This window comes from Pelodiscus sinensis, chromosome 31, assembly GCF_052426305.1.
Source record: "Pelodiscus sinensis isolate ZL-2025 chromosome 31, ASM5242630v1, whole genome shotgun sequence".
Lineage (NCBI taxonomy): Eukaryota > Metazoa > Chordata > Testudines > Trionychidae > Pelodiscus > Pelodiscus sinensis.
The window spans coordinates 5,786,108-5,841,956 of NC_143082.1; the positions used below are offsets into that span (position 1 = coordinate 5,786,108).

The 55,849-nt window shown below is 52.6% G+C and overlaps 2 protein-coding genes and 1 long non-coding RNA gene across 9 annotated transcripts; all 3 read right to left on the reverse strand.

Moving 5' to 3' along the window:
• Positions 1 to 2,910: 2,910 nt before the first annotated feature.
• Positions 2,911 to 7,454, reverse strand: LOC142818952 (uncharacterized). Its single transcript, XR_012896646.2, has 4 exons — positions 7,167 to 7,454; positions 6,615 to 6,760; positions 5,609 to 5,715; positions 2,911 to 4,970 (listed from the first exon to the last, which is right to left on the reverse strand). It is a non-coding gene; the product is annotated as an uncharacterized LOC142818952 (long non-coding RNA).
• Positions 7,455 to 15,094: 7,640 nt separating this feature from the next.
• On the reverse strand, positions 15,095 to 24,545 carry LOC102457847 (uncharacterized). The gene is made up of 8 exons (XM_089774860.1): positions 24,414 to 24,545; positions 23,771 to 23,879; positions 22,904 to 22,994; positions 22,187 to 22,278; positions 19,587 to 19,655; positions 19,035 to 19,180; positions 18,062 to 18,168; positions 15,095 to 17,392 (listed from the first exon to the last, which is right to left on the reverse strand). Exons 1-8 carry the CDS (start codon positions 24,543 to 24,545, stop codon positions 17,245 to 17,247), a joined length of 894 nt encoding a protein of 297 aa, XP_089630986.1. The 3' UTR covers positions 15,095 to 17,244.
• Positions 24,546 to 33,864: 9,319 nt separating this feature from the next.
• LOC102461744 (C-type lectin domain family 17, member A) lies at positions 33,865 to 47,707 on the reverse strand. 7 transcript variants are annotated; one of them, XM_075902253.2, is made up of 12 exons: positions 47,532 to 47,700; positions 46,463 to 46,600; positions 46,070 to 46,105; positions 45,564 to 45,617; positions 45,126 to 45,179; positions 43,064 to 43,189; positions 41,087 to 41,149; positions 38,171 to 38,248; positions 37,099 to 37,194; positions 36,556 to 36,707; positions 34,987 to 35,096; positions 33,867 to 34,901 (listed from the first exon to the last, which is right to left on the reverse strand). In XM_075902253.2, exons 1-12 carry the CDS (start codon positions 47,608 to 47,610, stop codon positions 34,769 to 34,771), a joined length of 1,119 nt encoding a protein of 372 aa, XP_075758368.1. In that variant the 5' UTR covers positions 47,611 to 47,700; the 3' UTR covers positions 33,867 to 34,768. The 7 variants fall into 7 exon arrangements, 6 of the variants coding, with proteins under 6 accessions (XP_075758371.1, XP_075758368.1, XP_075758367.1 ...); XM_075902252.2 differs by having other exon boundaries at positions 46,070 to 46,108; positions 47,532 to 47,699; XM_075902256.2 differs by lacking the exon at positions 38,171 to 38,248 and having other exon boundaries at positions 33,865 to 34,901; positions 46,070 to 46,108; positions 47,532 to 47,707.
• Between the last annotated feature and the right edge of the window lie 8,142 nt (positions 47,708 to 55,849).

Here is a 55,849-nt window from a genome sequence, read left to right on the forward strand (position 1 = left end):
AACACAGCGTGTGCGCGGAAGGAAGAAATCGCCACCTCCCCTCCCCTCAGAGTAGGGGGGCCAGATTGGACCGAGCCCGTGGAGCCTACCACCAAGCCATTTGATCCGGCCCGCGGCCGCCCTGCTGCTCCCCCGCCCACCGGTCAATTGAAACCGGGGAACAGGGGAGCGTCAGAAGTCTCCTCCCCCCACACTGGACACACAGCATCAAAGACAACTGCCAGCTGTTCCAAGCGGCTGATGGTTCCCTCCAGGCACCATGCACCCCTGGCAGGATGGGGCAAGAGGTGAGGGACTTTACACGCTCCACCACCTGCAGGCCAAACTCAGCCTGGAGGCAGGGGAGTGCTCAAATTCTCCCCTTCCCCCTCTCCTCCCACACTCTCCACCAGGAGCCAGCCCCGCTTAGAGGGAGCAGCCCCATTCTACCCGAGGTTCCGCCCTTTTCACCTGAGGCTCCGCCCCTTCAGGGCAACCTGTGACCACTACTAAAATTTGTGAAGTTGCCCTACTGCAAAGATTATTGCCCAGCCCTGTGGTACAAGCTTTCAAGCAATGGTGACCACTTCTTCAGAGGCAACGTGAGCAAAAGAGAGAGACAGGCTGGTGAGCAGAAGGGGCCAGATGCGGTAGACAGTCACTTGAAATGAAGAGGGCAGTTGGGTTAGGTTGTTATGCACACAGGGTTTGGGGAGGGCAGCCTGCTGGCTTACAAACTGCTGTAAAAAGACAAAACCAGTGTCCCTCCTGAGTCCCTGGCCTTTGGTGTCTGGCAGACGTGTGTTTGAAGGCTTTACACCAGGTGCCTTTGAGGAAAGTACAGAAGGTTGAGGTGTGAGCGATAGCTCTGAGAACAGCGTTTGCCCAATAGGGGACATGGTGTTTTTGTCTTTGATCAATGGCCTGCCCACCCTTTGGCCCGTTAGGAAATAAATTCAAGAGACCGAACTGGTTATCCGTCAGGTTTATTCCTAAAAGCCAGTGATCAGGAAGAACAGTTGAGCAGTGTCTGGGAAGCCGGATAGTACAGCACCGCTACATTCACAACACAGAAGGGGGCGCCCAAAAGGCGCAGGTGCCAGCAAGGAGTATTTCTAGGATGCTTTTACAAGTTACAACATTCTTTTCACACCACGAAAATCCAGCCCACCAGTTCATCCCAGTTCCTTAGCTCGTTCTGTTCCGTATCTCTGTTCTCGGTCCTAGCGTTCCGGGTGCTGGTCCGGGAAGACACCTCCCAGACTGGTGCCAAGATCCAGAAGGAATGATGAAGTGCGGATAGGATCAGTTTCCTACCTGTGGAGTTGTGCTTTTGCAGGGGATTGTTAGCACAAGCGAACCGATTTCTGGGGAAAAGACAGGCCCAGTCCACAGTCCATTTGGGTCAATTTCACAGTTACACAGTTCTTTAAATGGTGAATTTCATGATTTCAGCTATTTGAATCTCAAATCTCACAGTGCTGTAAATGAAGGGGCCCTGACCCAAAAAAGGAGTTTTGGGGGGGAGAAGATTATTGTAAGGGGGTACTACTACCCTTACTTCTGCACTGCTGCTGGCAGCACTGCCTTCAGAGCTGGGCAGCTACAGATTGATGGCTGCTGGCTGGGCGCCCAGCTCTGAAGGCAGAACAAGCAGCAGCAGCAGCACAGAAGTCAGAATAACATGGGATGGTGTTGCCACATTTTCACCTGCCCTGCTGCCTGCAGAGCTGGGCCCTTGATTAGCAGCCGCCATTCTCTGGCTGCCCAGCTCTTAAGGCAGAGCTAAAATAAGGGTGGCAACACCAGAATCCCCCTAATAACCTTGGGACCCTCCCCCCCCCACAACTCCCTTTTGGGTCAGAACCCCAGTTTGAGAAATGCCAGAGTCCCCCATCAAATCCTTAGAGCATCGGGCAAAAGTGCACAAGAGACCAGACTCCACATGGGGAAAACCAGATTTCACAGTCCACGATGCATTTTCATGGCCATGAAGTTGGCCCTAAATATATGGCACCTGAATCTAGAATAAGTGTCACCAAAGCAGCATCCCTCACTAGCCCACCTCTCCTTTGGGAGTCCTTGGGGCTCATCTATGCTCAGGCACGTTCCCCTCCCTCCCGCCACTGGAAGCGTCTGCCCCTCGGCCCTACATCCTCCTTCATCTCCAGCACTGTCTACACTTAAACCACTACCTCAGCCCAGCTGCAGCACTTCCGAATAGACGCTACAGCACGGGGAGGGGTTGTCCTATCATTAGAGGAAATCCACCCCCTGAGACGGGGCGACAGAAGAATTATTCTGCTACCCGAGTTCTCCACACTGGGCGTTAGGTCGGCTTCACCCCTGCTCCTGAAAGCTGATCCGTCCACATTGTGTGAGACCCGGCAGAGACGTGACAACCGGCTACCTCCTGGGGCACCCACACACACGTGGGCGTTCAAAGCCTCAGGCATTTCACCGTAGTTTCATGCAGCCACCCAACATTCAGAAAGCTGCCCAGGTAAGCACCTCCCAACAAGAGCCTGCCTCTGGCACCCCAGCCCCTCCCCCCAACCCTCTGTCCCCCTTCTGCCCTCCTACACCACATAACCCAAACCCTCTGCACTCCTGCTCCTGCACCCACATTTCCTCCCACACTCTGCACCCCCTCCTACGCCCTCCTCCAGGTCACAGCCCCCTCCCGGACTTTATACCCCAATCTCCTACCCCCGCTCACAACCCAAATCCCTGCACCCTCTCCTGCACTCCTGCCCCAGTTCAGAATATTCTCCTGCACCCACCCATACCCCCTCCCAGACCATGCACCTTCTCCTGCACTAGCTCTCAACTCCCTCCTTCACCCAAACTCCATCCCACCCCCACCCCCACCCTCCACCCCAATCCCTTTGTAATGAACATACACGTGTTCGCCTGACTATAGACGTCTAATCCAGAGATGCTAGAACTGGGCTTCGAGGCCTGGTGCCGTCAATCCTGATCTGATTTTGTGGGGTTTGGGGGCTCTCTCGGATTCTGCTGACAGGACCAGAAGCAATGGGCTTAAATTGCAGCAAGAGAGGTTTAGGGTGGACATTAGGGCTACGTGTACAGTGCAGAGCTATTTCGGAATACCAGAAGTATCCCAAAATAGCTATTCCATGTCTTTTGAACATGCCTGTTATTTCTAAATATAACGGGCTTGTTATTCCAATGTCCCTGTAAACCTCGTTCCACGAGGAGTAAGGGATGTTTCGGAATAGCGCTCTATTTCAAAATTAACTCAAAATAGGTTACTCAACTTGTGTAGCTTATTTCAAGTTCCAGGTGCAACCTAGGAAAGACTTCCTAACTATCAAGGTAGTTAAGCACTGGAATAAATTTCCTAGGAAGGTAGTGGAATCTCCATTACTGGAGATATTTAAGAGCAGATGGGATAGACACCTGTCAGAGGGGATCAGACAGTGCTTGGTCCTTCTGGGAGCGCAGGGGACTGGACTTGATGACCTCTCGAGTCCTGGTCTAGAATTCGAGGCTTTATTCTGTCATCAAGAGAGGAAGTTCCGAGGAGAGGAGGGGCTCTACCGTCACTCTCTGGGAGTAGAGCTGGGGTGCACACAGCTCCCCCTTGTTTCTGGCTCCTCCTGTGAAATGTCATCATTTTCCACAGGTTATTCCATCCGTCTGTGAAACTGGCCCCCAAAGGACTGTTCACTTCAGAGGAGTCATTCTCTTCCTCCTCGCCGTGCAATGGGGCCTGTAGGGCAGGAGGCCTGGCCTTACGATGAGGAGAACTGAGGCGGCCACCTCAGGTGCCAGACTGTGGAAGGGCACCAATAGGACCCAGAGGGTAGAAAATTGTGTCTGCTGCTGGTGCGTGTGTAGGTACCAGAGCAGAACCATGAGAGCAGTAGAACAGGAAGAAGGCAGAATCGAGACCTTTCAAAGATTTGGCCCAAGCAAGGTGGCAGGGGGGGCGGCATTTGAGCTCCCCGCCTCAGGTGCCAAAATGTCGTGAGCTGGCCCTTTAGGGCAGCAACAGCAGCTGTGGTGATAGCGGGGCATTTTCCCACCCTTCTTCCCTTCTCAAAACAAGCATAAGGGCCAGGCCTCAAGCGGCAACTGGCCACCTCCCAGATCGGGATGTTCCCATGTTTATTAAGCTCCCTGCCTCAGTGGATCCTGGTCCTCCCATTGACGGTGGAGCTAGGGTTGCCAGATGGTTTCAACAAAAATACCGGACACACTTGATTGACATCACAATCGACATTCCATCTGAGTTAGGAAACACTGGACAGTTCTATTTCCTCATTTCTATTTTCTCAATTTGTTTCCCGAACAGAAAGCTCAAGTACTGGCCTGTCCAGTTCAAAACCAGACACCTGGCAACCCTATGAGAAGGACCAGGAGCTCTAGAACCATTCCACACTAACCACTGGGCCTCACTTCCCTCCCACTCCTGGCTCCCACCTCCTTGAGCAACCACTAGCCCCTGTAGAGCGAGGGACAAGATCCCAGCACCCACTTCCCCCAGGGCTCCTACACTGGTGCAGCCTCCTGATCCCCCAGTGGAGGGGAGAAAGGAAGTGCCGTGTCTGAATTCGAAAACCCACGGGGGTTGAGTGAGGCCGGGAGATGTGGGGGGCCCGACCCTGGATGCAAGCCTCACGGATGGGGAGGAGCCTTACCTAGGAGCAGTCAACGGGGAGAAGGCCAGGATACCTCAGGCAGAGCTGGGGTAGGTGAAGAGACAGCCCAGACCCCGACAGGCTGGGCTCAGAGTGGTGCCCAGACCTGGAAGGCAGGGACTGAATTGCGGCCGGTGCTCAGAGCTGTGGGGTGAGCAGGCTGGTTACACCCTGGCAGCCCTTTCACAGATCCATGTGTAGGAAAACCCACAGGGCTCATCGTTCCACAGGCCGGTCTCCAGCAGCTGGGCACAGTTCTCGGCCTCACCCTTGCCCTCGGGTGTGGGAGAGAACAGGTTATTGGGCTCCCACCTGTTCCAAAACCTGAACGAGAAGAAAGAGACGACTCCTCAGAACCCATAGCCACTGACTGCACTCCCTCCGGGGATACCATCCCCTTCGTGTCCATGACATTCCCCTTCCAGGGGACGGAGCTCTTATTCTGAAGTGTCTACGTGACTGTGGGGCCAAAGCCAGCGTGATGATGGGCTGAATCGAGATAACAGCCTACTACTAGGTAAAGCAGCTGGGGTAAGTGCTGGAGAGCTCATTTTGTAGGCCCACCTTATCTGGGGGAGAGGCTCCCACCCAGACACCCCACGGCAGCACAAACTTGCCCTCCCCATGTTTCCTCAGACCAGCCCTGCAGTAGAAAGACCCCACCCCATGGGCCGAGGAGGCTGCTCCCTCCCCATGGCCCAGTCAGTCAGCATCCAGTGCGCTCAGTGCACACCTTTCCCACAGGGAAGTACGCTGAAGCCCAGAGGAGAAGCATGTGGTTGCTAGGGACCTGGGCCACATTCGAACCAGTGACCTGCAGGGGACCCATAAGGCCTCAAGTCGTTCAGCCCCCACAGGTTGCGCCATCCCATCAGCGTTAGAGCCACTAAGTACCTGCAGGGGCAGCTGGGGAAGGCCAGGACAGGGAGGGGAGAGCAGAGGCCCCAAAGAACAGGACTTACGCTAATGTCAGAGGAGTGTCGTCCACCCAGCGCCAGTCGCCTTCACGCTCTTGGTCGGTGAGGCCGATCCAGTAACGGACGGACCCACCTCTATGGACCAAGTAACCCTAGAGAGGACGACACAGCGAGTGGGGTGGTTAGAACTGGACTCAGACCCTGCGGCGTCTACTCAGGCAGCGCACCCGTGGCAGGAACTCACCCCAGCCTGGGGCTGGGCACCGGCCCTTCAGCGAGCGCGCTCGGTGCTGCACGTGCCAAAGGAGGTGGCCAGGAGCCCGATTCTCCTCTCCCCCCAGCAGAGGATGCTGGGGATGGAGGCTTTGCCAGAGGAGGAGGGGAGGCTGTGCTGGTCTCGGCCCAGAGTGGGCAGACGGGGCACTGAGCCTGGGAGACCCTTAGAAATGGAAAGTGCTCACCCGGCTTTTCTCCAACAGCTTCCCCTGTTCCCTCCCATTTGCTGGGCTGAGCTTTGAGAAGGAACCCGCCCCCCTGCGTGTGTGAGTCTCGATGGAACCAGAGCTGGTAACAATTCCCCCGTTGCTGTCTGACCCATTTCTACCCTGGCTGGAGCTGGTAGATGAGCGGGGGTGGGGCAGCAGGATGAAGCACCCACCCAAAAAAACTAAGGTCAGCGGCTGTGTCCAGCACCGTCCAGTCCTGGCCCTTCCCTCCCGGCAGACGCCCCTGGGCTCTGCGCTCCGGGGGGACCTGGCCGGATAGTGACGTGCTCTTGGGCCCCTGGGACTCTGAGCCCTGCCGGGTAAACACCTGTCCCATGAGCCCAGCTGCTCTGCTTCCCCGTCCCTCCTCCAGCCCCCACCGCTGCCTGCACCTCGGCCCATCGCTGCGCTGCTGCCCTCCAACACAGCGGGGTCAGGGCTGGGCCTGTCACTGCCGGATCCCTGCTCCAGCCCTGCCCCTTCTCTTTGCTTTCCCACCCGGCCTCACACCAGCCCCCTGCCCACAGCCCTTTCTCCCAGGATCGGGTGGGGTCCAGGGCTCCTACCTGCTCCGTTTGCTCACTGATCACCACCAGATCCGCACCCTGGGCCAAGCAATTGTTTCTGGCCACCTGCCAGGTCCCGTTAGTGGAGGAGAAAAGGTAACAGCTGCCCTGGAACAGCGCCCAGCCGGGCTGGCACCGGGGAGGACCTGGCGGAGAGAACACAGCCGGGCTGGTCTGGGACTGAGGGGCTCCCACCCCGACAATCTCAGCCGTCCCCCAGGGCCTGGCAGCTTCACAGGAGCATCCGCCAGCGAGGCCCCATCCAGGAAAGTGTCTTGGTGAGTGGTCAGCTTAAGCCGCCCCCAAACCCACATGCTGATGAGGGGACGATTCCAAGCCTCACACATGGGCCACCCCCCTCCTCCCATGCATCCCCATGCACCACAGAGCAGCCGATTCTTCTGCCCACCTGACAATGCGGGGCCAGGCCCTTCCTGCGATCCAACAAGGGGCAGTTCCCTCCCCACGGGCCAAGAGGGGCCAACCCTCCCTCCCCAACACCCCCATGAGAATTTTATTGTGAAGCCCCCGATTTGCTGGCTCTAGTCTTACCTGCTGTGGTCCAGTGGCTGGTGGAGTTGGGGGCCCCTTGCTCTGTGGGAGAAGGGCTGGCCTGCAAAACTAAACCCAGCCCAGACGTCACTGCCAGGGACGCCCAGAGAATTCACCTGTTGTCAGCACCAGCTGTTCCAAGGGGACTGGGACACTTGTCCCGCAGTTTAGTGGTGTAGCAATGGGGAGACTGAGACCCCTTGGGCCCCACACAAGGGCACCTGATCCCCATCTCTATGCATCCCTAAAACAGAGGGAGATGGTGCAGCGCCCAACCCTGCCTAATGCCTGAGCCCAACCTCCCCGCACCAATGTTCCCTCTTGTTTCTCCATCCATGTATGTGTGACTCCCTTTTTCCTTCCTGGGAGCAGGTCGCGCTCACAGGTGTGCCTGGGCGCCTGATGTTTTTAACTTAAAAGAAGATCCCAAGTGCCCCAGTGGTGATGTTGTTTAACTGGGGATTCCCTGCCCATCCCCTTGCTGCAGTCCCTCGCTCCTAAAGAATATACAATGGCGGAGCCTCCCCCTGGCTGGCTCTGTACACACTTGTGCTGTGCCTCGGGAGCCTCCAGGAATAAAATTATTCTAGTAATACTCTGTATCTAATTCCAGAACAACAATGATAAACAATAGATATCTCATTGATTAAATGAGAATTATCACACCTTTACTTAACTTATAGAAACCAGGTTCAACAGATTAACAATGAACAAAATCAATTAAGAAGTCCACAGAAAGAAAGGAAACCTATCTATCTGGCATTTCTCTCCCCCATGTATCCCACCCCAGCGTGTGCACTCCCCTGCATTGGGAATCCCAGAGACTTGCTGGTGTGGGTGGGCTGGTCTGCAGCTGGGGTGGAGACAGCCCTGTACAGATTCTGTGTGTTAGTCCAAGTGGAGCAGCCAGCTGCAAAATCCCTCTGCCACTGGAGCAGGCTCCACCAAATGCCAGCAGCTCTGGTTCCCTGGGCAGGTCACTTGGCCTCTCTTTGGACCCAGAGCCAGTCTGTCTTCTGTGCTCCATCCTAGGCAGCACTTTCCCAAAGAGCCCAGTTACTCACAGTTACCTCCGGTGTAGGCTCTTCCCAGCCACAGGCATGGCCCGGATCTCTCCCCTACGGGGACAATCAACAGCAGCCGCCAAAGCAGCCTGCTAGATCCAAGCCCCAACAGGCTCTCAGTCACAGGCTCTAGCTGCAGCACCAGAGCTCCTGGCTTGGGAAAGGCTCCACACCAGCAACCTGACTCCTCTCACCCAAAAATGGAGCCTTGCCTAACTCTCTTTATCCATTCCTGGGAGAGAGCCATCATTCCCCCCTTTTCCCACGGGCTCATGGGACTTGTAGTCTCTAGGGCTACGTCTACATTGCATCCCTCTTGCTCAAAAGCCTATGTAAATGAACCACAGATTAGTATATTGCCACGCTCATTTGCATAATTAATTAGGGGCCATTTTTCCACAAGAGGCTTTTGTGCAAAAAGGAGCCATTTACACATCTCCTTTTTGTGCAAAACCCCCCTCTTGCACAAGAGCCGTTCTTCCTGAAAAATTGAGGAAGTATGGTTCATGTCAAGAGGTGGTTTGTGTGGATAAGGGGAATGAGGGTGCATGTATGGAGTCCTGTGGTAAACACGACTTGAGTAAAAGTCAAAGTATCACAAAAATAAATTACTTCAGTAAAGTACAAACACCGAACAAATGTACTTGAGTCGTGTAACCAAATATTTCTACTTAGTTACTTTCCACCTCTGCCTGAAGTATCCCTCTCAGTGATGGCGCCCAGCTGTGACGGTAGATGGGCCATCTGTGGAACTGAACAGAGCCCCGCTGTGAGCCTCAGGGACCTCATACCCTTCTGCCAGTGCGCAGGTTGGCAACTCCTCATCGTCTCTGTTATCGGGTGAGGCAGGAATCCCATAGTAAGGTGCCCCAAAGGCGCTCTCAACTCCTAAGAGCAGGAATGAGCAGAATGTGAGGAGGGGGTATCCCAGGGCCTAAATACTAGTGCTTTGTGCAGGGAACAGACTCAGGAACCCCATTTTACACATGGGGAAACTGAGGCACAGGGCATTACTGTGACTTGCTCAAGGTCACCCAGCTGGAGTGGAACCCACGTCCCTTAAGCCTTAGTCCCACACTTTCTCTGCTAGCCCATGCTGTCTCTGCCAGTGCTCAGCCTTCACCAAAACATTTCTGGTAGGGTGGGGGGCTGGGCTCACTGTGGATACTCACAGAAGAAGAGGACCAGGGTCACCAGGAGAAGTTTGGTGACCAGGATGATGATGGTGGAGATCACCAGCTGCCGCTTTGTGAGAAATGGTGTCTGGAAGAGGGGAAATGGCTCAGATAACCTTGTCCTGGCTCTTACCTTCCCCCCCTCTCCAACCAGCACTGAGTGAGACCCACTTTGGGATCTGTGTGTAGCATCTTTAGCTAAAAGAGCTTTTCTCTCCACTGTGCCCCAGGCATTTGAGTTTAATGGGCACCCACAAACATGAAAAGGACAAAGCCAAAAGGCCGAACTCTGCTCCCAGTTACACCGAGGTAAATCTAAAGATCAATCAGGAGTGTAAGTTGGGATTTACACTGGTGTGAAAGGGATCAGATGCCGATTCAAAAGATTTCCCAATCTTGGTGAGAAATGGACCAAACTTTGCTCCCTGTGGCATCAGCGTAAATCTAGAGCTCAGTCAAGACTGTGACTCAGGACTCACACGGGTGAACACAGGAACAGATGCTGGAGTAAATTGTTTGCAAAACTTTGGTGGAAAACAATCACGTCCCCTGCCAAGCAACCAAGTTTCCCCTGGGTAGGTTGTGTGACGCTGTCAGTCCTGCCAGCCCTTCAGTCCCCTGTGGGGCTTCCAGGGACGGCAGACTGGGTGAGACCCCCCCGCTCCCCCTTTCTGATCGGCTTTTGAAAAGGGGAAAAACTGAACTCCTTTTTCACTTTCATCAAGCACCACGGAGGAGCAAAAAGGGAAGGAACCCGACTGCTCGACCCCCCCCCCCCTCCCCTCCGGGACCACGACACTGATCAGCAGAGACCACATCTGCCAGCAAGGGAGCTGGCATGTCTCACCGTGGGGAGGGAATGGAGCTCAGCCCATTCGCTTGGGTCCTCCTGGCCCTGCCGAGTTTCTCCAGCCAGGTTCAGCATCTTCCCCGGGCCCCTCCAGATCTCTCAGCTGTGCAGACGTCTTCCTCCCTGGAGCCAAGATTAGCAAGCTGAGTGGGTGCCCCTCAGACTCTGCTCTTAGGTCCCACTGGACTTCCTGCCACACAATCCACACAGTGACTCAAGCGCCCCTGTGGTGCAGACAGCATGGGCCAAGCCAGGACGTTGCGCCTTACTCTGCCTCCTGTGTCACCCAGGCAGACTCTGAGAGAGCCCCCAGCATCTGCAAAATCAGATAAGGATCAAAGGCACCTGGCCAAGCTTATCGTCAAATGAAATACAAGTCATAGTTTTCAGTAGACTCTGACAAGCCACAAGCATGTGCAGCCCTGGCCTGTATTTCTAATAACGCTTCCCTGCCTCTCAGTCGTCTCCTTTCAAAACTAAACGAAGCCCAATTCTTTCAGGTTTCCTTCATAGGTCAAGTTCTCTAGACCTTTCATCATTCTTGTTGCTCTTCTCTGGACCTTCTCCAATTTCTTCATATCTTTCTTGAAATGTGGTGCCCAAAACTGGACACAATACTCCAATTGAAGCCTAATCAGTGCAGAGTAGAGCGGAAGAATGACGTCTCGTGTCTAGCTCACAACACTCCTGTTAATGCAGCCCAGAACAATCTTGGCTTTTTATGGAACAGCGTTGCACTGTTGGCTCATATTGAACTAGTGGTCCACTATGACCCCTAAATCCCTTTAAGCAACGCTCCTTCCTAGACAGTCACTTCCCATTCTGTATGTGAGAAATGGATTGTTCCTTCCTACGTGGAGCACTTTGCATTTGTCTTTATTAAACTTCATCCTATTTACCTCAGACCATTTCTCTAGTTTGTCCAGATCATTTTGAATTTTGACCCCTATCCACCAAAGCAATTGTGACCCCTCCCAGCTTGGTATCATCTGCAAACTTAATGAGAGTTCTCTCTATGCCATCATCTAAATCGTTGATGAAGATATTGAACAGATCTGGTCCCAAAACAGACCCCTGCGCAACCCCACTTGTTATGATTTTCAAGCAGGATTCTGAACTGTTAATAACTACTTTATGAGAATGGTTACACAGCCAGTTATGCACCCACCTTATGGTAGCCCCATCTAAATTGTATTTGCCTGGTTTATTGATAAGAATATCATGTAAGACTGTATCAAATGCCTTACTAAAATCTAGGTATACCACATCAACTGCTTCTCCCTTATCCACAAAACTCGTTAGATTTGTTTGACATGTTTTGTCCTTTACAAATACATGTTGGTTGTTACTCATCACCTTATTATCTTCCAGGTGTATGCAGATGAATTCCTTATTTACTTGCTCCATTATCTTTCCTGGCACAGAAGCTAAACTGTTTGGTCTGTAGTTTCCTGGGTTGTTCTTACTTCCCTTTATATAGATGGTCACTAGTTTTCCCTTTTCTAGTCATCTGGAATCTCTCCTGTCTTCCATGATTTTTCAAAGATGATAGAGGAGGTATCTGAGCCTTTAGCTATTAGCTCCTTGAGTATTCAATGATGCATTTCATCAGGCCCTGGTGACTTGCAGACATCTAACTATTCTAAGTAATTTCTAACTTGTTTTTTTTTAATCTTCTAAACCTACCCCCTTCCCACTAGCATTCACTATGTTAGGCATTCCTTCATCATCAGACTTCTTGGTGAAGACGGAAATAAAGAAGTCATTAAGAACCTCTGCCATTTCCGAGTTTCCTGTTACTGTTTCTCCCTCCTCACTGAGTAGTGGGTCTACCCCGTCTTTGGTCTTCCTCTTGCTTCTAATATATTTAAATAATGTCTTCTTGTTTCCCTTTCTATCTGTAGCTGGTTTGATCTTGTTTTGTGCCTTTACCTTTCTAATCTTGCCCTTACATACTTGCATTGTTTGCTTATATTCATTCTTTGTAATTTGACCTAGTTTCCACTTTTTATAAGACTCCTTTTTGATTGTAGATAGAATCATAGAGCTGGAAGAGAACTCAAGAGGTCAAGTCCAGCCTCCTACCCAAGGCAGGACCAATCCCAAGTAAATCAACCCAGCCATGTCCCTATCAAGGCAAGACTTAAAAACCGCCAGATGTGGAGATTCCACCACCTCCCTAGGTAACCCATTCCAGTACAATAGTTTTTCCTAATGTCCAACCTAGACTTCTCCCACTATAACTTGAGACCATTGCTCCTTGTTCTGCCATCTGTCACTACTATAAGTGATGTGAGGTCTCCCGGTTCAGCCACGGTGGTCTCTTGCCATACTTTCTATTTTTCCTATGCTGCTAAATAGCTTGATTTTGGGCCCTTAATAATGCCCCTTTGAAAAACTGTCAGCTCTCTTCAGTTGATTTTCCTCTTAATCTTGCTTTCCATGGGACCTTACCTATCAGCTCTCGGAGTTTACCAAAATCTGCCTTCCTGAAATCCATTGTCTGTCTTTTGCTGTTCTCCCTTCTACCATTCCTTAGAATCATGAACTCTATGACAGGACCAGAAGCAATGGGCTTAAATCGCAGCAAGGGAGGTTTAGGGTGGACATTAGGGCTACATCTATGCTGCGGAGCTATTTTGGGACATTAGAAGTATCCCAAAATACCTATTCCATGTCTTTTGAACATGCCAAATATAATAGGTTTGCTATTCCACAGTCCCTGGAATCCTCGTTCCACGACGAGTAAGAGACGTTTCGGAATAGTGCTCTATTTCAAAATTAACTCAAAATAAGCTACTCAAATTGCGTAGCTTATTTCTAGTTCCAGGTGCCATGTAGACACACCCTGGGATAAGCTTCCTAACTGTCAAGGTAGTTAAGCACTGGAATAAATTACCTAGGAAGTTTGTGGAATCTCCATTACTGGAGATATTTAAGGGAAGATGGGATAGACACCTGTCAGGGAGGATCAGACGGTGCTTAGTCCAGCTGTAAGGGCAGGAGACTAGACGTAATTTCTCGAGGCCCGGTCTAGTTCTAGAATTCGAGACTTTCTTCTGTCATCAAGAGAGGAAGTTCCGAGGAGAGAAGGGGCTCTACCGTCACTCTTGGGGTACGTCTACACTACAAAGTTAATTCGAACTAACAGCCATTAGTTCAAATTAACTTTAATAGGGGCTACACATGCAAACCGCTAGTTCCAATTTAAATCGAACTAGCAGAGCGCTTAATTCGAACTAGGTAAACCTCATTCTACGAGGAGTAACGCCTAGTTCGAATTAAGTAGTTCGAATTAAGGGCTGTGTAGCCACTTAATTCAAACTAGTTGGAGGCTAGCCCTCCCCAGCTTGCCCTGGTGACCACTCTGGGCCAAACCAGGGAAACTCTTCTGCCCCCTCCTAGCCCCGTAGTCCTTAAAGGGGTACGGTCTGGCTACTGTGCTTGTGCGAGTTGCAAGCCTGCCAGCACCCAGCCAGCAGACCCTGCACGGCATGAGCCAGCCACCCGCTGCCACTCAGCCCTCCGCCTCTTCCCAGGACCAGGCTGGCGGCTCCACAGAGCCTACCCGGGGCAGCAAAAGGAGGGCGCCCGTCTGGTCTAGTGCGGAGATCGTGGACCTCATCGAGGTTTGGGGGGAGGCCTCCAACGTCCACAATCTCCGCACTAGCCACAGGAAAGTGGCCGTCTACAGCACATGGCTGCCAGCCTGGCCACCAGAGGCCATATGCGGACCTGGGAGCAGGTCCACTGCAAAATAAAGGACCTGCTGCAGGCCTACTCCAGGGCCTCCCAGCCAGGGGCTGACCCGGAGGCATGCCCTCATTTTGAGGCCCTGGCCCGCATCCTGGGGACTCACGCGGTCCATGACCCCCGGGTGGTGATCGACCCCAGGGCAGAGGGACCCGTCCCTGACACAGAGGAGGAGGAGGAGGATGCTGAGAGCCAGGAGCCTGTAGGGAGCCTGCTCAGTTCCAAGGACCCCCGAGGCATCCCACAGAACACATCGGCTGTGTCACCTGAGGCCAGGGAGGGCTCCACATGTGAGTGTCATCATGCTCCCCTTATGTGTATGCGGGGGTTGGGGGGAGAGGGAGCCCAGGGACCATGCACCTGGGCCTTGCCCACCATGGAGCAGTGGCTGGGTGTCATGCAGGGGCCCTGGCCTGTTCCCCACATGCCGACCTCGCCTTGCAGAGGGGGGCTGGGTTTCACCCACTGTGTCCCCAGGGAGAACTGACCACTGCTCTTGTTTCACCACAGCTGCAGCACCTGGGATTGCAGGGTGCACCACCCCACCTGCAACAGCCACCTGCACCCAGGCCAGCAGGCGCACCAGGAACCTGGAGGACTACAAGCGGCGGTACCTGCAGCTACTGGAGCACCAGCTCCGCACCCAGGACCACTGAGTCCAGGAGGACCTGCGGCTTCAGCAGCGGAGCTTGGAGGCACTGAAGGAGCAGGGCCATGCCCTCAAAGGTCACCTCCAGACCTTGGTCAACAGGTTCCTGACTCCTCCTGCTCCAGCCCCAGTGGCCACCCCAGCTCTCGCTCCTCCTCCCATCCCTGCTCCCCCTCTCGCTTCCTCCGCACCCCCCATCCCTCCTGCCCCACCCTCCACACCCACTCCCCCCCCCCCCCCCGATGTCCCCAAACCCACAGTGCTGTGAGACGGGAGAGCCAGCAGGACCCCCAACCCTGAGCTTTCCCTTCCCTTCCTCCCCCTTCCAGCTCCCTCCTCCCAGGTTTGCCCCTCCCCTCTCCTACCTTCATTCCTCCCTCCCCCCATCCCAGTTATGTACAATAAAAAGTGGGGGGTTTTGGCAAAACAGGTGTTTTTATTTTACATTAGGAAGGGGGGTTAGGGAGGGGAAAGGAGAAGGAGGGGAGGGTGGAAGAAGGCCCCAGTGGGGCATGCAGGGAGAGCTGCACGTAATGGCCAGCCATGTGCTCAGCCTCAGCCATCCAGGCTGTCAGGAAAGCCTCCCCCTTCCTTTCACATAAATTGTGCAGCACGCAACATGCTGCCACCATGGGAGGGATATTGTGCTCGGCGAGGTCGAGGAGGGTGAGGAGGCATCTAAATTGGGCTTTCAGGCATCCGAAGGCCCCATCAACCACGATGCGGGCTCTGGTGAGCCTAGCATTGAAGGCCTGCCAGGAGGGGTTGAGGAGTGCCATACCTGCATGAGCACTGCTCTGACAGTGGATCTCCTCACGCCGAACTAGTTCCCGACGGATCGGTAGCTGTCCGGCGTGGAGAGCTTCCACAGGCCGATGGCTACACATTTCTGGAGGGGTATGGTGGGCCTCATGCGAGTGTCCCATCGCCGCAGAACAGGGGCGAGCCACTTGCAGAGCTCCAAGGTGTCCTTCTTCATCCTGAAATTCTGGGTCCACTGTTGGTCTCCCCAGTGCTCCAGAATGATGCGGTCCCACCAGTCACTGCTGGTGTCCACACGCTAGATGTGGCGGGGCACGCTGGTGTCCGGGCACTGCTGCAGCTCCTCCACGGCCCCCAGGGAGGCCAGGGGGAGAGGCAGGGGGGTGACGTGCACCAGATGGTGCCAGGCAGCCTCCAGCCATTGCTGGCAAGCTTGTAGCAGCTAGTCCAAAAACTGGAGCAGCATGCCCAGGGCGAGCTCTGGCTCTGTGGTGCCAACTGCGGCGGCGGCCCCAATGGGAACCACCGACACAGGCAGGCAGAGAGGAAAACGCTTTGCTGTCCCTCGGCAAGGTAGGCAAGCAAGTGGAAAAGCTGAGAACCGGCTGTCCAGGGGGGTCCCTTTAAGCACGAGCCTCAGATAGCCTCAGACAGCAGCCACACAAAACAACTACTGACCTGATGCCCTGCTGGAACCGGATTCAGCTGCCCTTAAATGCAACCCAGCATCCAATCAGTGTGGACGCGCTATTTCGAATTAGCAAAACGCTAATTTGAATTAGTTTTTGGGTCTAGATGCGTTAATTTGAATTAGCTTATTTCGAATTAACTCATTCGAAATAAGTTAGTTCGAATTAGCGCGGTAGTGTAGACATACCCTCTGGGAGTAAAGCTGGGGTGTCAGATGCATCGCATGGGGGGGCCTCCCCCAGCGCTTGCCACTCTGTGGGGGACACATTCAGCAAGCGTTATTAAATCGAGAAGCTAAACCTTGCTGGTAATGACCTGCATTTATTTTGTGCCTCCCCAGAGTCTCTACAGAGACCTAGCTTATCGACAGCGGCACACGAGGGTTTGCTGGATTGCTGGGCCACTGGGCTGCCCTTATCTCCCTCCCCCCGCTGCTTCAGTGGCCACAGGGCCAGCCACACTGGTTGAATGGCCCCACAACCAGCTACAGTAGCCACTGCAGGAGCCAGCCCCAGGGCCAGCTGCACTGGCCACAGCTGAAATGGCTGCGGATGGTTGGACCAAGGGACAGCACAAGCAGCGGCCCCGGGACCCACTTGAGCGGCTGTAGCTTGGCGATCCTCCAAAAATGTCCTGAGGAATTTCCCTGGCAGCTGGAGCCACTGTCCCTGCCCCCACAGCTCCCCCCCCACCCCCGTCCCCCGAAGCAGTGACAGGTGGGAAACCCTGGAGGCCTCTTCAGTGGTCCCTGGCAGCTGGTACCCCCCCCCCCCAGCCCTCAGCAGCAGCCCCCCAGGGTTCCCTCTCAGAAGTGGCCCCCTCACTGAAATTCAGTCAGTGCAGATACCGCATGACTTGCATCGCCAGTTGGCTCGTACCCCAATGGACACCGGACCCCAGAGCCGAGGATTCGAAAAGCCGGGTGAGGCCGGGATTTGGGGGGGGCCCAACCCAGGATGCAGGTGTCGCGGATGGGGAGGAGCCTTCCCTGGGAGCAGCCAATGGGGAGAGGGCCAGGATACCTCAGGCAGTGCGGGGGTGGGTGAAGAGACAGCCCAAGCCCCTGACAGGCTGATGGATGGGCTGTGAGCGGTGCCCAGACCTGGAGCAGGGACTGAATTGTGGCCTGTGCTGGTTACACCCTGGCAGCCCTTTCACAGATCCACCTGTAGGAAAAACTACAGGGCTCATCGTTCCACAGGCCGGTCTCCAGCAGCTGGGCGCAGTCCTCGCCCTCAGGTGTGGGAGAGAGCAGGTTATTGGGCTCATCCTTGTTCCAATACCTGAATGAGAAGCAAGAGACGACGACTCAGAGCCCGTAGCCGCCACTGCGCTCCCTCAGGAGATACATCCCCTCCGTGTGCACGACATTCCCCCTCCAGGAGATGGAGCTTTTATTCTGAAATGTCCACATGACTGTGGGGCCAAGGCCAGCGTGATGATGGGTTGATTTGAGATAACAGCCTACTACCAGAAAAAGCAGCAGCTCCCGTGGTGTAATTGCTGTAATAGCTGGGGGAGAGGCTGCCACCCAGACACCCCACGGCAGCACAAACTTGCCCTCCCCATGTTGTCTCAGAGCAGCCCTGCAGTACAAAGGCCCCCTGTGGGCTGAGGAGGCTGCTCCCTCCCCGTGGTCCAGCCAGTCCTCAACCATGAGGACCAATGAGCACACAGTGCGCTCAGTGGATGCCTTTCCCATGGGGAAGTAGGCTGAGGTCCAGCCAACTTATGTCATAGAGAGGGCACCCCAGGGTGAGGCCATGTGGTTGCTAGGGACATGGGCCAGATTCGAACCAGTGACCTGCAGGGGACCGATAAGGCCTCAAGTCGTTCAGCCCTCACAGGTTGCGCCATCCCATCAGCATTAGAGGCACAAAGTACCTGCAGGGGCAGCTGGGGAAGGCCGGGGCAGGGAGGGGAGAGCAGAGGCCCCAAGGAACAGGACTTACGCTAATGTCAGAGGAGTGTCGTCCACCCAGCGCCAGTCGCCTTCACGCTCTTTGTCGGTGAGGCCGATCCAGTAACGGACGGACCCACCTCTACGGACCATGTAACCCTAGAGAGGGCGACACAGCAGGTGGGGTGCTTAGAACTGGACTCAGGCAGCGCGCCCGTGGCAGGAACTTACCCCCAGCCTGAGGCTGGGCACCTGGCCCATCTGCGAGCGCGCTCGGTGCTGCACGTGCCAAAGGAGGTGGCCAGGAGCCCGATTCTCCTCTCCCCCCAGCAGCGGGTGGTGGGGATGGGGCTTTGCCAGAAGAGGAGCAGAGACTGTGATGCTCTCGGCCCAGAGACTGCACCTGGGGGACCCCTCGAAATGGAAAGTGCTCACCCGACTTTCCTCCAACGACTTCCCCTGTTCCCTCCCGTTTGCTGGGCTGAGCTTAGAGAAGGAACCCACCCCCCTGCGTGTGTGAGTCTCGATGGAACCAGAGCTGGTAACAATTCCCCTGTTGCTGTCTGACCCATGTCAACCTCTGGCTGGAGCCAGTAGATGAGCGGGGGTGGGGCAGCAGAATGAAGCACCCACCCAAAAAAACTAAGGTCAGCGGCTGTGTCCAGCACCGTCCAGTCCTGCCCTTCCCTCCCGGCAGACGCCCCTGGGCTCTGCGCTCCGGGGGGACCTGGCCGGATAGTGACGTGCTCTTGGGCCCCTGGGACTCTGAGCCCTGCCGGGTAAACACCTGTCCCATGAGCCCAGCTGCTCTGCTTCCCCGTCCCTCCTCCAGCCCCCACCGCTGCCTGCACCTCGGCCCGTCACTGCGCTGCTGCCCTCCAACACAGCGGGGCCAGGGCTGGGCCTGTCACCACCGGAACCCTGCTCCAGCCCTGCCCCTTCTCTTTGCTTTCCCACCCGGCCTCACACCAGCCCCCTGCCCTCAGCCCTTTCTCCCAGGATCGGGTGGGGTCCAGGGCTCCTACCTGCTCCGTTCGCTCACTGATCACCACCAGATCCGCACCCTGGGCCAAGCAATTGTTTCTGGCCACCTGCCAGGTCCCGTTAGTGGAGGAGAAAAGGTAGCAGCTGCCCTGGAACAGCGCCCAGCCGGGCAGGCACCGGGGAGGACCTGGCGGAGAGAACACAGCCGGGCTGGTCTGGGACTGAGGGGCTCCCACCCCGACAATCTCAGCCGTCCCCCGGGGCCTGGCAGCTTCACAGGAGCATCCGCCAGCGAGGCCCCATCCAGGAAAGTGTCTTGGTGAGTGGTCAGCTTAAGCCGCCCCCAAACCCACATGCTGATGAGGGGACGATTCCCAGCCCCACACATGGGCCAACCCCCTCCTCCCATGCATCCCCATGCACCACAGAGCAGCCGATTCCTCTGCCCACCTGACAATGCGGGGCCAGGCCCTTCCTGCGATCCAACAAGGGGCAGTTCCCTCCCCACGGGCCAAGAGGAGCCAACCCTCCCTCCCCAACACCCCCATGAGAATTTTATTGTGAAGCCCCCGATTTGCTGGCTCTAGTCTTACCTGCTGTGGTCCAGTGGCTGGTGGAGTTGGGGGCCCCTTGCTCTGTGGGAGAAGGGCTGGCCTGCAAAACTAAACACAGCCCAGACGTCACTGCCAGGGACGCCCAGAGAATTCACCTGTTATCAGCACCAGCTGTTCCAAGGGGACTGGGACACTTGTCCCGCAGTTTAGTGGTGTAGCAATGGGGAGACTGAGACCCCTTGGGCCCCACACAAGGGCACCTGATCCCCATCTCTATGCACCCCTAAAACAGAGGGAGATGGTGCAGCGCCCAACCCTGCCTAATGCCTGAGCCCAACCTCCCCGCACCAATGTTCCCTCTTGTTTCTCCATCCATGTATGTGTGACTCCCTTTTTCCTTCCTGGGAGCAGGTCGCACTCACAGGTGTGCCTGGGCGCCTGATGTTTTTAACTTAATAGAAGATCCCAAGTGCCCCAGTGGTGATGTTGTTTAACTGGGGATTCCCTGCCCATCCCCTTGCTGCAGTCCCTCGCTCCTAAAGAATATACAATGGCGGAGCCTCCCCCTGGCTGGCTCTGTACACACTTGTGCTGTGCCTCGGGAGCCTCCAGGAATAACATTATTCTAGTAATACTCTGTATCTAATTCCAGAACAACAATGATAAACAATAGATATCTCATTGATTAAATGAGAATTATCACACCTTTACTTAAGTTATAGAAACCAGGTTCAACAGATTAACAATGAACAAAATCAATTAAGAAGTCCACAGAAAGAAAGGAAACCTATCTATCTGGCATTTCTCTCCCCCATGTATCCCCTGCATTGGGAGTCCCAGAAACTTGCTGGAGTGGGCGGGCAGGTCTGCAGCTGGGGTGGAGACAGCCCTGTACAGATTCTGTGTGTTAGTCCAAGTGGAGCAGCCAGCTGCAAAATCCCTCTGCCACTGGAGCAGGCTCCACCAAATGCCAGCAGGTCTGGTTCCCTGGGCAGGTCACTTGGCCTCTCTTTGGACCCAGAGCCAGTCTGTCTTCTGTGCTCCATCCTAGGCAGCACTTTCCCAAAGAGCCCAGTTACTCACAGTTACCTCCGGTGTAGGCTCTTCCCAGCCACAGGCATGGCCCGGATCTCTCCCCTACGGGGACAATCAACAGCAGCCGCCAAAGCAGCCTGCTAGATCCAAGCCCCAACAGGCTCTCAGTCACATGCTCTAGCTGCAGCACCAGAGCTTCTGGCCTGGGAAAGGCTCCACACCAGCAACCTGGCTCCTCTCACCCAAAAATGGAGACTAGCCTAACTCTCTTTATCCATTCCTGGGAGAGAGCCATCATTCCCCCCTTTTCCCACAGGCTCATGGGACTTGTAGTCTCTAGGGCTACATCTACATTGCATCCCTCTTGCGCAAAAGCCTATGCAAATGAACCACAGATTAGCATATTGCCACGCTTAATGTGCATAATTAATTGGGGGCTGTTTTTCCACAAGAGGCTTTTGTGCAAAAAGGAGCCATCTACACAGCTCCTTTTTGTGCAAAACCCCCCTCTTGCACAAGAGCCGTTCTTCCTGAAAAAATGAGGAAAGAAGGCTCTTGTGGAAGAGGGGTTTTTTGTGCAAAAAGGAGCTGTATAGTTGGCTCCTTTTTGCACAAAAGCCTCTTGCTCAAAAACGGCCCCTAATTAATTATGCAAATGAAGTGCAGCAATACGGTAATATGCGCTTCATTTGCATAGGCTTTTGCACAAGGGGGATATAATGTAGACGTAGCCTAGGGCTAGATTGCAGCACAAAGGATCCTTTAATAAGGGGTCTCCATGTGGAATAATGTTTACATATACCAAGACACATTCACATGTGCACCACCAGCAGAAAGAAAAAAACGAGCTGTGGGCATTTGATTCACTGCTGAGCGGCTGCACAAGCACACGGCTCACAGGGAACCCCGCCCTGCGCCCTAGACTTTCCAGCTCCCTTCCCTCCCACCTCCTCTGCAGGCTGATTCTACCCCCCACTCCTGCGTTCCGAATTTGGAGGGAGACACTGCAGCTGCCCCGTCCTGCTAGGTGCTCATCCCCCCATTACACCCCGTGGTGGTGTCCTGTTTGTTCCCAAGGCACAAGAGGGGCCATTAGGGGAAGGCAGACTGGGACCAGTCAACAGGAGGCCAGAGAGCACCTCCCATTTACCCCTCTCCGCAGCCCTGATCTTATGTGCAGCCAGTGGTGGAAAAAGTACCCAAAAAAGTAACTTGAGCAAAAGTACTGCTACTTTGAAAAAACGTAATTAAGTAAAAGTCAAAGTATCCTTCTGAGAAAGTACTTGAGTCAAAGTACAAAAGTATCTCATCTGAATTGTACTCAAGTATCCAGAAGTGGAAAGTAGGGTGGGGCGGGGAGAGGAGGCCTAGAGGACCAAGCTTCAGGGCTTCCCACCGGCCAGATTAACTCCTCTGGACTTTGTCAGGCTCTGGGGTGAGGCCGAAATGAGGGGTTCAGTGTGCAGGTGGAGAGTCTGGCCAAGAGGGAGGTGCAGGAGCAGGCTGAGGGCGGGGTGTTTAGACGGGTGGGAGTGTGCAAGAGGGTACTGGGAGAGCTGGGTGGGTCGCGGGTGCAAGGGCTGGTCATGAGGGAGGGCGCTTACCTAGCTCTGTGCTCTCCACCCCTCCCCACTGCTGCCATTGGCCGAAATCTGTGCTTCCAGAAATGGCAGTAGAGTAAAAAGTACAATATTTCCTAAAAAAAACGACTTGAGTATAAGGCAAAGAATCACAGAAATAAATTACTTGTGTAAAGTACAAATACAGAGCAAATGTACTCGAGTCGTGTAACCAGGTACTTCTACTTAATTACTTTCCCACTCTCCCTCTCGGGGGTGGGGCAGGGGGCCCCAGCTGTGTGTGTAGATGGGGCCATCTGTGGAACTGAACAGAGCCCCACTGTGAGCCTCAGGGACCTCACGCCCTTCTGCCAGCACACAGGTTGGCAGCTCCTCGTCTGCTCTGTTATCCCTGTTGTTAAGTGAGGCGGGAATTCCACAGTGGGACACCCCTAAGGGGGTTCACCTTCTCACTTCCTAAGACCAGGGATGAGCAGAATGTGAGGAGGGGGCATCCCAGGGCCTAATAACTAGTGATTTGTGCACGGAGCAGACTCAGGAACCCCATTTTACACACGGGGAAACTGAGGCACGGGGAATTACTGTGACTTGCTCAAGGTCACCCAGCTGGAATGGAGCCTGAGTCCCCTAAGGCTTAGTCCCACACTTTCTCTGCTAGCCCATGCTGTCTCTGACAGTGCTCAGCCTTCACCAAAACGTTTCTGGCTAGGGTGGGGGGCTGGGGTCACGGTGAATACTCACAGAAGAAGAGGACCAGGGTTACCAGGAGCAGTTTGGTGGCCAGGATGACCAGGGTGGAGATCACCAGCTGCCGCTTTGTGAGAAGCGATGTCTGGAAGGGGGGGAAATAGCTCAGATAACTCTGTCCTGGCTCTTTCCCTGCACCCTAGCACTGAGTGAGACCCACTTTGGGATCTGTGTGTAGCATCTTTAGCTAAAAGAGCTTTTCTCCCCACTGTGTCCCAGGCATTTGAGTTTAATGGGCACCCACAATAATGAAAAGGACAAAGCCAAAAAGGTCAAACTCTGCTCCCAGTTACGCCGAGGTAAATCTAAAGAGCAGTCAGGAGTGTGACTCAGGATTTACACTAGTGTAAATGGGAGCAGATGGGCCAAACTTTGCTCCCTGTGGCATCAGTGTAAATCTAGAGCTCAGTCAAGACTGTGACTCGGGACTCACACGGGTGAACACAGGAACAGATGCTGGAGTAAATCGTTTGCAAACCTTTGGTGGAAAACAATCACGTCCCCTGCCAGGCAGCCAGGTTTCCCCAGGGCAGGTTGTGTGACGCTGTCAGTCCTGCCAGACCCTTAGTCCCCTGTGGGGCTTCCAGGGAGGGCAATGGGTGAGACCCCTCCCCCCTTTTCTGATCTGCCTTTGAAAAGGGGAAAAACTGAACTCCTTCTTCACTTTCTTCAAGCACCACGGAGGAGCAAAAAGGGAGGGAACCCGACTGCCCGATCCCCCCCCCGGGAACACTGCTCTGATTAGCAGAGTCTGCATCAGCCAGCAAAGCAGCAGGCATGTCTCACCATGGGGAGGGGACGGAGCCCAGCCCGTGTTCCTAGGTCCTCCTGGCCCTGCCGAGGTTCTCCAGCCAAACTCACCATCTTCCCTGGGCCCCTTCAGCTGTGCAGGCGTCTTCCTCTCTGGGGCCGAGGTTAGCCGGCTGGCAGGGTGCCCCGCAGGCTCTGCTCTTCGCTCCCACTGGACTTCCTGCCACACAGTGATTCAAGCTTCCCTATGGTGCAGGCAGCATGGGCCGTGCCAGGGTGCCCCCCCTCACTCTAGCCCCTGTGCCACCAAGGCAGACTCTGAGAGAGCCCCCAGCGACTGCAAAATCAGATAAGGATCAAAGGCACCTGGCCAAGCTTATCGTCAAATGAAGGAGGAGTCATAGTTTTCAGTAGACTCTGTCAAGGCACAAGCATGGGCAGCCCCGGCCTGGATTTCTAATAACACTTCCCTGCCAGGAAAGCTGGGGAACCCAAACCGGAACTGACTGAGGCAATTGCTGTTTGCCAAGCCTCATTTCTGATCTTCTCTTGCCACATGACAAGAAGCAGCTGAGGGAGACCGTGAGACTCGACATGGGCCCAGCGCCCTACAGCCTTGCTCGCTACACATGCCAGAGGGAGCAGAGCTGTGGGTCGGTAGGTCCGCAGCTTCACGCCAAGGCTGAGGCCATGAGGCCGAGGTTTTGGGAGAATGTGAAACACGGCAGCAGCGGCTGCTATACGGCCTAGGGGCATCCCCATCTTCCGGGCCCCTTCCAGCACAGTAGGATGCTGCGTGAATCCGCTCCATGTCCCATCTGGACAGGTTAACGTTGAGCTGGTGCAGCTCAGCGCCACAGTCAGCCGCCTCCTCGAACGTAGCCATCAACCAGTCAGCAGTGATAGAGAGCTTTCCTCTTGGGGGCTCCTTCAACCCACCCCTGAAGGGCTGGTATGGCCTCTCTCCAAAGGGATACCAGGCTAAATGGGTTCCCTGCTCTGACCCAGTCTGGTGATTCCTGTGTGCCGAAAGATCAAACCCAGGCCCATGAATTGCACTAGGGATACAGAGGAAAGGTGGTTGGAGGCTTAAACTGGAATTTCATGAAAGCTTAGAGGTCTCAAAACAAAACAGGCCCGTGAGCGATTGTAAGGCCATTGTAGGCTGGTTATGGAATTGACACCCTTCCGTCTGCACTGCTGCCTTCAGAGCTGGGTGGTCGGGGAGTGGCTGCTGCTGGCCGGGAGCCCAGCTCCGAATCATAAAATCATAGAACACTAGAACTGGAAGGGACCACGAGAGGTCATCGAGTCAGGTCCCCTGCCTTCATGGCAGGACCCAGCACTGTCTAAACCATCCCTGAGACATGTCTATCTAACCTACTCTTTAATATCTCCAGAGACGGAGATTCCACAACCTCCCTAGGCAACGTCTTCCAAGCTATGTCTACACTGCAGGTTTTTTGCGCAAGAATAAAGTTCTTGCACAAAAACTTGTGGAGCATCCACACTGCATGCATGTTCTTGTGCAAGTAAATTTACAGGAAAGCATCAGAAAAGAGGGCTTCTTGTATAGAGTTATTCTTTTCCCCATGAGGAATAAGCCATCTTGCACAAGAGCTCTTGCACAAGACGTCAGTGTGGATAGGCAACAGGAGTTTCCTGTGCAAGAAACCCCTATGCTAACATGGCCATCGGACCTTTCTTGCACAAGAGAGCATCCACGCTGCCATGGATGCTCTCGTGCAAAAGCACATATCTTGCGGAAAAGCAAATGGCAGTGTGGACATGCTCTTGCGCAAGACCTTTTGCACAGGAGCTCTTGTGCAAAACAGTTCTTGCACAAAAAGCCTGCAGTGTAGACATAGCCCCAGTGTTTATCCACTCTGACAGTTAGGAATTTTTTCAAATGTCCAAACTAAACTTCCCTTGCTGCAGTTTAAGCCCATTGCTTCTTGTCCTGTCCTCAGAGGCCAAGGAGAACAATTTTTCTCCCTCCTCCTTGTGACACCCTTGTACATACCTGAAAACCGCTATCATGTCGCCTCTCAGTCGTCTCCTTTCCAAACTAAACAAGCCCAATTCTTTCTGTCTTCCTTCATAGGTCATCTTCTCTCGGCCATTAATCATTCTTGTTGCTCTTCTCTGGACCTTCTCCAATTTCTCCATATCTTTCTTGATATGTGGTGCCCAAAATTGGACACAATACTCCAATGGAGGCCTAATCAGCACAGAGTAGAGTGGAAGAATGACGTCTCGTGTCTTGCTCACAACACTCCTACTGTGAATCATCCCGGAATCACGTTGGCTTTTTTTGCAACAGCGTCGCACTGTTGGCCCATGTTGAACTAGTGATCCACTATGACTCCTAAATCCCTTTCAACAGTGCTCCTTCCTAGACAGTCACTTCCCATTCTGTATGTGTGAAATGGCTTGTTCCTTCCTACATGGAGCACTTTGCATTTGTCCTGATTGAACTTCATCCTATTTACCTCAGACCATTTCTCTAGTTTGTCCAGATCATTTTGAATTTTGACCCCTATCCTCCAAAGCAGTTGTGACCCCTCCCAGCTTGGTATCATCACCAAACTTAATGAGTGTTCTCTCTATGCCATCATCTAAATCGTTGATGAAGACAGAGCTGGTCCCAAAACAGATCCCTGCGGAACCCCACTTGTTATACCTTTCCAGCAGGATTCTGAACTGTTAATAACTACTCTCTGAGAATGGTTATCCAGCCAGTTATGCACCCACCTTATCGTAGCCCCATCTCAGTTGTATTTCCCTGTTTTATTGATAAGAATATCGTGTGAGAGCATGTCAAATGCCTCACTAAAGTGTAGGTATACCACAACCACCGCTTCTCCCTTATCCACAAGACTCACTACCCTATCAAAGAAAGCTATCAGATTGGTTTGACATGATTTGTTCTTTACAAATCCATGCTGGCTGTTACCTATCACCTTATTATCTTCCAGGTGCTTGCTGATGAATTCCTTAATTACTTGCTCCATTATCTTTCCTGGCACAGAAGCTAAGCTGATTGGTCTGTAGTTTCCTGGGTTGTTCTTACTTCCCTTTTTATAGATGGGCACTAGATTTGCCCTTTTCTAGTCTTCTGGAATCTTTCCTGTCTTCCATGATTTTTCAAAGATTATAGAGGAGGTATCTGAGCCTTTAGCTATCAGCTCCTTGAGTATTCTAGGATGCATTTTATAAGGACCCGGTGACTTGCAGACATCTAACTTTTCTAAATAATTTTTAACTTGATTTTTTTAAAATTTTATCTTCTAAATTTACCCCCTTCCCACTAGCATTCACTATGCTAGGCATTCCTTCATTATCAGACTTCTTGGTGAAGACCGAAACAAAGAAGTCATTAGAACCTCTACCATTTCTGAGTTTCCTGTTACTGTTTCTCCCTCTTCACTGAGTAGTGGGCCTACCCTCTCCTTGGTCCGTCTCTTGCTTCTAATCTAATATATAAAGGAGAATGTTTGTATATTTCTGCCCTAATAGCTTGGACACTATAAAAGCTACCACAACCAAATTTTGCATGGGATAACCTTTCCTGCAGAAGAAGTTTTTAAGGTACTTTTGGACCCAATCAGGCCCTATCTCAACCTGTAAAAATAAAAAATAATCTACCACACTGCACTGCAGGGGCAGCCCCGTCCACCCTAGGTCATGTGCCTTCCACCTGCGGCACCAAAGCGCCATCCAGCACTCACCCCACCCCCACGCACACAACGGCTTAGGCATCCAACCTGCCCCCTGTGGCTATGGTTAGCAGGTAGTCTAAAAAAAAAAACCAACCACACTTGATCGGGGGGTGGGGAGGAACGGGCCAGGAGGGGAGCTGGGCTGGCTGGGAGGAAGGGGGAGCCGGGGGAAGCGGGACAGCCTGGGGGAGATTGGGGGAGGTGCGGATGGTGGGAAGCAGTGCTGGTCAGGGTGCGGGAGCTGGGGCAGTGGGGCTGGCCGGGGGAAATAGGGAGGGGGCGGCCAGCAGAAAGCAGAGCTGGGAGGACACTGGGGGGACACTGGGGGGCAGCGGGACTGGCTGGGAGAGATAAAGGGGGGCGGTGGGAGTGGGGCTGGCCAGGGGAGATCGGGAGGAGGAGAACCAGCTGGCAGGAAGCAGGGCTGGTGCCGGGGGGTGCGAGGGGAAGCAAATTGGCTAGCGGGGAGCAATGCCAGATAACTCCAGCTAGTATATTTATAGAATTTCTTCTTGTTTCCCTTTATATCTGTAGCTAGTTTGAGCTCATTTTGGGCCTTTCCCTTTCTAATCTTGCCCTTACATACTTGCCTTGTTTCCTTATCTTCATCCTTTATAATTTGACCTAGTTCCCACTTTTTATAAGACTCCTTTTTGATTTTTAGATAGAATCCCAGAGCTGGAAGAGACCTCAGGATGGTCATCCAGTCCAGTCCCCTGCCCAGGGCAGGGCCAATCCCAACTAAATCAACCCAGCCAGGGCTTTGTCAAGCAGAGCCTTAAAAATCTCCAGGGACGGAGAGTGCACCATCTCCCTAGATAACCCATTTCAGTACTTCACCACCTTCCTAGGGAAACAGTTAATCCTAATGTCTAACCTAGATCTCTCCCACTGTAACTTGAGAGCATTGCTCCTTGTTCTGTCATCCGTCACTACTATAAGTGATGTAAGATCTCCTGGTTCAGCCAAGGTGGTCTCTTGCCATATTTTCTATCTTTCCAAAGCAGCGGAATAGCTTGCTTTTGGGCCCTTAATAATGTCTCTTTGAAAAACTGTCAACTCTCTTCAATTTTTTTTCCCTCTTAGTCTTGCTTTCCATGGGACCTTACCTACCAGCTCTCTGAGTTTACCAAAATCTGCCTTCCTGAAATCCATTGCCTCTGTTTTGCTGTTCTCCCTTCTACCATTCCTTGGAATCATGAACTCTATGATTTCATGATCACTTTCACCCAAGCTGCCTTCCACTTCCAAATTCTCAACCAGTTCCTTTCTATTTGTTAAAATCAAACCAAGATCAGCTTCCCTCCAGTAGCTTTCTCAGCCGTCTGAAATAAAAAGTTGTCACCAATGCAGTCCAAGACTTGCTGGATAGTTTGTGCCCTGCCGTGTTAGTTTCCCAACATATGTCTGCAGAGTTGAAGTTCCCCAATACCACTAAATCCTGCGCTTTGCATGATTTTGTTAGTTGTTTAAAAAAAGCCTCATCCACCTCTAATACCTGGGTTGGTGGCCTGTAGTAGACCCCTAGCATGATATAAGCCTTGTTTTTTACCCCTTTTATACTAACCCACCTCAGTCCCAGTGTGTACATTTTTAATATACACGGCAACACCTCCTCCCTTTTTTCCTTGCCTATCCTTCTTGAGTATGCTGTATCCTTCTCTACCAATATTCCAATCATGTGAAGGCAGCATTGACATCAGCAACAGTGTAGAAATGAGAGTGGCATGAGATGGTCGAATTTTTGGGAAGGGTGGGGCCGAGCCAGTCTCATGCAGGGGACTGCCTAGAGTACAGTGGTCGGAGGGTGGCATAGTCTCCTCCCCCAACACACACACATATTCAGTCAGCTTAAGGCCTGCGTGACGGACTGTTCCAGGTCTGGGCACAACTGAGGGCATCCGTTCATGGCGAATTGCTCAAAACTCGAGGCTCGTTACAGCCCCAGACTGGAGACCTTCCCAAATAGGCCACAAACAAGTCACACCGAATGCTCCAGCTGCCTATCTGTCCAGCCTAACGCCTCACGAGCAAAACCCCTCTGACATCTCAGCTCCTTCTGTGCCACAATCGGGCCTGCACACAGGTGAGGGGTTTTAGAACCCAATCTCACCTACCCCGAACGGGTTCTTCCAGTCGCAAGAAACCAGCCACAATTCCCAGTCAATTTACACTTTGGATCTTACCCACAACATCACGCTGCGCCAATCCTTTAGAATCTAAAGGTTTATTAACGAAAGACAGAAAAGTACGAGAGGAAGGTTGTTAAGGAGAATAGATTACATGCATCGAATCACCCAGTTCTTGATACAGGCTCTTAGCAGAGATGTTATAAACTGCTAGCTTATAAGTCTCTGGTGTACAGCCTATGTCAGGATGGGCCCACGGTTCTTTCCGGCTTGCTGTTCCTCACAAGGCTGCATCTGGGATCAGTAGCTGAACTCAAGACAATATGGAGCGTAATCATTACGCTTGTATATGGCTTGTCAAGGAGGGGTATGCTGCGTATTATTGCTGGTTCCTATGTGCGTTTGTGTTGTTTGCCTTTACCACCCCTGTGCCCTTGGCTACTGATTCTGATGCTTGTACCAAACGGAGTCAAATAATCAAAATGGAATTTATCACAGGACTCCATACACACACCTTCATCCCCTTTATGCACACAAACCCACACACACCCCATCCTCATAAACACACCTTATCTGCCATATTCACATAAACCCAAACATACCCTATACATGCATGTGCACAACCTAACCCCGCACACACACACAAATCCACACACATGCTAAACCCCCATACACACACAAATCCACACACACCCCATACACATGTGCACACATACAACCCACACAGCTAGGGTGGCTCACTGTCCCATGTTGTGGCACTTAGACCACTTACAGCAAGAGCTAAGGATAAGGGAGCTCTACAGTGCAGGCTAAGAAGCAGCTGGCTTTATAGCTCAAGCTATAGAGGTGCCTAAACCGAGGTTCCTAGTTCAAATCTGTCCAGTAGTAAATATGCACAAATGAGCACATACACTCATCTAAGACATGGTGTTTTTGTCTTTGATCATTATTCTGGGTGAGTTCATTGGAGAAAATGAACAGCACACATACACAAGATTGTCAACAGCCTGCCCACCCGTTTGGAATACATTACATGCATCATTTGGCCCATTAGGAAATAAATTCAAGAGGCCGAACTGGATATCTGTCAGTTTATTCGTAAAAGCCAGTCATCAGGAAGAACAGTTGAGCAGTGCCTGGGAAGCCGGATAGTACAGCGCCGCTACATTCACAACACAGAAGGGACAAAAGACAGGACTATGGAGCACTTTAAAGACTAACAAGATGGTTTAATAGGTGATGAGCTTTCGTGGGCCAGACCCACTTCCTCAGATCAAATAGTGGAAGAAAATAGTCACAACCATATATACCGAAGGATACAATTAAAAAAAGAGAGAACACATATGAGAAGGACAAATCAAATTTCAGAACAGAAGGGAGATGGGGGGAGGTAAATGTCTGTGAGCTAATGGTATTAGAGGTGATAACTGGAGAGGCTATCTTTGTAATGGGTAAGATAACTGGGGTCTTTGTTGAGACCCACGCGTAGAGTGTCGAATTTTAGCATGAATGACAGTTCAGAGGATTCCCTTTCAAGTGCAGATTTAAAAGGCTTGCAGGTAATTAAGTCATTGAGACAGCGTCTTTTCTGGTTGAAATGGCAAGAAACTTTTTTCTTTGTGATCCTGTCTAATATCTGTTTTGTGGGATCACAAAGAAAAAACAGTTTCTTGCCATTTCAACCAGAAAGGACACTGTCTCGACGACTTAATTACCTGCATCCTGCTTCAGAAGCCTTTAAAATCTGCACTTGAAAGGGAATCCTCTGAACTGTCATTCATGCTAAAATTCGACACTCTACGCATGGGTCTCAACAAAGACCCCATTTATCTTACCCATTACAAAGATAGCTTCCCCAATTATCACCTCTAATACCATTAGCTCACAGACATTTACCTCCCGCCCCCCGCATCCCCCTTCTGTTCTGACATTTGATTTGTCCTTCTCATATGTGTTCTCTTTTTTTTTTTTTAATTGTATCCTTTGGTATATATGGTTGTGACTATTTTCTTCCACTATTTGATCTGAGGAAGTGGGTCTGGCCCATGAAAGCTCATCATCTAATAAACCATCTTGTTAGTCTTTAAAGTGCAACATAGTCCTGTATTTTGTTTCTGCTACACCAGACTAACACGGCTACATTTCTATCACAACACAGGAGGGGGCGCCCAAAAGGCGCAGGTTCCAGCAAGGAGTATTTCTAGGATGCTTTTACAAGTTACAACATTCTTTTCACACCACGAAAATCCAGCCCACAAGTTCATCCCTGTTCCTTAGCTCATTCTGTTCCGTATCCTTGTTCTGGATCCTCGTGGTCCTGGTGCTGGTCCGGAAAGACACCTACCAGACTGGTGCCAAGATCCAGAAGGAATGATGAAGTGTGGATAGGATCAGTTTCCTACCTGTGGAGTTGTGCTATTGCAGGGGATTGTTAGCACAAGCGAACCGATTTCTCGGGAACAGACAGGCCCAGTCCACAGTCCATTTGGGTCAATTTCACAGTTACAGGGTTTTTTAAATGGTGAATTTCCTCATTTCAGCTATTTGAATCTCATAGGTCACAGTATATGAAGGGATCCTGACCCAAAAAAGGAGTTGGGGGGGCACGGTTATTGTAAGGGGGTTCTGCTACCCTTACTTCTGCACTGCTGCTGGCAGCACTGCCTTCAGAGATTGGCAGCTGCAGATAGATGGCTGCTGGCTGGGCGCCCAGCTCTGACGGCAGAACCAGCAGCAGCAGCGCAGAAGTCAGAATAACATGGGATGGTGTTGCCACATTTACACCTGCCCTGCTGCCTGCAGAGCTGGGCCCTTGATTAGCAGCCGCCATTCTCTGGCTGCCCAGCTCTGAAGGCAGAGCTAAAATAAGGGTGGCAATACCAGAATCCCCCTAATAACCTTGCGACCCCCCACTCCCGCAACTCCCTTTTGGGTCAGGACCCCAGTTTAAGAAATGCCAGAGTCCCCCATGAAATCCTTAGAGCCAAAGCACCAGATTTCACAGTCCACGATGCATTTTTCATGGCCATGAATTTTGCCCTACCAGTGTGGTGTCTGCTAACCTAGCATAAGTGTCACCAAAGCAGCGTCCCTCACAACCTACCTGTCCTTTGGGAGTCCTTGGGGCTCATCTATGGTCAGGCATGTTCCCCTCCCTCCCACCACTGGCTGCTTCTGCCCCTTGGCCCTGCATCCTCCCTCATCTCCGGCTTTGTGCACACATAAACCACTACCTCAGCCCAGCTGCAGCACTTCCGTGTAGACAATACAGCACGGGGAGGGGTTTTCCCATCGCTAGAGAAAATCCACCCCCTGAGACGGGTCGACAGAAAAATTATTCTGCCACCCAAGTTCTCCACACTGGGCGTTAGGTCGGCTTCACCCCTGCTCCTGAAAGCTGGTCCGTCCACATCGTGTGAGGCCCGGCAGAGACGTGCCAACCGGCTACCTCCTGGGACATCCACACGCACATGGGCGTTCCAAACCCCAGGGTATGTCTACACTACCCTCCTAGTTCGAACTAGGAGGGTAATGTATGCATACCGCACTTGCTAATGAAGCCCGGGATTTGAATTTCCCGGGCTTCATTAGCATAAGCGGGGAGCCGCCATTTTTAAATCCCCGCTGCTTCGAACCCCGTGTAGCGCGGCTACACGGGGCTCGAACTAGGTAGTTCGGACTAGGGTGCCTATTCCGAACTACCGTTACTCCTCGTTTCACGGGGTTCGAAGCAGCGGGGATTTAAAAATGGCGGCTCCCCGCTTATGCTAATGAAGCCCGGGAAATTCAAATCCCGGGCTTCATTAGCAAGTGCGGTATGCATACATTACCCCGCTAGTTCGAACTAGCGGGGTAGTGTAGACATACCCCCAGGCATTTCATGGTGGTTTCATGCAGCCACCCAACATTCAGAAACGATACAGCCCAAGCCTCTAATTCAGGGATGGGCAAAACGGGTCAGACCCGGCTCCCCGAGCAGCTGTAACTGGCCCGCAGGAGCCTTGGCCCGGCTCACTGCCCACCCCTCCCCCACACGCTGCCCAGAGCAGCTTTCTGAATGCTGGGAGACCAGGGAAGGGAGGGTTTGCATGCTGCCCTGCCCCCAGCATAATCTTGCAGCTCCCTTGGCCTGTTTCCAGCCAATGGGAGCTGCCTATTTGCAGGACAGGCAGCACACTAAGAACCCCTGCTCCCTCGCCCCGACTCCCAGTGTTCAGAGCAGGACACGTGGCCCCCACTTGGCTGAGGAACCTGCTGGGCAGCTGGACAGGAGCCGCCCAGGTAAGTACCTCCCGACCAGAGCCTGCCTCTGGCACCCCAGCCCCTCCCTCCCCCAACCCTCTGCCCCCCTCCTGCACCCCTACCCCACATAACTTAACCCCTCTGCTCCCCTGCTTCTGCACCCACTTCTCCTCCCACACCCTGCACCCCTTCTACACCCACCTCCAGGTCTCATAGACTCCTAGACTTTAAGGTCAGAAGGTTCCTCCATGATCATCTAGTCTGACCCCCTGCACAATGCAGGCCACAGAACATCACCCACCCTCTCCTAGAATAATCCTCTCACCTATATCTCAGATACTGAAGTCCTGAAATAATGGTTGAATGACCCCAAGATACAGAGAATCCTCCAGCAAGTGATCCATGCCCCGTGCTACAGAGGAAGGCAAAAAACCTCACAGTCCCCTCCCAGACTTTATACCCCAATCCCCTATGCCCGCTCACAACCCAAAGCCCTGCACCCCCACCCCAGGTCAGACTACTCTCCTGCACACACACCCCTTCCCAGACCATGCACCTTCTCCTGCACCCAAACTCCATCCCACAGCCCCCTCCTGGTCTCCAATCCCTTACTCCAAGCTCCCTTCTCCACCCAACCTCCATCCCACACCCCGCTCCTCCTCCATTAATATCATGGAAGAGTATGGCCCTTTTCCACATACATTCTTGGGGTGCCCCCCTTAAAAAATTACCCAGCCCATATCCATCACAAGGGGAAACTGAGGCACAGGGAAAGGCGATGTCCAAGTGGGACTCGAACTCAGGACTCCCTGGTGGCCAGTGAACACTGCAAGAATACCTCCCCTCACCCAGGCATTCAGAGCAACTCCTGAGTGAGCTTCACAGCAGGGAGTGAAGCCCACAGGCCGTGACTTGGGGAGACTGTCCCGCAGCCATCGGGACAAGCGTGCTGCAGGAGGCAGGGCCTGGTCACGCCCATGGCTCAGGAAGGGCGGGGCCAGCGGCTGCGCCTGGGGCTAGCAGAACCAGGCCTTTTCGCAGATCCAATAGTCTGTTGTGAGGCAGCTTAGGTCGTTCCAGCGCCCATCGGGGGTCATGGTGCCACAGTCCTCATTGTTGCTGTCATTGGGCTCTCCGGAGCTCCAGAAACTGTGGAGAAGAGCAGAGCTCCATGGGGAACACAGTGGGGAGCCAGAGGTGGGGCAGGGGGCAGGGAGCCTTTCACCCCACGCACCTGAGGGTCAAACGGGTGTTATCCACCCACACCCATTCCTTTTCCACTTGCTGGTCGCTTAGCCCCAGCCAGTACACCCGGGGCACGACGCGATTCTTCAGCAAAAAAGCCTGCGAGAGACAAGAACAGACTAAGGGCGACGAAAGGGTGAGCCGTTTGCTCTGCCATGGCCTGGTGGGCGGGACACTACCCTGGGACTCGGGAGCCTTGGGTTCAAGTCCCAGCTCTGCCACTGACTCCCTGTGTGACCTAAGTCAAGTTCCTACATTGCTGCATGACTCAGTTTCCCCAGCCAGATGGTAGCCCTGCCCCCAAGGGTGCGCAAGCCAATGAGGCACTCAGAATATAAAGACCATGGATGTGTTACCTCCTCAAACCCAGCAGTAACTGTCCCTGGCTAGCAAGTGGCTGTTTCCTGGAATGAGCTGGTGTGGTCTCAGCCCTGAGCAATAGAGGGGGTGGGGCCTGAGCTCCTGGGAAGGGGGACCTGGAGGAATGAAGAGGGCAGATTCTGGGGCTCAGGGCAGAGCCAGTGTTATAGTCACAGAGGCTGGTCTCTCAGAAACACCTCAGCAAGTCCCCTCCCTGCAAAAACTCCCTGGGGCGTCCTTGTCCATGCCGCTGTGCCAGGGCAGGGCTAAGGAAACAGCCCAGCTGCGAGGGGTGTTTGTACAAACCTCCAGTTCAAACTCTGCCCCTGGCGTCTAGTCTCTGTGGGTTGCAATTTTTGCCCAGTGGTTTAGACATTCAGGCCAGGCCTGCATGGCCACTTCACTGCGCTGCAACTTTCTGCCTCGGGGGGGGTGAAACCCTCCCACGCCCTCCCGCGTGCAGCAAGCTACAGCGCTGTAAAGCGCCCGTGTGAACGGGCTACAGCACTAGAGCCCGCACTCCTGGCGCTGTCAGCTACTCCTAGGGTTGCCAGGTGTCCGGTTTTCGCCCGGAGAGTCCAGTAATTATGTCTTCTGTCCGGTAAAAAAAAGAAAATACCAGACGTGTAAAATATCCGGTACTTCATGTTTCTTGGACGGAAAACTGTCGGGGACATTTTTCCTCTAATGGGGGCAGGGGTGGGGGCAGGGGAAGTGGGGAGCTCGGGAATTTAAAGGCATAGTGACTTTTTTTTTTTTCCTGCTTAACCAATTTTTTCCCCGCCATGTTTGGGATTTTTTGTGAAAGTATCTGGCAACCCTCGCTACTCCCCTCGCTCTTGCCATGGCCGCACTTTCAGTTTAAAGTGCTGCCCCAGCTGCGCTTTAACTTTAGAGTGCAGACCATGCCTTATTTGGGGTGGTTTTCCCTCCCCTGCGGGGAATACCAGCCAGGGTCTACGTCAGGGCGGCTGGTTGACAGGCAGCACGTTGCGGGTGCCGGGGAGCAGGGATCCAGTGCCTTGGAGAGTTTTGAGAAACCTGGTGACTGTTAAAAGAGCCAGGCCCAGCTGGTCTCACGGGCTCCCTGAGTCCCACCTGCTGGGAGTTACCAGGGATAACCTGCTGGTGTTGCTGGGTAGCTGTCCAACACCCTGGCCTGGGCGGGGAACGCCAGCCAAGTGGCCGGACGCTTTACCTGCTCCTCTTTGGTGTTTATGATCACCAGGTGGGCCCCGCGATCCACACAGAACTGCTGGGCCTCAAGCCAGGGTTTGGTAGACTCTGAAAAGTAGTAACAGGTTCTCTGGAACCAGACCCAGGGGTCCGGGCAATGGCCACAGACAGAATCTAGGAAGCAAAACCCAGAATAACCCAATTCAGGGCCAGGCAGGGAATCGGGGGCAGAGCCAAGAAAAGGACCCAAGAGTTCTGACTCCCAGCCCCCACCCCTCCAGGGCCTGAGTACAGCCGTGGTAGCACCCCGCCGTCAGCACAGGCTGTGTGGCTGCCTCCCCGGGGCATGGTAGCCATGAGGAGAGAGATCCCAGGGAAGGCTGTGGGTTGGCTCTGAGAATCTACCTGCTACCCTGCCCTGCAGCCCCCCCCTTTGAGAATGGGAGAATCCCCCCACCCCCCGAGAGCAATGGGAACTGCCGTGTGCTGAGAGCTCCCATGAGCAGCTGCCTCCCTCCAACTGCGGCCCCAGGGCGGGGGCAGCCACGGGCATCCTGCCCCTCACCGACTGTTTTCTGCAAAGCTGTGATCTGCGCCTGGATTTCACGGTGAAATTTCTTCACAGCAGCCAGCTGCTCAGAGAGGGAAAGACGCTGAAAGTCTGGTGGGAAAGAGGAAAGGGGGTTAGCAGCCAAAGCCAGTGAAACTCCCCCGCACAGACCCCAAGCAGGGCTCCCGCAGGGCTTGCTCTGGGCAGCTGCACCAGCCCCTCGAGAGTTAATATCAAAACCGTTTCCTGTGCAGGTTTACAAATGGGTCGCTCTGGAGATCCCAGGATGGAACCATCAAAGCTCTCCCCTCAGAGTTCAGCTGACCCACTTCAGCAGAGCCCCTGAGCAGCTACGGACCCTCCGTGCCATGGAAATCTGGGTTCAGAGGTGTGACTTGCTTTGGTCTGTGTTTGGACAGGCTGGGGCTCCTCGGAGCTACCATAAAACACCCAATGATGTACAGCACCTAGGACACTGGGGTCGAGAGCCCTGGCTGAGGCTCTGAGGAGCTACCATAAAACATCCAATAACGTACAGCACCTAGCACACTGGGGTCGAGAGCCCTGGCTGAGGCTCTGAGGAGCTACCGTAAAACACCCAATAACGTACAGCACCTAGCACACTGGGGTCGAGAGCCCTGGCTGAGGCTCTGAGGAGCTACCATAAAACATCCAATAACGTACAGCACCTAGCACACTGGGGTCGAGAGCCCTGGCTGAGGCTCTGAGGAGCTACCGTAAAACACCCAATAACGTACAGCACCTAGCACACTGGGGTCGAGAGCCCTGGCTGAGGCTCTGAGGAGCTACCGTAAAACACCCAATAACGTACAGCACCTAGCACACTGGGGTCGAGAGCCCTGGCTGAGGCTCTGAGGAGCTACCGTAAAACACCCAATAACGTACAGCACCTAGCACACTGGGGTTGAGAGCCCTGGCTGAGGCTCTGAGGAGCTACCATAAAACACCCAATAAAAAACTTGCCCAAGTTCACAGTCCCAGGTAGACACAGAACCCCCCAGCCTGACCTCACAGCCCCTCACTCTCACCACAGAAAGAGGCAGAAGTCTCTCAATGAGTCTCTCACCTACAGATCCCTGCAGCACCATAACCTCTGCTCGGATCTTCTCCCTGTCCTGTCTGGCCTCCGCTAGCTGCTGGGACACTGCAAACAGAAAGGTCGTTGGGCTCAGGAGAAGGGAAAGGTCACAACAAGCAGGCAGTGTAAAGAGCCCATCTTCACCATGAGGAGACGGCTGTAGCCTCCAAGGGTTAATTTGGTAACTGAGATTTGGTTGCTGAGGGGCAGCATTGTGTGAGTTCCCAAGGCAGCCATTTTCAAACAGGTATGCCAAAGCAGCCCGTCAAAAGCATTCAGGGACGCCATTCATAGAATTGGGGTGTGTCTACACTGCACGGCTATATCAGGAGACTGGAGGTATCCCAAAATAGTGACCCCACAACTACACAAGCCACCTGTTATTTGGAAATATTTTTTTTTTTAAAACAGGTGCGCTAATGCGGCAACCCAGTAACCCTTGTTCCATGAGGTTAAGGGATGTCTCGAAATAGCATGTTATTTCGAAATTTGGTGCTGTGTAGACGCACCAGATTTCGAAATAGCCAATTTTCAAATCTAATCGAAATAAGATACACAATTTGTGCTATGCAAATTGTGTATCTTATATCAAGTTTAAGCTGCTTTGTAGATGCACCCTCAGAGAATTGGAAAGAACCTCGAGAGATTATCAAGTCCAGTATCTTGCCCTCATGGCAGGACCAAGCGCCATCTAGATCATCCCTGATCGATGTTTGTCTAGGGTGCTCTTAAATATTTTCAGTGATATAGAGCCCACAACCTCCCTAAGCAATTTATTCCAGTGCTTAACCACACTGTGGGGCTGTGTCTAGACTGGCAAGTTTTTCCGGAAAATCAGCCGCTTTTCCGGAAAAACTTGCCAGCTGTCTACACTGGCCGCTTGAATTTCCGGAAAAGCACTGACGATCTACTGTAAAATCATCAGTGCTTTTCCGGAAAAACTATGCTGCTCCCGTTCGGGCAAAAGTCTTTTTCCGAAAGACTTTTGCGCAAAAGGGCCAGTGTAGACAGCATAGTACTGTTTTCCGCAAAAAAGCCCCGATAGTGAAAATGGCGATCGGGGCTTTTTTGCAGAAAAGTGCGTCTAGATTGGCCAGCAAAAAAAAAAAAGCAAAAAGTGCTTTTCCGGAAAAGCGTCCTGCCAATTTAGATGCGCTTTTCCGAAAATGCTTTTAATGGAAAACTTTTCCATTAAAAGCATTTACGGAAAATCATGCCAGTGTAGACGTAGCCTGGGTGTGTAGACTACAGGGTTTTGTAGACAAAAGTATACCTATGTCTATACTACCATTCTGTTGACAGTAAGTCCCCACCGGCCTTCTTGGTGAAAATCAAAACAAAGAAGTCATTAAGCACCTCTGCCGTTTCCACGTTTTCTGTTACTGTTTTTCCCTCTTCATTGAGTAACAGTTGTACCCTATTCTTAGTCTTCTTCTTGCTTCTAATGTATTTGGAGAATGTTTTCCTGGTACCCTGCATGTCTCTAGCTAGTTTTAGTTCATTTTCTGCCTTGGTCTTTCTAATTGTGCCCCTACTTACTGATGTTATTGGTTTAGATCCAACTGTTGAACTTTGACCTAGTTTCCACTTTTTGCAGAACTCTTTTTTTTATTTTTAGAGCATTCGAGATTTCCTGGTTATGCCATATCTTGTCCTGCATCCCATCTCTCCTGCAGAATGGAATGGTTTGCTCTCATGCTCTTAACAATGTCTCTTTGAAACACAGTCTTCAGCTGTTTTTCCTCTTAGGCTTGCTTCTTATAGGTCCTTTCCTGCCAACTCTCTGAATTTACTACAGTCTGCCTTCTTGAAATCCATTGTCTCTATTTTGCTGTTCTCCTCCCTCATACTGTTCTTTAGAATCGGGAACTCTATCATTTCAGTATCGCTTTCATCCCAGCTGCCTTCCACTTTCAAATTCTCAATCAGTTCCTTCCTATTTGTCAAACTCAAACCTAGCACAGCCTCCACTCCCTGCCCCCCGCCACACAGCTTTCTCCGCCCTCTGAAATAAAAAAATTGTCTCCAATGTGCTCCAAGAACCTGTTGGATAATCTATGCCCTGCTGGGTGAGTTTCCCAACAGACGTCCGGGTAATTGAAGTCCCCTAACAGTCCGATTCCTCTGCTCTGAATGATTTTGTTGTTTTAAAAAAGTCTCATCCACTTCCTCTCATCCACCAATATTTGCCTTGTTACATTTCTAATGGTTGATACATGGACCCCCATGGCTCCGTCCCCCTGCCCCACCTCTTCCCCGAGGGCCCACCATTGCTCCATCTCTTCCTCTAAGGCCCCACCCTTATCTGGTTGTTGACTTCTGTGGCTGGGTGCTATGTCGGGTTTCTGGACCTGGCTACCCTAATGGCATCCAAACCCTAATCCTGATTAGTGCACGGCGAGGGAGGGGCAGTGGGTCATTAACCCACATCACACCCTGCTTAGCTGGAACGGCCTTCCGGCCTGCACCTGGGCCCTGGAAAGGATCTAGTAAACCACAGGAGGTGAGGAGGAGGGAAAAGAGCAAGTAATAGGGGTGGGGCCTTAGAGGAAAATAGTCTACTAGCAGCTGGAGCTGATTAAAGTGGAAGGGGAAATGGGGGGGGAGCCTCTTTTTGAAACCCAGTGGAAATTTACAAACTCAGGCTTCAACTTGTGTGTAACGTACATTACAAGCCCACCCTTCACCCTGGGCCAGTGGACTCCCGACTCTGCGCTGGATTCGGATCACCAGCATGGCAGTTAGTCCGGATTTACACTGGTGCAACCTGGCAGAATCAGTCTGTTTGCAGGCTGCAAACAATTAAACTGTAGCAAAATGATCAGCTACTGAGACCTGCCCGGACGGCTTCTCTGCTCGGCCAGAGGCGAGCATGCTGGGCTACATCAGGAGCATTTTACTTACCATTAGTTGTCATCTGGGGAAGATGAAAGCTCAGCTCCTCTAACTCCTGCTGCAGGTCAGGGCCTGGGAGAAGAACCAAGAGCAAAGAGCTGAGCTGTGATCTGCCTGGGCATCCTTTACACCAGGAACTGCCCCAGCCCCAATGGCCTGGTTTCTTCCCACGCCCGGGGAAATTGGTTTGATGGGGAGGAAGGGGAGTTACTTGGGGCTGCTTTTGACAGTTTCTCCAATGCCAGGTGCTCAGAAAGTTATGAATCCCACCCACATCCTCGGCCTCATCCCCCATAAGACTTAATTTAAAACAATGTTGGGGATCCATTTGTCTGCCCTCTTGTCTCTTGATCTATTAGCGTTTGTGTGTGCGAAGGAACTACCCAAGGACCAGCCAAGATCAGCGCCCTGTGGGACTGGGCACTGTCCAAACACAGAATAGATCTTAGAGGAAAATAGTCTTAGTTCCTGCCTTGATGAGCCTACACCCTGCATAGCCAAGAGAGACGCAGAGCAGGGGCAAGGGGTCTGACACCAAGTCCCCTTAGGGAGTTTGTTCTCCAGCTCTTCCTTTCCCAGCCGTGGGGTGAGACATGTATTGGTTTGTTTTGAAATGGGCTAAAGGGCTCCCATCATCCCAGAACTCCAAGGGCTGGGACTTTAAGGAAAATCACCAAATACTGTGAGAATTGGCAGCACAATTCATAGCCCCCCTCTCCCGATACTCTTAGGTGATAACTCCTCATGTTTATAGCCCAGGTGCTGAGTGGAGTAAATCCAGAGTCACTCCGTTACTGGTACAGCTCCTTCTACTGCTCTGGGTTCTCCTTCTGCTTAGCCTGGTCCTGATCCTTTCCACTCCAGCCCTGCCGAGTGCTTCCCTTGCAGGCTGGGCCTCTTCCATTCGGGGCAAAGACCCTTCCTGCTCCCCGGGCTGGATTCCAGTCACACTAATAGCACATCCGTTCCACTGATTTCAGTGGAGTGACACCTGATTTCCATCAGGGCCAGGTACAGCAGAATAGGAGCCTACCACTTTTGGGATACGGATTCTAGCTCCAGAGCCAAAGGGGTATTGTGATGCAGAGTTGCTGGAGATTTTTCCCCCACACCCTTCAGATTTGGTGATGCCCAAGTCCAGGTGCCTTGCCATAATGCCAGCCTTGTCCTACAGACATTTTTTACAAACACTTGCACACAAAACCCCTTATTTTTTGGCTAAAATTCATAGGAAATTGACTTTTTTGCCCTCTAGTGGAAAGCTAAATACTGAAAAACTGCTTTGCATATTCTGCCCTGGCACCTCATGGGAGTTGTAGTTTGATTATCTCACACCCTCTTCCCTGTAGAGACTGGACTCCCCACCAAGACTTCAGCTCCCATGATGCACTGCCCACCCTCTCCAAGAGGGGAAGCCATGGCACAGCACATAGAGATGTTAATGCTTCAACCAGGGAGGCTGCCCTACCATGGGTTCCCAAACTGGGGTTGTGTCCCCCTGGGGAGGCGTGAAGAAACTCAAGTTTTGCTGCCCCAGTCAATTCCTTTTTGGGGGGGGGGGGGCATGAGGGTCTCTAAAAATCAAAAAGGGGGCGTGATGCCGAAAGTTTGGGAACCACTGGGGCACCTCTCTCCCATGATGCACTGCAGTCTCTCCTCTTGGAAAGTGGAGGCAGTGCACTATGGGAATCCCTGGCAGTGGTGCATCCTGGGAGATGTAGTCCAACTGAGGAGCCCAGCCCAGAGAGGAGAATGGGACAGGTGGCTGCTGAACTCAGCTCTTTTGGGGCCTTGGGGCGGCATTTCCAGGGTTTGGGTTTTCTCTGAAACCCTCCTTTCCTGTGTTGAACCAAAACCTCACTTTTCCAACCCAAAGCCTCCGTGGGCAATCCCTGAGCAGCCCCGGTCCCATGAAATGAGCGAAGCGTCTTCCTGGTGCAGAGAGTCCAGCCTGGGCCACCCCACTCCTGACAGTCCCACACTCACGTTTCATGAGGGCCAGGGTGAGGAACACGCCGCACATGAGGAAGCAAATCCCCAGCAGGATGTAGGTGATCAGCGGGGAACTTCCAGAGCAGTCTCTTCTGAAGATTGGTTTGGATTGGCGAAGATCTGTGCAGAACAGCAGCGGTTAGTGCTCTGAAGGGCGGGTATCGGGATGGGGAGGCTGAGCAGGGGGGTTGGGGAGGGCGGGTTATAGCAAAGGACTCTCCCTCCAGGAGGTGACTGGGAAATGTTGGTCTCCAGTTGGCTGGAGGTACCTGATGGTACCAAGTGGGTTCATGGAAAAGAAGGGAGGGGAGGTCTCACAAGATGTCTGGGTAACGCCACAGAGAGCATCTCCATTTGGGAAGAGCAAGAAGCCAGACCCCGAGCTCCCTCTGCCCAGCAGTGATTCAGGATCACTTCTCCCAGCATCTCCATGCAGCTACTTCTGGGGTGGAGTGCTGCAACCACCGGAGAGCTGTGCAGCACAGGGCCTGGAGGGAAGGAGAGTCCCCTGGAGGGTTGACTAGGTAAGTGGAATCCAGGGAAAGGGGCAGGAATTCCCCTGCAATGGGAAGGACACTAGGGCAAGCTCCCCGAATTTCCCCAAAACTTCCCCAGGAGTTTTGCTTATTGGCTGTGTTTAGGCATGGTTGTCTGACTGTATGCCTTACCTGTCAGACAGCACAGCGCCCCCTAGGACACTGAGGCCAGCACTGACTGCAGGGAGAGAGCCCCCCCACCTTCAGCATAGTGCTCCCTAGTGCTGCACTGTGGGCCCCCCACAGCATAACACCCCCTAGCGCTGCACTGTGGCCCCTGCAGCATAGTGCCCCCTAGCGCTGCACTGTGGGCCCCCCACAGCATAACACCCCCTAGCGCTGCACTGAGACCCCTGCAGCATAGTGCCCCCTAGCGCTGCACTGTGGGCCCCCCACAGCATAACACCCCCTAGCGCTGCACTGTGGGCCCCCCACAGCATAACACCCCCTAGCGCTGCACTGAGACCCCTGCAGCATAGTGCCCCCTAGCGCTGCACTGTGGGCCCTGCAGCATAGCGCCCCCTAGCACTGCACTGTGGGCCCCGCAGCATAGCGCCCCCTAGCACTGCACTGTGGGCCCCGCAGCATAGCGCCCCCTAGCACTGCACTGTGGGCCCTGCAGCATAGTGCCCCCTAGCACTGCACTGTGGGCCCTGCAGCATAGCGCCCCCTAGCACTGCACTCTAGCCCCTGCAGCATAGTGCCCCCTAGCACTGCACTGTGGGTCCCTGCAGCATAGCACCCTGTAGTGCTGCACTGTAGCCCCTGCAGCATAGCACCCCCTAATGCTGCACTGTAGCCCTTTCAGCATAGCGCCCCCTAGTGCTGCATTCTAGGCCCCCCCACACACAGCATAACACCCCCTAGTGTTGCACTGTGGACCCTCTGCAACACAGTGCCCCCAGCACTACACTGACCCCTGCAGCATAGAACCCCTAGTGCTGCACTGCAGCCCCTGCAGCATAGCGCCCCCTAGCACTGCACTGTGGGCCCCTGCAGCATAGCACTCCGTAGTGCTGCACTATGGGCCCCTGCAGCATAGCGCCCCCTAGTGCTGCACTGTAGCCCTTGCAGCATAGCACTTCCTAGTGCTTCACTGTGGCCTCTGCAGGATAGTGCCCACTAGCACTGCACAGTAACCCCTGCAACATAGCGCCCCCCTAGCATTGCACTGTGGCCTCTGCAGCGTAGCGCCCCCTAGCACTGCACAGTAGCCCCTGCAGCGTAGCGCCCCCTAGCACTGCACTGTGCCATTGGGGTCAGCAGTGACAGCAAGGGGAGAGTTCCTGAAACAGAGCCCCCGCAACCTGCTCCCTGCAGCCCCACGCCCCAGGTGCTGCCCTCGGGTAAGCTCTGACTGTGGGGCAGAGAGCCCCCTACTGAATTCACCCCAGAACAACATGCATTTTCCTTCACTCTCCTCTGCAAGTCCAGTCCCTGCTTCAGGCCCCTGTCTCACACAGCCCGTGCCCCGGGGCAGGGGGCAGGTGGGCAATATGGCCCTGGCACACCGTACTCACCTCCTTCCGGGGGCTGGAAGGCAGCTGCCACTGCTGTTGATGACAGTTCCAGCCCTGGAGTGGGGGACAAAGAGCATTAATGGCCAGCTCCTGGGCACAGACCAGGGAATCGAACTCTCCCCCGGGGCTGCAGAGGGGCGAGGGGCTCCCCAGCTCTCCACACCAGCCCCTGCCCTGCTGGGCTTTGCCCGCCCCCGCCGCCCTGGCTCCCTGTGCTAAGCTACTCTGGGCCAGTCTGTGCTCGGCTGGCCCCCCCGGCTCCCCACCAACCAGCCTGCCACACAGGGAGCAGCCAGGCCCTGGAACCTTCAGCTGGGGAGCAGCTGGGATTGATAGGCCTGGGGACAGACTGGAGGGACGGGTCCTGCCCTGGCCTGGGCTGGGCTGGGGAGAGCGGGGGGAGCGCTGCACAGGCCACACAGAGCCCCGAGTCCTCACCAAACTTGGGAAGCCTAAGGGCCGGATCCTCTGAGATCACTGAAATGGCCGGGCCTGAAAGGAAACAGGAGGGATTATAGCGGGTGGCCTCCCAGTGCAGGGATGGGGGCTTGTGGGGTGGGGGGAGGAGATTCCCCTCCCCACCTGAACCAGGCATGAGCTAGGATCCTAGGGGCAAGGTGAGCAGAGCGGCCCTCAATGCGGGGGGGCAGGGTTTCTTCCAGGGCTTAGTGAGAAACGGGGTGCAGGGGAGGTAAAGCCTGCAATGCCCTGGCATTGGGGGAGGGGATACTGCCCAGCAGAGCTGGATCAGAGCAGCTTGGGTGTGCCGCGCTGCCCCCTGCTGGCTGGGATCTTTCCCAAGCGTGATGGGAACAGAAGGTCGTGAGTTCTGTCCCCCTGTGAGTGACGGGCGCCCAGATGCATAGACCTGCCCCTGGAAGTGAGGGGCTACTTTATCCCCAGACCTTACTTATCCCCCAGCAAAGAACGGGAACATTTCTCACCGGTTTCGGGGGGCCTGGACAGTGCTGGCACCGGGCCTGCTGAGGAGAGAGAAGGATGAGTCTGGCCGGTAGCTCATAGCCCATAACAGGGACGAGCGCTTGAGTGTCCGCGTCTGAGCGCAGTGCCTGGGATCAGGAATCGAACTCACCTGTCCACAGGTGAGCCACAGGCCCCGCCTTCCCGCAGTGTACTAAGCCTGCTCGTCCATGCTCCCACCACCCACTCTGGGCTGGAGCAACTGGGCTAGGCCCAGATTCACCGGCTCCCATGGACGCAAAGGGGCCCAGGGCTGGTGGCTGGGTTCTGCACTGACACCTGCCCCTCAGGCTCTGAGCAGTGGGGCCTGAGCGATCCCTGCAGCGTGGGGCAGCTGGGGCTGCCTGCCCTGGTACCTGCTCCTCCTCGGTCCTTCCGGCCCGGTGCCGCTGCCTTCACCTTCTTGTCGCGTGGTAGGGGCGGGGGCTTGGAACAGCCCCCGTCCTCCAGGGACACGTTCTCATAGTCGTCCTCGTCCGACGCAGGAGGTGCACCTGGCGATGACAGAGCCCCTGAGGCTGGGCTGGCTCGGGGGAGGGAGATCTCCGGAGGAGGAGACAGGCAGGGGAAGAGAGGCTGACTGGTCACAGCCCCACCTCCCCCCGGAAGAGGGAGGGTGGCAGCAGACAAGCTGGCTCCGCAGGGGGAGGAAGCTGTTTCACCCACGGTGGGAGTGAGCCCACGGAGAGTCTCTCCACTCTCACCCCAAGGCCCTTCCCAGACTCTGGGTGTATTTCTATTGATCTGTCTCCTCTCCCCAGCCTGCCTGAGATGCAGCTGCCTCTGGGGGTTAACATGAGCTGATTGTACAGGGACTCTGCACCCAGCGCTGAGATGTAGCCCCCTTGGGGTGGGGACCCTGAGGGCCGGGTAACAGCCCTTCCCAGTGGGAAAGAGGAATCCAGTTCTCAGCTGAAACTTTATGGGGTCACCTGAGCTGGCATGTGGCCAGGACACAGAGGGTAACACCCTGACTCAGGGCAGCTTTCACAACCATGCACAAGGCTTCGGGGGCCCAGCTGGCAGGAAAGGCAGCACAGCACCCTCGGGTGCCACGCTGGGGCCAGCCCTGTCGAGGTGGGACGGTCCCCACGCTGCTCCCTACAACGCAGCGGGGTCGCACAGAACAGCAGAGGAGAGAGCCCCTGCCAACTTCCCCACTGTGCTCCTGGCCAGAGGCAACTTGTGGTAGCTGCTCCCCGGACTCCTGCCAACATTTGGATTGCTCATGTCCCACCCCTCCCTTCCCTGCCTGGCCCTTCCTGCACCTCTCCCCTCGTAGGCACCAGGCACCGATGCTCCCGGCAGCAGTCTGGGTTTTCCTGCCAGCCTCCCATCCAAGTAGCCAGCACGTGAGACCTGCCGAGCCGACAGCCCCCGCCAGGCCTGGCTGCCTGCTCCCCGCTCCAATCATGGGCCGCTTACCTCTGCGCTCGGCTGCTGCCTTCTTGCCCTTTGCCTGCGAGCGACCCATCCAGTTCCCATACTCGCTCAGATGGGCCATGCCTCAGATGGACTCAGAGGACGTCTGTGGGGGCCAGCCACAGCTGAACTCTGACAGGAGCTCGGTGCTGTTTCTATACATGTGACTTCCTTCCTCCCCCAGCTCTGTCACGGACCAGCGCCCACTGCACCACACCCTGCTCCCAGCTGGGGGCTTGGTTAGCAGAAGAGAAACGCAGCTCAGAGCTTTGCCTTGACAGCAGGGATTTCTTAGATGGCTGCTATTGTCCTTCTTCTCCTCTTCCCCCAAGGTGGGAACCACTCTGGGGCTCGTCTAAGGTTCTTAGTCATTCGCACACCCAGCGCAGATCACCTCAGCCGCCCTTCTCAGATACTGGCTCTCCGGCTGCTGGCCAGGCCTGCGGGGCACATCACCATCGGTTACATTTTCCTGCCTCTGGATGCCAACTATTCTCTCTCTGCGGTTTTATCTTGGGGGCATCTCATGGTTCCCAAGTGTCGGCAGCGAGTCCCACGCTGGATAGCACCACAACAGGCCAGTCCTCGCCTACAGACCGCCCCCCAACCTGCAGCAAATTCTTTCCAGCAGCCACACATCCCACCTCAAACACTGCCCCAGGAACCTACCCCTGCAACAAACCCTGGTGCCAACTCTGTCCACACATCTACACAAGCGACCCCATCACAGGACCCAATCACATCAGCCCCCACCTCAGGGGATCATACAACTGCACATCCACGAATGTGATATATGCCATCAAAGTGCCAGCAATGCCCCTCTGCCATGGATATTGGCCAAACTGGACAGTCTCTGTGCCAAAGGAGAAAAGGACACAAATCAGACATCAAAAATAGTCACACACATAAACCTGTAGGGCAGGGGTCTGCAACCTATGGCTCTCGAGCCAACGATGGCTCAGGGTGGAACCAAATATGACTCTTTTGTCATTCCCAAAATACATGCAACTTCTTAAATACAAATGAAAAATTGATTCAAAATTTTTAAAGCATGTAATTACTCCTAAATCCTGAATGCGTGCACAAACTTGAATTTGACCACTTGTGATGTAAACTTCAAAGAAACGTGGAAAAGGATGCAGCAGCAGAAGTCCCACTAAATAAAGTCTGTGAGCACAATGTTTCATTGATGCTTTTATTAATCATCATGTCCATTATCAAAAATATTAAGTTGTATATTCTCAGTCATGCAAATGGGCATTCTTATACTGGCTCTTTGTGGACCACTTGTTCTGAATTGTGATGTAGTTTGGCTCCTTGGTTTGAAAAGGCTGCCCACCTCTGCTGTAGGGGAACATTTCAACCTGCCTGGGCATTCGTTATTGGGTTTAAAAGTAGCCATCATTATACAAAGGAATTTCACAAGCCAATTACAGAGAGAGAGTCATTTGCAAATTTGACACTGTTTCCCTGGGCCTGAACAAAGCCATTAACTGGATGGCTCATTATAAAACCAGCCTTTCTTACATTTAACTCCTCATTGCAAACAAAAGCTGAGTATGGGACACTTCCACCCGACTCAATTAACCTCATTAGCCCTACAACTGACAGGTACTTTCCCCCCCTTCTCTCCCCTCTTTTTCTGTTATAAATTCTGAGACGACCCCTTTTTTCTCCACTCAAGCTCATCTGAAGAAGTGGGTTTTGCCCAAGGAAGCTCATAGAATCATAGAACATAGACTCATAGAACTGGAAGGGACCTTGAGAGGTCATCAAGTCAGGTCCCCTGCTCTCATGACAGGACCAAACACCATCTGATCATCCCTGACAGGTGTCTATCCCACCTGTTCTGCTCCTAAATATCCCCAGTGATGGAGATTCCACAACTTCCCTAGGTAATTTCTTCCAGTGCTTAACCACCCTGACAGTTAGGAATGTCAAACGTAAATAAACCTCCCTTGCTGCAATTGAAGCCCAGTGCTTCTTGTCCTATCATCAGAGATCCAGGAGAACAATTTTTCTCCCTCCTTCTTCTTATACCCTTTTAGATACTTAAAACTATTGTCATGTCCTGTCTCAGTCTTCTCTTTTCCAACTCTTTCAGTCTTCCCTCATAAGTCATGTCTTCTAGACCTTTAATCACTTTTGTTGCTCTTCTCTGGACCTTCTCCAATTTCTCGAAATGTGGCACCCAGAACTGGACACAGTACTCCAATTGAGGCCTAATCAGTGTAGAGCGGAAGAATGACTTCTCGTGTCTTGCTGTTAATGCAGCCCAGAATCATGTTGGCTTTTTTTGCAACAGCGTCGCACTGTTGGCTCGTGTTGAACTAGGGGTCCACTATGACCCCTAAGTCCCTTTCAACAGTGCTCCTTCCTAGACAGTCACTTCCCATTCTGTATGTGTGAAATGGATTGTTTCTTCCTACGTGGAGCACTTTGAATTTGTCCTGATTAAACTTCATCCTATTTACCTCAGACCTTTTCTCTAGTTGGTCCAGATCATTTTGAATTCCTATCCTCCAAAGCACTTGCCTCCCCTCCCAGCTTGGTATCGTCTGCAGACTTAATAATCATACTCTCTATGCCAATATCTAAATCATTGATGGAGATATTGAACAGAACGGGACCTAGAACTGATCCCTGCAGAACCCCACTTGTTATGCCCTACCAGCATGACTGAACCATTAATAACTACTCTCTGAGAATGGTTATCCAGCCAGTTATGCACCCACCTTATTGTAGCCCCATCTAGATTGCATTTCCCTAGTTTATTGATAAGAAGGTCATGTGAGACCTTATCAAATTCTTTAATAAAGTCTAGGTATACCACGTCAACTGCTTCTCTCCTATCCACAAAATTTGTTACCCTATAAAAGAAAGCTATCTGATTAGTATGACATGATTTGTTCTTTACGATTCCATGTTGGTTGTTACCTATCACCTTATTTTCTTCCAGATGTTGGCAGAATTCCTTGATTATTTGCTCCATTATCTTCCCTGGCACAGAAGCTAAACTGACTGGTCTATGGTTTCCTGGGTTGTTCTTATTTCCCTTTTTATAGATGGGCACTAGATTTGCCCTTTTCCAATCTTCTGGAATCTCTCCCGATGTCCATGACTTTTCAAAGATGACAGCTAATGGCTCAGATATCTCCTCTATCAGCTCCTTGAGTATTCTAGGATGCATTTTATCAGGCCCTGGTGACTTGCAGACATCTAACTTTTCTAAGAATGTTTTAACTTGATCTTTCCCTTTTTTAATGTCTAAGCCTACCCTATTTCCACTAATATTCACTATGTTAGGCATTCCTTTATCATCAGACTTCTTGGTGAAGACTGAAACAAAGAAGTCATTAAGCACCTCTGCCATTTCTAAGTTTCCTGTTATTGTTTCTTCCTCTTCACTGAGCAATGGGCCTACCCTGTCTTTGGTCTTCCTCTTGCTTCTAATATATTTGTAGAATGTCTTCTTTTTCCATTTATGTCTGTAGCTAGTTTGAGCTCCTTTTGTGCCTTTGCCTTTCTAATCTTGTCCCTATATACTTGCATTGTTTGCTTATCTTCATCCTTTGTAATTTGACCTAGTTTCCACTTTTTATATGACTCCTTTTTGATTTTTAGATCATGCAAGATCTCCTGGTTCAGCCAATGTGATCTTTTGCCATACTTTCTATCTTTCCTACGCAGCAGAATAGCTTGCTTTTGGGCCCTTAATAATGCCCCTTTGAAAAACTGCCAACTCTCTTCAGTTGTTTTTCCTCTTAGTCTTGCTTCCCATGGGACCTTACCTACCAGCTCTCTTAGTTTACTAAAATCTGCCTTCCTGAAATCCATTGTCTCTATTTTGCTGTTCTCCTTTCTACCATTCCTTGGAATCACAAACTCCATGATTTCATGATCACTTTCACCCAAGCTGCCTTCCATTTTCAAATTTTCAACCAGTTCCTTTCTATTTGTTAAAATCAAACCAAGATCAGCTTCCTCCCAGTAGCTTTCTCAGCCGTCTGAAATAAAAAGTTGTCTCCAATTCAGTCCAAGAACTTACTAGATAGTCTGTGCCCCGCGATGTTAGTTTCCCAACAAATGTCTGGATAGTTGACATCCCCCATCACCACCAAATCCTGAGCTTTGGATGATTTTGTTAGTTGTTTTAAAAAAGCCTCATCCACCTCTTCTACCTGGGTAGATGGACTGTATTAGACCCCTAACATGATATCTCCCTTGTTTTTTATCCCTTTTAAACTAACCTAGAGATTCTCAACACATCTGTCTCCTATGTCCATCTCCACCTCAGTCCTAGGCTGTGTCTAGACTACACCTCTCTGTCGACAGAGCGATGTAGATTAGGCATGTTGAAATTGTTAAGGAAGCAAAAAATGATGTTTACAGGATCTGTCAAAAAAGGGTTTATTTTCCACAGATCCGTGTCTAGACTGCCTTTAAAAAAAAAAAAAAAAAAAAAAAAAGCTCTGTTTTGAAAAAAGCAACAGCCATGTTTATGCTAATGAAGCACGAGATATTTAAATCCCTGCTTCATTAGCAATTTCAATGTGACTAATCTACATCTCTCTGTCGACAGGGAAGTGTAGTCTAGACATACCCCTAGTGCAGTGGTCTCCAACCTTTTTACACCCAAGATCCCTTTTTAAGTCTCAGAACAGGCAAAGATCTACTGGCCCACCCCTTCCTTGAAGTCCCGCCTACATTACATGAGGAAATCTAATGTAAATGCAATGTGCAGGTGCGCAGTTCAGAGAGGGCTCAAGAGCTACTCTTGGAGCCCCTGAGATCTACCGGTAGATTGCAATCTACTGGTTGGTGACCACGGCCCTAGTGTATTCATTTTTAATATATAAGGCAACACCTCCTCCCTTTTTTCCTTGCCTGTCCTTCCTGAGCAAGCTGTACCCTTCTATACCAATATTCCAATCGTGTGTATTATCCCACCAAGTCTCTGTAATACCAACTATGTTGTAGTCATGATACGAGATAGATATAGATATATAGAGCGATATATAGATATATAGCTATATATCAGTTAGTCTCTATGGGCATGTCTACACTAGGAAATTATTTTGAAATAACTTATTTTGTAATAATAACTCCCAAAATAACAATTTTGAAAGAAGCATTATTCCTCGTGACAAGCAGGAGTTATTATTTTGAAATAACTAGCCCCTTATTTTGAAATAATGGGCTTGGTAGTGTGGATGCTCTGTTGGTTATTTCGAAATAACTCACTAGTGTAGACCACGCTAAGGTGCCACAGGACTACCTGTTGCTTTTAATGTTACAGGCTAACAGAGCTTCCCTTCTGGGACTCTTTATCTTGGGCCTTGTATGACTCTCCTGATTTTCCCACATATTTGTTACTCTGAGAATAGCTGCACCTCCCTTCAAGACCTCAGTCCCCTGCTTGGCCATCAACACTTACAAGATACACAAACTTGTTAGCCAAGCCATATTCTTCAGTCAGTCACCAATGCCCCACCCTTGCTGCTTCCTTTTTCAACTAGCTCAACTTTTGTTTCCTTTTGGCTAATTCTTAACCCTACTCTGGTGGCCTGATGTTTGATGCAATGGTGTCTGTGTCCAAAGGAACAAAACTGAGATCTTGAACCGTTATTCTTGCAAGATATCCCATGGTTACCCTGTATGAAGGCAGCCAAACCTTTTCATCTGCTCTACAGGACTCAACAGTAACCTCCTCTGGCAGGCAAGTGCTTTCTCAACTCAGCACCTCAGGGCAAAGATTGCACGGTTTACACTCACTGCACAGGTTTTCATCAACGACCAACTTCATTCTGTCTGATAGTCAACGAGAAACACTTTCCCCGGGAGTGAAAATAATGTTATTTCCAGCCAGTTGCCTTTCTTTGGCAATTTACAACCCACACCTTTCTTCCAGGACTCTGGGCAGAATTCTTTCTCCCAAACTGCATTGCAAAGTTGATACGCTTCAGCTAGTTCCACATCGTCATCAGCTTTCAGCTTTAAAGGTTACTCTGCGCCGCTGGCAGATGGCAGACACACCAAGTGTGACCGGAATACACACCCTCCAGCTGCAGCCCTCACGCTTCAGCGGAGGAGAGACCCTGGCGTGCGAAAATGCCTGTTTTGCATCGCGAGGGCGGGGCAGCTTATGAGAACCACGCCTGAGATGTGGGAGCTGGGCTATTGTCAGAAGGCTGGGGGTGGGGAGTGGGTTGCAAACTGGCATCCTTCCTTGGACGGAGCGCCCCCAGATCCCACGAGGCTGGGTCTGAAGATCGATAGTCTCCCAGGCACAGGCGGGTGGTGGAAGGCAGCCACACAAATGATTTAACAGGGGGAAGTTTTCTCTCGTTACCCCACATGCGGCAATAGGGGGCACCGTGGGGTTGCCTTGGTAACAGGATCCCAGATGGCTGCATTTCCATACCGGAGGAGACAGCTCCTCGGAGCCTCCACCTCAGCCCCAAACCGCATGTTGCTTACTAGCTGTACAGGAAACCCTCACCATTCGCAAATACTGGGAGTCACGGCTCCTGCCCCCATGGTGAGCTCCCCGTGGCTCCTGGCTCCCCCTGCTCCCCCATGCTGGAACAGGAGACCCATGAATACATGGAACTGTGCATAGCAATTCCATGCATCACGAGGATCTCCTGTGTGACGGTAGTGCCCAGGGCCCTGTATTGCTAAACACCCCCCATGTTATTTATTAGGTGTATTACGGTAGTGCCCAGGGCCCTGAATTGCTAAACACCCCCCATGTTATTTATTAGATGTATTACAGTAGTGCCCAGGGCCCTGTAGTGCTAAACACCCCCCATGTTATTTATTAGATGTATTACGGTAGTGCCAGGGCCCTATATTGCTAGACCACCCATATGTTATTTATTAGATGTATTACGGTAGTGCCCAGGGCCCTGTAGTGCTAAACACCCCCCATGTTATTTATTAGATGTATTACGGTAGTGCCCAGGGCCCTGTAGTGCTAGACCCCCCCACCCCCATGTTATTTATTAGGTGTATTACAGTAGTGCCCAGGGCCCCATGGTGCTAGGTGCTGTACATTAATTATTAGGAACATTATGGCAGCACGCAGGCCCTCGTTATGCACTGCACTGTGCATGGTTTATTGCATAAGAAGGGCCGCACAGATTCAGGCCAAAGGTCCATCTAGCCCAGTGTCCTGTCTGCCAACAGTTGCCAGATGTCCCAGAGGGAGTGAACAGAATAGGCAATCCTCACGATTCCTCCCTGTCACCCATTCCCAGCCTCTGACAAACAGAGTCTAAGGACGCCCTGCCAGCCCAGCCTGGCTCAGAGCCTCCATTAACGTATCCAGTTCTTTTTGAACCCTGTTATAGTCTTTGCCTTCCCAACGCTCTCTAGCAAAAAGTCCAACGGGCTGGCTCTGCGCTCTGCGAAGAAATACGCCCTTCCGTCTGTTTTAAACCCGCTGCTGACCGACGTCGTGTGGCGACCCCCTCGCTCTCCGTCACACGAAGGAGCAAAGAACACTTCCTTGTTTGTTTTCTCCTCCGCTGTTTAGCAAGAGCCGTCTCTTTTCCACGCACAAAATCCCCAGTCTTGTGAATCTCCCTCAGATGGAAGCTGTTCCCTCCCCTAGTCATTCTGGCTGTCCAAGTGTGGCGGTGCGTTGGGGTTCCCCACCTCCTGCACCCCCATGATGGCATGAACAGACTCCGCCAGCCAGTAGAATAGAGGGAGTTTATTGCTTCTCCAGGATACAGCACAGCACAGAGGTCATCTGGTTACAGGGCAGGCCTAGGATGCCTCAGCCCCCCCTTGAGATGGGGGAGACAGGGCCCCTAAATCCCAGCCCCTTGCTTATGCTGTTTCCTCCATGATACCAGACAGAAACTAACTCTCTTCCAGCCCTGCCCCCCAGCCAGCTGCTGGTCTCTGCCTTCCTTCCTTTGTCTCTCCCAGAGGGTATGTCTACACTACCCCCCTAGTTCGAACTAGGGGGGTAATGTATGCATACCGAACTTGCTAATGAAGCCCGGGATTTGAATTTCCCGGGCTTCATTAGCATAAAGCCGGCTCCGCCATTTTTAAAAGCCGGCTTGTTCAAACCCCGTGCCGCGTGGCTACACGCGGCACGGGCTAGATAGTTCGAACTTTGTAGCCATTCCGATCTATCTGTACACCTCGTTCGAACTATCTAGCTCGTGCCGCGTGTAGCCGCGCGGCACGGGGTTCGAACAAGCCGGCTTTTAAAAATGGCGGAGCCGGCTTTATGCTAATGAAGCCCGGGAAATTCAAATCCCGGGCTTCATTAGCAAGTTCGGTATGCATACATTACCCCC

What these genes read in the sequence shown, in the direction of transcription:
- LOC102457847 (XM_089774860.1), bottom strand. Translation starts at nt 24,545, where the DNA reads ATGGCTACGTTCGAGGAGGCGGCTGACTGTGGCGCTGAGCTGCACCAG. An exon ending in AACCCTGGTCCTCTTCTTCT is followed by an intron (nt 22,279 to 22,903) that starts GTGAGTATTCAC and finishes CGTTTTTTTTAG; the next exon opens with GAAATATTGTACTTTTTACT. An exon ending in GACACTCCTCTGACATTAGC is followed by an intron (nt 17,393 to 18,061) that starts GTAAGTCCTGTT and finishes CTTCTCATTCAG; the next exon opens with GTATTGGAACAAGGATGAGC.
- LOC102461744 (XM_075902252.2), bottom strand. Translation starts at nt 47,610, where the DNA reads ATGGCCCATCTGAGCGAGTATGGGAACTGGATGGGTCGCTCGCAGGCA. An exon ending in GTCCAGGCCCCCCGAAACCG is followed by an intron (nt 45,618 to 46,069) that starts GTGAGAAATGTT and finishes GTTTCCTTTCAG; the next exon opens with GCCCGGCCATTTCAGTGATC. An exon ending in CACCCTGGCCCTCATGAAAC is followed by an intron (nt 41,150 to 43,063) that starts GTGAGTGTGGGA and finishes TTCTTCTCCCAG; the next exon opens with GCCCTGACCTGCAGCAGGAG.